The 72,089-nt window shown below is 44.5% G+C and overlaps 5 protein-coding genes across 6 annotated transcripts in view; 3 read left to right on the top strand and 2 right to left on the bottom strand.

Annotated features, from left to right (window-relative positions):
• Positions 1–2,247, top strand: part of LOC144893201 (uncharacterized) — a 9,131-nt gene extending 6,884 nt beyond the window's left edge. The window contains exon 3 of the mRNA XM_078782845.1: positions 2,207–2,247. Coding sequence (XP_078638971.1) covers positions 2,207–2,247 — 41 coding nt within the window. The remainder of the gene's footprint in view (positions 1–2,206) is intronic.
• Positions 1–3,001, top strand: part of LOC137432182 (gametocyte-specific factor 1-like) — a 107,056-nt gene extending 104,055 nt beyond the window's left edge. Inside the window, exon 8 of the mRNA XM_068123886.2 lies at positions 2,351–3,001. Coding sequence (XP_067979987.2) covers positions 2,351–2,420 — 70 coding nt within the window. The 3' untranslated portion in view covers positions 2,421–3,001. The remainder of the gene's footprint in view (positions 1–2,350) is intronic.
• LOC137432990 (chitotriosidase-1) overlaps positions 1–13,131 on the top strand; it is a 337,722-nt gene extending 324,591 nt beyond the window's left edge. Inside the window, exon 12 of the mRNA XM_068125359.2 lies at positions 12,961–13,131. Coding sequence (XP_067981460.2) covers positions 12,961–13,116 — 156 coding nt within the window. The 3' untranslated portion in view covers positions 13,117–13,131. The remainder of the gene's footprint in view (positions 1–12,960) is intronic.
• Positions 11,959–22,522, bottom strand: UBA52 (ubiquitin A-52 residue ribosomal protein fusion product 1). 2 transcript variants are annotated; one of them, XM_068125361.2, is made up of 5 exons: positions 22,481–22,522; positions 21,141–21,275; positions 17,930–18,016; positions 17,463–17,565; positions 11,959–12,200 (listed from the first exon to the last, which is right to left on the bottom strand). In XM_068125361.2, the coding sequence occupies exons 2-5, from the start codon at positions 21,241–21,243 to the stop codon at positions 12,107–12,109; spliced, it is 387 nt and encodes a 128-aa protein (XP_067981462.1). In that variant the 5' UTR covers positions 21,244–21,275; positions 22,481–22,522; the 3' UTR covers positions 11,959–12,106. The 2 variants fall into 2 exon arrangements, with proteins under 2 accessions (XP_067981462.1, XP_078639939.1); XM_078783813.1 differs by having other exon boundaries at positions 22,452–22,497.
• A 12,843-nt stretch (positions 22,523–35,365) lies between these two features.
• On the bottom strand, positions 35,366–63,089 carry QTRT1 (queuine tRNA-ribosyltransferase catalytic subunit 1). The gene is made up of 10 exons (XM_068125356.2): positions 62,824–63,089; positions 61,536–61,604; positions 51,448–51,586; positions 51,101–51,179; positions 42,732–42,847; positions 42,370–42,508; positions 41,319–41,394; positions 36,835–36,944; positions 36,028–36,112; positions 35,366–35,873 (listed from the first exon to the last, which is right to left on the bottom strand). Exons 1-10 carry the CDS (start codon positions 63,064–63,066, stop codon positions 35,718–35,720), a joined length of 1,212 nt encoding a protein of 403 aa, XP_067981457.2. The 5' UTR covers positions 63,067–63,089; the 3' UTR covers positions 35,366–35,717.
• Positions 63,090–72,089: the final 9,000 nt, after the last annotated feature.

Genomic DNA, 72,089 nt, shown 5'->3' with positions numbered 1-72,089 from the left:
AAGTTTACATTGACGTACAATTTAACCACTTGCATAACTCACCGACCCCAATAATCATAGAAATCTCCCATACCGACATACCCGAGAAGGCTCAAAGATGTAATCACTGCCAAAGGTGCTTCTGCGAAGTTTTGACTACATACTTATACAAATTGGATATTTCTGTATTCCATTTTGAATAAGTTTGAAACAATTTCTAAAAACATGTTTTCACTATCATTATGGGTGTATTATGTTTAGATTGGTGACAAAAAAAATCTCAATATAATCCTTTTTAAATTCAGGCTGTAACACAACAAAATGTAAAAAAGTCAAGGGGTGTGAAACTTTCTGAAGGCACTGCAGCTCTGAAAAAATGATGCTAGTAAAGTAGAAATGTTTTTATCTGCTCGCTCTAACGTAACCGCTGCTGTTTAATTCTCCGTTTTACTTTTGAAGAAATTAGTAACTTTTTGTAAACTTTGATGTACAGCAATACCCCGGCCTATGTCATTAATTGGTTCCATAAGCCGTGACGTAACTCGGTTTTTGACGTAAACCGGGCATAATGTCTGAAAAATGCCTTAAAATTAAGACAAACACCGTAAAACTAGAGTAAATAACTGGAGGAGGCTGCGGCTTCGCCCTGAATCTTTGCCGCTCCCCGGTCGGGTCTTCTCCTCGAACCGGGTGACCGGCGCGGACGTGTCGACCGTGAGCGGGCTTGTGTGCCGAGTGGCTCCGCGGCCCGCTTCACCACGGCGTGCTTTACCCAACGTGTCCGAGCAGTTTCACCGGTGGTCGTGTCGTATCGTCTGTTACGAACGAACGAGCTCAGGGTTCCGTGAACCCGGCCGTCCCGGGGATCGACGCTCGCCTCCGAGTCGTAGGCGTGCCCCGTCTTTTCTCGAGCGGCCGAAGTTGCGTGCATCTTTTTTTTGGACGATGCGATATACGCAGAAACGACGACGTACAGGCAGGCATTTGCAAATCCATGCACATGTGCACATGCACACGTCGATCGGTTCGTCGACGCCGGACACCGGCGAGGTGCCCGACGAGGCACCCTGGCTCAAGGCATGACACGGTCGTTCGTTTCACATGGGCCATGGGCCATGGGGCCTGACCTCGTCGCGGACATTGCACACTCTGCACGGTGACGTGACGTGACGTCTGCCACGGACGGTCGTCCGAGCCGGCATCGTCGTCATGTTTCGCCGTTGCCAAGTTACGTTGGTTGTTTTACACAGTAAAGGAACCTTTACACAGTAAAGGAATAATCACAAAAATACCAGCGAAAGGCAAAGCAAGCACGCGACCGCAGCACAGGACAAAATGCATATGGCCTCGCCTTTGTTTTGAATGAGAACCAGTAGCTACGCGTACGTACAGTATACTGTACATACATTTTAAAAATATTTTTAACGTGCTTCTTTTATTGTTAATTTATGTACTATTTTATTTATTTTAAATATGTTTTCAAGGAAAAATAATCTTTTTCATGTCCTCCTATTATGATGTAGGAGTGACGTAAAGTCGCACATAATGACATTCGCTGAACTGAAATTTACTCCAGAAAAGTGGCGTAAAGTCGGATTTGACGTAGGTCGAAATGGCGTAAAACGGGGTATTGCTGTCATTTCTTATATATTTTTTTCTTCTTCTTTTTTTCTGCCCCACTTGGATAATTTTGTTTCCTTGCTTCTGGCTAACTTTGCCTAGGTAGGTCATCAAATAATATCAGGTCGATTGATGATCTGTGTGTCATTTTTGATTTTTTTTTTTTTTACAACCAACAAACAAATAGCGCTAGCTAGATCGATCACTTGTTAACGTGTGGGCATCATTTAAAAAATACAACCTAAGAACGGGAGTGGAGTCGCTCATTTGTGAAGGAAAGGTACCCATCTATAACCAGTTGTTGGTGGAAGGTTTTGCCATCAGAGAAAATTGAAATACAATCGCTGATGAAAACTATCAGATTTTTCATTCCATACACTGAATGATGTAATTGATGGATTCTTCAGTAGGTCATGTAGTATATCACCCCCACTGCCCTCCCCTCCCCCAACTCCCCACCGCCAGCGCGGATGCTCAGGTTGCCCCGTAGACAAGGCCACCCCTGGTTGTACGATGGGGGTGTGGGGCACACTGATTAACCTTGCCCCACATGACTCCAAAAATATTGTGTAAAATTTAACTAACATGTCGCTTCCTTTATTCTTAGGTGGGGATGGGATTGTGCTGACAAGTGTCATATACATGTAGATTTTATATTTTACTCAGTATTGCAGACCTTGATCTGATCCCCCAGGATTATCATCCATCCTATCCTGTCTTTTCACAGAGGTTTTCACACTTTCCTCCCCAGGGTGCCAAATGGTCTTGCTGCCATAACTGCGTGCGTCAACCCTTACAGAATGGGGGGCGAAGACTTTTAGCTTTGTATCCTGCCGGCCATAAAGTGTCCTGGTAAATAGTCATGTGGTTGACGAGTCTTATTCCCTCCATACACTGAAGGGATGGCAAAAATTCACGTTTTCCCAGTGACCAGGTCTTTTACCTCTGTTGCTGAGCATAATCTTTCTCCCTCCCATTTTATCTTAGTGTGTTTTACTTTTGTTTCTCAAAACCTTTTTTGCATTATCCTAGAATTATAGCAGCTTGCGAATGTCAGTGAAACATCAGAGTTGAGGAAAACCATATGCTAATGAAAGGAAATCTAGAACGAGTCGATTCTGAATGAAGCAAGAGTAACGTGAATGAAAAGGTGGGAAAGGTCTGTTTTTAGATGTGACAAATAAGTGGGAGGCTACCAAGACAGCCCAGAGGGACATGCACAGTGGTGTAGCATGGGTCTGAATTCCGACCCAGCTAGAAACTGCCATTTTGATGTTTCACCTGCAGGACGAGGCATAGTGTGTGTTGTCCATTGCAAGAACATTTGTTGGTGTTTGAATTTAAAAGTGGTTCCTGCACTTGCCATGATCTTTTTGTTGCATTAAAGGAGCTTTTAAAAGTGGCTGCTTGTTTCTAAATCGAATTGACATTTTTTATTTCTTATGTATTGGTAAGATACACATTTGCATTCAATTTTTATTGACTGATCTGAAATACAAATGTGCCCACCCCAATTCCAGACGATCTTTGGTTGTTGTTGTTTTGTATGCAGCCCATGGCTGCTGGTTGCATCATTTTTCTGGAAGTGTGTTTGTGCTGCTGATGCACTGCCCCAACTACCAGTGAGCTTATGCTGCTGATGCAGTGCCCCAACTACCAGTGAGCTGGTACTCAATTTGCCTACCTTGGAAGGATGACAGGCTGTCAACCCCCCTGGCGTTAATTAAACGATCGACCAGAATTCAAACTCAGGATCCTAGGATCCCAAGCCAGCACCCTAACCGTTAAGACATCAGGCTACTTTCTTTGGTAAAATATAAAGTCCCCCCTATCAATACCTTTCATATGAGAGGCATCTGAGAAGGTTGTATGAAAAACCCTTTCATTAGCCTTTACTCAAAAAAAAAAAAAACCATGACATAAAAGGTGCAAAAAGCAATCCCCTCAACTACAGACCTATCAGCTTACTTGCAATCATCATCAAGGTCATGGAATCCATCATGGCAATTTTTTTCCCCTGCAAGAGCGGGCGGTTAGCCTTGCGGGCCCCATGACAATCATCATGGTTCCCTTTTTGTCCCCCGTCGCACCGCGGAGCGAAAGGGGGACTATGGTTTTCCCCTCCGTCCGTGTGTGTGTGTGTGTCCGTCCGTCCGTGCGTAAGCGAAGGACCGCATTCGAATTTGGTGTGTGGGTGCAACCCACGTCAAAATCCAAGATGGCCGCCACCGTGTTTGTCTGATGCCGTGTATGTCTGAACCTTGTGAGCGGAATATCTTGTAAAATAAGCGAAGTACCAACTTCGAATCTGGTGTGTGGGTGTATCTATGCATAAGGAAGAACGCTATTGAAAATTGGGTCGCCACGTCAAAATCCAAGATGGCCGCCTCCATGTATGCCTGAACCTTGTGAGCGAAATATCATATCATAGCATGTTTTCTGCGTCTTCCACTTTGTCAACTCACATCACTTCCCGACGGGGGACCTAGGCGTAACGCTTGTTGAGAATGTTTTTATGGCCGGATGCCCTTCCTGACCCGACCCTTTAGTCGCCTCTTACGACATGCAGGGGTACTGTATACCTATGCAAAACCGGGGTACACACCAGCACATTCATCCCAGCAAGCTGGAACTCGATTTTCCGACCTCGGAAGGATGACAGGCTGAGTCAACCCCCCTGGCGTTAATTCAATGATCGACCGGGATTCAAACTCAGGATCTTAGGATCCCAAGCCAGCACCCTAACTGCAAAGCCAACACCAGGCTGGAATCCATCATGGCAGTTGATATGAAATCCTTCCTTTTCTCCAACAACTCAGAGATGGTTTCAGCCCAGATCCTTCTTCGGCCATGGCCTAGTTACTATAGCTGCTGGTGTACCCTACCCCTTCCGCACAAACCTCTGACACTTTTTCTGATGCAATGGAGTATCCTGAACATGACATCGAATGTTAACATCATATAAGTTGGGATGAACTTGTAATTTTGATCAATATTTCGAGGTACCCTCAAAACGCGACCGTGGTCGATTCGTGCCACACTCAATTTTCATGTTTCATACTTTGGTAATTTGTGCGGTCACTATAGCAGTAATACATACAAATGAGGCACCAAATGAAGTTAGCTTCTGCTGGTTCTTTTGAAATTAATATTATCATGTTTCAGAAATATTTCATGTGAGTTATTTGACTACATATGCCCATACCCCATGTACATATCTGGTGCGCCACAAAAAATGATCGAATTTCTCCATTTACTTTTGTTTGAAGTGAATATGTGAGACTATTCATCCAAGTCATATATTGATATAAACCGTGTCCATATACACCCCATGTAAAGTTTTGACTTTTTCAACATATTTCAACATACAGCTATTTGATCTTCATTTCAACAATATCGAGATATAAAGGTGATATAATATAACAAATATCATGAAACATTTACATTTTGTAGTCCATTGTATAATTTAAATAAACATAAATGCAAATTTCGCAAGTGGAAAAAGTAAGTGCACCCCTACATTTATCACTACTTCAAATACCTAAAATTAGAATCAGGTGCACCAGCTCAGGTGCAAATGATTAGAACATTGTTGGAGAGGATCTTGGAGGAACCTGTCTTATTTAAACCTCAGACATTTAGTTTGGTTTGCTCTTTGTTGTTGAAGTGTGCGGTGTCACCATGCTGAGATCAAAAGAGCTCTCTGAGGCCTTCAGAAAGAAGGTTATAGATGCCTACGAGTCTGGGAAGGGATTTAAAAAGATCTCCAAACAATTTGAAATCAATCATTCGACTGTCCAGAAGATCATCTACAAGTGGAGAAGATTCCAAACAACTGCCAACTTGTTCAGGCCAGGCCGCCCCAGCAAGTTCAGCCCGAGAACAGACCGCAAGATGCTGAAAGAAGTCTCGAAGAACCCCAGAATGTCATCACGGGACCTACAGGTAGCTCTTCCCACTGTTGATGTCAAAGTGCACAAGTCCACCATTAGAAAGAGGCTGCACAAATTTGATCTGCATGGGAGGTGTGCCAGGAGGAAACCTTTGCTGTCCAGAAAGAACATCAGGGCAAGACTAAAGTTTGCCAATGAACACCTAGGCAAAGACCAGCACTTCTGGAACAATGTGCTCTGGACGGATGAGTCAAAGTTAGAGCTATTTGGCCACAGTACCAGAACACATGTTTGGCAAAAACCAAAGACAGCATTTGACCACAAGAACCTGATACCAACTGTAAAGCATGGTGGTGGAAATATTATGGTTTGGGGCAGCTTTGCTGCATCAGGGCCTGGGCAGCTCACCATCATATAATCCACTATGAATTCTTCATTGTATCAGAGGGTGCTTGAGGATAATGTGAAGCCATCTGTCGGAAAGTTGAAGCTCAACCGAAGGTGGACCTTGCAACATGACAATGACCCTAAACATACCAGTAAATCCACCAAGGAATGGCTGAAAAGAAAGAAATGGAGGGTTCTGGAATGGCCAAGTCAAAGCCCGGATCTAAATCCCATGGAGACGTGGGGGGATTTGAAACGAGCTGTGCATGCAAGAAACCCCTCAAACATCACACACCTGAAAGAATTCTGCATGGAGGAGTGGGCAAAAATTTCTCCCAGTCGGTCAGAGACTGGTAGAGAGTTATAAGAAACGCCGACTTGAGGTTGTTTCTGCCAAAGGGTGCAATACCACCTATTAGAAGAGCCAAGGGTGTACTGACTTTTTCCACATGTGAAATTTGCATTTATGTTTATTTAAATTATTCAATGGAATACAAAATGTAAATGTTTCATGATATTTGTTATATTATATCACCTTTATCTATCAATATTCTTGAAATGAAGATCAAATAGCTGTATGTTGAAATATGTTGAAAAAGTCAAAACTTTGCATGGGGTGTACTTACTTTTTCACGTGACTGTACCTAACATTTGATACCACAACTATGATTTTTTGACTTGACAAAGTTATGGCAATTTCAAAAATGGCACTCGTTAATAGAAGGCAAAGCCACGTACATTCATGGGATTCAATACATCAATAACTCATGTACCAATTCTATATTTTATGCTTCTGTGATATAACATATGGTCATAAAGATTACAGCTATGATGAAGGGTGAAACTAGCCTGACAGAATGTATGCACATGAACAAATGAAGAAGCTACCACCAAGCAAGGTATATTGGGTAATGTATTCAATACAATGAAAGGGCACAGAGTTCATTCACTGGTGAATATCTTGATCAATGTCAGTGCTGTCTCCACCAAACTGATATCTGGCAATTCTGCATCCGAGTCATCCGAGTCCACATCTTCAGAATCTTGTGGTTCGTCAACGATACCGATGAGCTGTTGTGGCAGAACAATTCCTACATACCATGGTGGCTCGAGCATACCATCACCCAACTCCCATCTATGACCAACCGTTACATTTGGAATATCTGGTTTAGCGATATGGGCCCTCTTCCAGTTTCCAATCTGATAGTTAACCATCATCCACCTCATGTGCTGCTCCAGATTTCTCCATGGTGGTCGTGCTCCCAGTTCCACATTGTTTGAAAGGTTGAATTGGTTCTCTTTGGCACTTAGCTCCTTTACGCAGATGTGTCACAGTTCATTGACCTTACGTACTTAATCGCGACCATAGATATGGCACAAGTGAACACCTGGCTCATCAATGAGGTATTCTGTCACATCCGACGTTTCTTCCAACCGAGACAATACAGCTGAAAACTTTGGGGTTTTCTGGAAGAGTTTTCTTGGGGCTTGATCTTCCTGAGTCCCTTGAAGGTGCTGCTTGTGTCACATTCAGTGCACACGTGGAGACACATGAGTGCTGTGCAATGCTGCTGTGTCCCTCTGAGAGGTCAGTGATGTTGATCAGCCTTTGCTTATTTCCTGTGCCAGTATCGAAGAGAATGACAACATTTTTCAATGTGAGGGCGTAGTGCATCAGGATGAAGAACACATTGCTGTCTGGGCTTATCTGGATGTACTTGTGTCCCTTATTTTTCCCATACATGCAGTAGAAGAACTACTCTGGAGTCTGTTTCCTCTTAGGTTGAATGCAGAGTTCAAATTTCCATCTTCTTTGTCGTGTCAACTGGTATGTTGTCATATAGTGTATATTTGTAGTCCCCCTTCACAGATCAGGATGACTTTTCTTCTCAGGAGCTTGCTGGCATACTATGAAGGAAACTGGATGAAGCGTGGAGGAAACTTTGGCCTGAGGCAGTGATTGAGTTGAGAGGTTTCAGAGGCTGAAGTCAGCAAAGCAAGGCGACAGATTGTGGACATACCCCTGCAAGTGGGATTTTAGGAGGTTGACAAAGATGATGAGGATTTGCTTCTCTCCCACAGGGAGGAACTGAGCAATGAAGATCTTCTGGCTCTGGAGGAGGAGCGCATCAGAGAGGAATCTGAATCAAGTCCTGAAGAGGTTGAGCCTTTTAAACCGCTCATGATGGAGGAAGCCAAAGGTGGTTAGTCGGTTAAGCTTTCACGCAGGCATTCCTGTCAAGTTTGGGAAATGAAGCCATGGCCATCTTTGATGAACATGATCATGACTCCAAAGGGTGGAGGGAGATGGAGAATGTCCTGAAATGGTACAAGGAGGTCCACAAACAGAAAAAGAAGGCAGACACTCAAGTCTCCATTATGAAGTTCTTTTTTTAAATCCCAAGTGAATCCACCTTCACTTCAAATTCTGACCAAACAAACAACAACAGGCATTTTAAGACCATTTTCCCTGCTAGATCGGGGGTTAGCCTTGCGGTCCCCATGGCAATCTTCTCCATTTTGCCCTATTTTCTGCATCTCCCCTTGTTAACCCCCTTGCCCGCATTTCTTCTTCGACCATCTTTCGCCAAGTCTTTCTCGGTCTTCCCCGTCCTCGACTTCCTTCTACAATCATTTACATCACTTCTCAACCAGTCACTTTGATCCTTCCTCAACACATGACCAAACCATCTCAACCTGTTCCTCTTCACAGCATCAATCACAGGCTCTATTCCCATCATCTTTCGCAATTCATCATTTGTCTTCCTCTCTCTCAACGATACTCCACACATCCATCGAACCATTCGCATTTCCACCCTTTCCAGCCTTCGTTGCTGCTCTACGTTCATTACCCATGTCTCGTTCCCATATTTCATAACACTTCTCACACATGCAGCATCCACCTTTCCCTTCAGCTTCAACGACACCCCTCTCCTCGTCAGCGCGCCACTCAGTTCCCGAAACTTCTTCCATGCACATCTCACTCCAGCAACCATTGCCGAGTCTGATCCACCTTCTCCATTCAGCATGTCTCCGAGGTAACAAAATGTTTTCACACCTTCCAGCTTCACGCCGTCTCCAATATCCAACTCAACATTTCCTCCATCTGCAGCGCCCTCTGTGCACACCTTACACTTGAATGTAGCTGCCACACTGGTTAATGACCCTCTCAAACAACTACATTTTTTTGATGAACCCACTCAGCGTACATTGTACATTGAATGGAATTCACTCCGACACCCTTCCTGCACACAGCACACGGCCACTTCCCAGTTCTTTCCACCTCACCACATGCTTTACCACTTGCCTTCACCTTCGTTTTTCTGATATTCACCTTCAGACCTTTTGTCTCCATACATTCCTTCCACTTGTTCATCTTCTCCTTCAGTCCATCCATACTTTCTGTAATCAACAACAGATCATCTGAATACAACTCCCACGGTAAACCCTCCTTTACGTTCTGAGCCAGCACCTCCATCACAGCCACAAATAGTAGTGGACTTAGTACCGACCCCTGATGCACTCCCACCTTCACCTCAAACTCACCACTGTTCCCGCTCTTCGTCCTTTCAGCTGTGCGCCCCCTTTTGTACATTGCCATCACTACTCTGATCAACCATTCCTCCACTCCTAACTTCCTCAATGCCCATGTCACTACTTCACGGGGAACCCCATGGAATGCTTTCTCCAGATCAACAAACCCAAGAAACAACTTCTTCCTCTTCTCCATGTACTTCTCCTGCAACTGGCTCAATAAAAAGCACGTCTGTCGTTCCTCTTCCTGGCAAAAATCCAACCTGCATTTCATCAATCTTCACTTTCTTCCTTATCCTCCTCTCCAACACCCTTTCCAATACCTTCATTCCATGCTCCAATAACTTTATCGCTCGATACGAGCCACGGTCCAGAGGGTCACCTTTCCCCTTGTATAGAGGGACGAGGGTACTCAGTTCCCAATACACTGGAATGCGGCCTTCTTTCACCACCAGATTACAGATCTCTGTCATTCTCTTCACACCCCAACTTCCTGCTGCCTTCAACACATCTCCCACAACTCCCGTCAACACATCTCCCACAAATTCTGACCATTCAACCTTAACTGGACAGCCCGCCACACCTGAATAAGCCTGCCACACCTGAATAAGCCTGCCACAAGCAAAGCAATATGTACTGCATGCAACCCCAATCATGGTAACACTTGTGGAAAAGTAATTCATTTTAATGTTTTTATTTATTACTAGCTGAATGCACCCGGCGTTGCCCGGGTTCTTTTTGAATGAATTTAATCTTCTGTACATGGGTCTGATGCGAGCCCAGTATCAGTTCGTGCTCAACGATTCCTTGTTCTTTCTTTTGTCGGGCCCCACGAGAGAGAATTTTGAAAGCATGTGTTGCAAGCAGTCAGATATTCCCATTAAGTGTATAAGTTGTACTTCAAGAGAATTTTGAAAGAAGAAGAATTATTGCGAAACGGGCCCAGGCCGGCCGAGACAGCCTCGCCACCTAGCCTATAACCTTCCCGGGGCCCGTCCCGACATTTTTTGTTTCAGAGGTTACCTCCTATCTTTCACCGTTCAGGAGATTAGCGTGTGCAGACAAACAAACAAAAACTTTTTTATATATATATAGAAGATAGATTACCCTCGTCTGAGGAGAGGGTATTGCATTCGAGTCTGTTTGTTTGTTTGTCCGCACAGAATAAATATGATTTTCTCTGCAACCGTCGGTCCGATTGACAGGAAATTTTCACCATAGGTGCAACTCCACCCGTATAATTTTTTTATAATTATGATGTCATAGGTCACGTGGTTCGGCAGCCATATTGGAAAAACTGCACTTATGTCTCCGAAAGGGCTGAATATAAGAAATTGAGACGTGGCTCATTGTAAAGAACTCTCCATGGGGAATAAAATATGTTGATGTCATAGGTGTCTCCATTATGACGACATAATTAGACAAGTACAAAACTTCATCCGATCAAGATGAAATTTCTTGAGTGCGATGTCGGCATAAACTGGTGGAAGAAAAAAATAATAATGATGACGTCATTAGTCACGTGGTTCGTCCACCACCTTGGAAGAATCAAAAAACTTTGCACCTCTATCTCCAAAAGTGCTGAATAGAAAAAATTGAGACGGCTCATTGTAAAGAACTCTCCTTGGGGAATAAAATATGTTCATGATGGGCATAGGTGCCTCCATTATGACGTCACAATTCGACAAGTACAAAACTTCATCCGATCAAGATGAAATTTCTCGAGCATAATCGAGGAATAAATTAGTTCAGGAAAAAATGACGTCATCAGTCACGTGGTTCGGCCGCCATATTTGTTTTAAAACAAAAGCCGTAAAAACCACTGAAAATACACGGTGAGGGTTTGCAATCTCCAATGGCTCTTTCTTGTTTTTTGTTAGATGTTTTATTTATGCATTGTTTATGGCTTTTTTTGAGGGTTTTTTTTATATTGGTCTTCAACCTTAAAAGGTTGAAATCTTCCCTGTTGGGAACATAACTCCGATGTTTACATGTTAAATATTGCCCTTACACGTTTTTGGATAACATGACATTTCACAGGAACACATCCCCCACGTTATACCAGGGTTACCTGTACATACTTGCACCATGTTTGATTTTAATCCCTTTTAGCTTCTCTTAAGTATCACGTTTTTACCTGACATGATCTCTGATACAGAAATCTAATCAGTTCATCACATGTACTTCGTCCAAGTTTGGTCAAAACCACATCATTGGTTCTCAAGTTAGCGAAGTAACAGAATCTATAACAGGACTTCTTGCCTTTGACCTCTTGACCCCATCATCTAATGTGGTTATCTTGACATTATACATACTTCTATAAAGTTTGACTTTGCCGTTAAGTTATCGGGGCAAAAAAACCCCAAAAAGAAAACCCTATTATTATGGAGGTTGTTGGTGTGACTGCTGGTGGTGTGACCGGACAGTAATAACCTTTGACCGCTAGATGCCAAAATCTAATCGGTTCATTACATCTTAGATACTTGGACCAACTTTGGTTAAAATCCCATTTTCTTGAAAAAAAACAAAAAAACAACCCAAACAGTAAAGATTTCTAAACATTTTATTTCTGCTTATTTAACAGCAGGAAGTTAGGAGAGGGGGGCAGGGGGGTGAGGATTGAGGTGGGTGAAGAAGCAAATGAAGACCCCACTCATGTTTGTGTGGAGGCTGAAACAATCGACATTGGATCTTCACTTCAACTTCTTTTTGGGACGAAGGTTGTTGGTGTGACCGCACTTCGTCTTGCGACAGTTTACGGCTCGGGGGTGCAACCGAGCATAGCACCTGTACACAAAAGAGGATTTCCACAAAACAACTCAGGTATGATAAAGATATTTTAAATAAATAAACAACTTGTGGCATGCGTGATGCGGAATAATATTAAAGTCAATGAATTTGGAAATAATATGGTAATTTAAGAAAACTTGATATGCACATTTGCTTGCTTTGAGAGTGTGCACGAGAGAAAATGCATGAGAGTGTACATATGCAGAAGATTTTGTTTTGTAATCCGACCAAAGTTGGCTGACTGGTGGCCTTTAACTCTGTATAGCAAAATTGCTAAAATCACGGGACTATGACATTTTATGTCTTTTTCTCCTTGTTCCAGTTGATGTTAAAATATTTTTTCTGAGTCAGATAAAGGAATTATTTTAGGGTCATAAACCACGTAAGCAGTTGTAAAATATAATGCCAGTAGAAAATAAAGGTTTCAGTGGACCTCACATGCAAACAAACTTTTTAACATTACGCAATGCATAAAATAAAACGTCTTTAAAGATAATTTAACGTTCATTACTTGTTAATGAAATTAAACCTCAGCACGGCATCAGCACTATTTTTTGTTCATGAGGTCAAACACCAACTGAAGCGATGTGTTGCCTGTGATATCAGCCCCTTGGAGCCACGTGGTACATTTAAAATGCATGCCTTACATTACTTTGCCCATTGTCATCATTATTTTGGTTTTGGCAAAAAAGTTACATGTCCACGACATTATATGTCTTGATGAGTCTTTTTTAAATGCCCTCTATGTTTCCCACAGATTTGCCAATATCTTTTTTCTGGTTGGACCAGGGTTCGTATTGAAGGTGAGAAAGCCCCATATGCCTACAGCGGCAACCAATGGGTAGGATACGATGACCAAGAGAGTGTCACTGAGAAGGTGAGTGTCAGACTGCAAACAGAAAATCTAATTTAAGCTATTTGGGTCCATCTTCAGTTTTATGTAATGATGATACGAGTAATATACTGTGTGTAAAGGGGGAAGTGGAAGAATGTAAAATTTATTGAAATAAATCTGAGAGAAGGATTGCAAGAAGTGGAAGTGGAGGAGAGCTGAGAAGGAGTGGCACGAAAAATAAATCAGGTTGGGGTGATAGAGGAGATAGTAGAGAGAAGGGAAGAAGAATGCATGGTGTGCATGGGCAAGGTATGGGAGAGGGCCAGAATTTTCAGAATTTTGGAAGGTTGGCAGGATAGCCCAGACGTATGCACACACTCTGTCTAGTTTGGGTTGCAATCTTGACTAAGCTATAAACTGCCACCCTGGTGTTTCGGAGACCACCCTGGTGTTTCACCCGTTTTAGCACTATTATGGCCTGTGAAACACACCAAGTGGGCAGTTTATAGCTGGATGGAGATATCGCAATGTGTGCCTCATCCTTTGGATGGACATTAAGCCAGGTGTCCCATTTTATGTCATTAGTTGGAAAATGTGAAGGATCCCACAAACTTTCCCCAAGATGGCACTTCCCCCCAAGCAAAGTGCCTATCTTTAGTAGTTTGTAGGTTTGTTGGTGATTTGTCTGTTTGTAGGGAAATATCACAGGCACCATAAACAAATGGCAAATTCATACCCTAACCCACAGGGGGCAGTGCATCAGTGGCACTGCTGCACTTACAACAAATTATGCTACCCACAGCTACGTGCTGCTTATGAAAGAAGAAACATTTTCGATATGATTCTCTGAATATCCCAATGGAGATTGACCCAGCGCCGTATATAAGGAGAGTCTGGCCATCTATTGCTGTCTCCATGGACTGCTATGATTGGCCGATCACAGTCACGTGGTTTCAAGGTGCCATGTTTCCCCCCCATTTGAACAGCCCAGTTGTACGTTGGGAGGAGGAGTTGACTGATGATGACTGATTTGTTTTCACTTTGCAATCTGTCATCGAGTCCCAGTCTCAGCCAAGCAGATACCAGTAGTTTGTATCATTTGGAAGTCCACTGCATCTCAAATGTGAAGAAAAGGGGATGCCAGGTGTGCATGCGAGTTGTTGAACATCAGGATCCGATAACTGATGCTCCGACTGTGCTCAAGGAATCCAAGGAAGGCTGTCTCACCCATTTCTCAGACATTGGAATGAAACTCTTCATAGCTGGAGGGCGCTACTTTTGCGAGGTCAAAGGCCAGCTGAAAGGGAAGAACTTGTTAGTGAAACGAGTTGAGCAAGCTGATGACTTCACTCGACATGTTCCCATTCCTTCTTGCCATGATATGAAGGATAAACTGCTCCAAATGATCTACACCGTGAGACTACTTTGCGCTAAAGCAACAAGACGTTCAAAAGCAGAGAATACAGGACTCAAAAGAGGCGAGCTCGGCAGTAAGAGTGCGGCCATGCATGTTGTCGTGAAAATACTCAAATGATCTGTTTCTTCTGCTGAGTTTTTGTTCATGTCGAACGATAGGATTCCGGACCGCAGTCCCATAACCATCGTCAGTTCTAGATACCCATCCATGACATCATTAGCGGTATCTGACTGGTCGTCATCACATGACGCCAATCATCTTATATACAATGCCCCGCAAATGACGATGTCGGTTTAGAAATTTCGGATTTTATTCTCTGCGTTTTGTCACATGTGTCATGTATTTTTTCTTGTTCGGTCATCCTCTTGATTTCTTGATTCTGTCTCATACAAATCCCCAAACGCACTCAGCACAAAGATATTGATCCCTATTTTTATGGCATAGCCCATAGGGCAAAACCGTCTAGAACAGTGTTTGTCCGTCTGTATGTATGTGTCCCCTCAAACGTATACCAATCAGAGCTGAGGATCTGATTGGTATATGTTTGAGGTCACATGACATGTAGGTCACATGACAGGGTGATGTGATTACGCCTGATTTATGCCTCATCTTCGGACCGCTTCGGACAAATTAAGTCCAGGTTTCTCAATACAGTAGTGTATCGTTTCAGTAGTATCGTTTTCATAATAACAATATCGTAAATATAACCATAACACTTTAATCCCAATGTCATGAATACTCAGTTAATGGATTGAAGTGGTGTATGGTTCATGAATCAATGATGAGCTGTGTTCGGCACTAATATTAATAACCGCAGTATTGACGGGGAATAAAAGTAAGGAATTATCTTCAGTTTTTTAAATAGTAATATCATTTTTGAAATAATAACACAACGTTAATAGTATAGTAAATCTAATCGTAACACTAATCTCTTCGTAGTGACTGCAAACTTACTGGAAGTTAAAATATATCATCTTCTGCATATTAAAGTAGCGGCAGTTTTGTGTTTATGATGTCATTACGACGGCTGACTCCACCGACATTTTAATTTACTCGTCGGCCTACACCCGCACACTACCGGAGCTGCAGGAAGGGTCATTCCTCTTTGGGGTACATAAATTACAGTCGATCTATGGGCGGGTCTCAAGAACATTGGGTGTGTGTTCATTTACCAAGTTTCTTGTGGAGAGATCACCAAGTGGTTTAAGCATTCGAGCAAGCACTCCATTCAAAACCCTTAAGGAACGGCTTGCCTGGCAAGCACTAGGTAGCTGCTTGGTAAATGAGCACACCTCCAACCCTTGTGGGGTATATAGATTACAGTTGATATTCCCTCAGTTCTGTAAGTAAAACCTACCTCATGGATGTCGGGATTCCTCCAAATTTCTTTGTTTAATGTTATCAACAGCATTAGCGACTGTTTAAAAAGCTAATCATATGTGTTTGTGTTTTATAATATTTTACAAGCCTGGCTATGCCGCTGTCAGACTTTTGGTCTTGTTTTTTTTTAAAATAATAAATACAAGCCGTATGGGGGTGAAATCTGCATGTAATGGGCAACACGCGCAGAGTAAACAGTTCATTTACATCTGCAGGATGTCTAATAAATAAAGAAAATACAAGCACACCTGACGCTAGGCCCAGGTTTCAGACTTTGGCATTATACTAATCTTACTATAATTAAGGAAGTATATGTTGCTTTGTTTTCATTTGGCTGCAACACATAACATTCTTGAACCGCTGGTTTGAATGAGTTGAAAACTGCTAGTGGCACCTTGGGTGCACACAGGGGGTTTTCGGCATTCATAATAATCATAGTCCCAGGGGTTCTGCATTGGGGGAAGACCCAAATTCTTTGTAAATGTGTATCATGTAGCTCCGCTCCCGGTGTGAGGTTGTATTACAAGTCATACAATAACATTATTCATACAATATTACAAGTCATACCCAAAAAAAAAAGGTCGTAACTGTATCAAACAATAATAGTGTTACGATTATATTTACTATATTATTATTATTATTAAGAAAACGATGCTACTGTATTAATAAAGCGATGCTAATTCCACTATTACACCACTTCATCTTCCACATCTCAATTCATCTTCCACTTCATCTTCCACTTCTGTATTAATACACCACTTCTCTTTGAGTTATGCATGAACAATACACCTCTTCAATCCATTAACTTTGCAGTCACGACAACGGGATTGCAGTGTTACGATTATATTTACCATATTATTATTATTATTATGAAAACATTAAATGTTAGCTCTTTCACGAGCCTCGATTCAGTATTCAAAAAAAACAAAAACAAAAAACACAAAAAAACAATACTACTGTATTAAGAAACCTGGGCTAATTTGTCTGAAGCAGCCTGAAGGTGAGACATGAAGCCTAAGGCCTAAACATACTGTCGTTGGAAGACCCGTAACACCGATGCTTTCGATATTTGATGGTCATTTTAACAATCGGTTTGTTTGTGTTTCACACTGAATGAAAAACGTAAGGGTAGAGCATGGTGATTGTGATATATGACAGGTTCGACGATATGTTCGGTCTGAACGGCATATAAATCAAAAAGGTGGTGTGTGGAGTCAGCCGCCCTGCCGCCGTAATGACATCACAGACTCAATCGCATCCCATCACCCCTGTCATGTGACCAGATCCTCAGCTCTGATTGGTGTACGATTGTGAGGGACATACATACAGACAAACACTGTTCTTGATGGCTATGCCCTCGGAGTTACACCGTAGAAACCATGCTATCACCCATCCTCACTCAAATCGCTTTTAGTCTTGACTTTCGAGTGTTCAAGAACACATGTCATCGGCACCGTGGAACAAGATAGCTTGCATACACTTGGATGGCTTGAATCAACATGGAACAATAAAACTGAAAACAAGTCCGAGCAAAAAAGTAAATAAAACAACGTGTGTGTTTGTGTGTGCACAGGCATTCGTCATGTGGCATTTACAATGCCAAATAATAACAAAGTAGAAGCCATACTTGCGACAGATCATCTTGTCACAGTTGTACTTCATCGCGAGGATGCGCAGGGAAGGTTCAATGATTCCACCACGCAGACGCAGAACCAGATGTAGCGTTGATTCTGAATAAAAACGGGAGGGACAAAGAATATACAAATGATAGTGGATTGTCTGCTCGGAATACGTTTAACTTCATAAAAGGGTAACTTCTGCAAAATGAAAGTTTGCAGTAAAATTACTATTCAGGTGGTGCGGGGGCGGTAAGACAAATGGAGCAAAACATAGCCCTGCTCACCATGAGGTCAAAGGAGGGGAGGGGGGGGGGGTAGGGGGCAGAGAAGTTAAAAATAAAGGTGTAAAAGAAATCGATTATGGAATTTCAAAAATACAAGACAGAATGGGATGAGACAAAAAAAGATGGTAGCCACAAGACAGGTGTGTGCGGGTGGGGGGTGGGGGGTGGGGGGTGGGGGGATGATGCGATACCTTTCTGGATATTATAGTCTGACAATGTACGGCCATCTTCCAATTGCTTCCCGGCAAAGATCAGTCTCTGCTGATCAGGAGGAATTCCTACACAAAGTGCATTAAAAATAAATAAATAAAAAACGTCAAAATGCTTAACTTCTTACCTCATGCCATCTGCACTTCACTCCAAGCTCCGCAACCCAACCCCAATCAAAAAGGGTCAAATTGATTAGAAATAAAATCATGATTTCAAATCAAAGGCGATATTCATGAAACACATGCCCCGAATGATTCCAGGCTCTTCTTCATTTGTATTTAAGGATAAGCCTCGTGTGTTTTTAGTTTCAAGAGACATGGACAGTATCTTTCCCAATCACTCATACACAATTCATTTTCTGTAAACTATACAAAGCTCCTCGGCACACCTGAGCTCCTCACCACATACAAGGCTTTCATCCGCAGCTCAATGGAATACTGTTCTCCCCTATGGGCTGGTGCTCCTGCCTCACACCTGGCTCGGCTTCACGCTGTTGAATCCAAAGCTTTCAGAATCATTGGAATCTCCCGCGATGAAGCTATCTCTGAGGGCCTTTCACTCACTCACCGCAGGCAGGTAGGTGGTCTTTCTGTCTTCTACCGACTCCTCTCCGGCCTTGCTCCCCCAGCTCTCTCTGTGCTCTGTCCCCCAAATATTCCTACAGGTCGCACAAGATCTGCCAGCAACCCTCTGATGGTTAAACTGCCGAAATCTCGGCTCTCTGCTCACCTTCACTCTTTCATTCCTCTTTTCTCCCGCCTGTGGAACAAACTCCCACACTCCCTTCAATCCCTCTCCTCCCTCCAGGTCTTTAAAACAGCTGTTCACCACCATCTCTTATCTTCCCCCATCCATAACCTTGATCTTTTCTACCCCCACTAATTCACCCCAGATCCACCTTGTTTGAAATTCCAACTTCTTTCCTGGAAATCCTGGCAGTGTCCATATGTTTTATACCTCTCCCACCCCCCCCCCCCCCCTTCACATGCCTCCCCCCCAAAGCCCTCTCCCTCCCACAGATCTCTCGATGTCTCCATGTCTCTCGGTCCCTGCTCTCAAATGTTGTGTTTGTGTCCTTCCCCCTCTCTCCCCATCTTGTCTACCGCTCCCGATGTTATTTGTTTTATGTGTCTGTTTGTCTTTCTGTGTGATTAATGTTCGCTCTTTCACGAGCCTCGATCTTGTATACAAAAAAAATAAAAAAAATAAAAAAAATAATTTTGACAATTTCTAAGTCTTTTACTTTGTTTAGCAGAATTCCACAGTTATTCATACAAACTGATGGGTGGTCCAGTGTTCCAGCATTTCCGTTCATTAGTTATATCATGAAATGCCCAATGTGAAGCTGAGAGACTAACTTTACTGAAATGGAGTCACAGGTGCGACATTCGCAGCCTAATTGTACAATACATAGCAGAGGGCATCCCGAAAGAAGCAAGACTGATATTATACCTTCTTCAACCCTATCCAACAATACCAAGAGGATATGGCCTTCGGAGGCATGACCCACAATGGGAGGATCCGACAATGGTCATTATTTGTGATGCGTTGTTTACTTGCATACAGGAAAACTCGGTGTCAGGTTATGACAAAGCTGCAGGAAATGTCCATATAGATAGCCCGACATCTTCCGTGCGATCAAGGGAGTCCATCCATCCATGACGTCCTATTCACCTACAAGGCCTTCATCCACAGCCTAATGGAGTACTGCTCTCCCCTATGGGCTGGCTCCCCTTCCTCACATCTTGCTCAGCTTGACGGCGTGGAAATCAAGACCTTTAAGACTATTGGAATCTCTTGTGATTAAGCCGAGTCTATGGGCCGATCACTTCGCCATTGCCGGCAGGTCGATGGTCTCTGTCATAGTGTCATATTCACCCTCATTTCTGGTCTTGCGCCCATTGCCCTTCTCCGTGCTCTTCACTCCTCCTCCTCCCTCCCCCAAGTATCTGCTGGACACACGAGGACCACCAGCCACCACCTCCTAGTGAAACCGTTTAAATCCAGAAACACAGCCCACCTCCACTCATTTATTCCTCTCTTTTCCTACCTGTGGAACCGCCTTTCATACATACTTCAATCCAATTATTCTTCCCTCCGGGTCTTCAAGATAGCTGTTCACCATCAAATCAGGTAATCAACATCCAAAACCACGATATTCTCTACATCCATGAAACTACCAACTAGCCCTCTCAAAATTTTGCGAATGTATCCATCTTGTCAACCCCTTGCGTTCTCACCTACCCCTAATTGTTACCGGCATTCCTTGTTTGTCTGTCTGACGACATTCTCCCTCCAATCTGCTATTGGTGTTTCCCCTTTCTCCTCCCGTTCCCGTTGTTATGTTGTGTCCCGATCTGTTCCATGAATGAGGTATATTTCCCCCAAACTATCTGGACCCCCTCTGGCAATTCGCCATTTTGACTTATGGCCTTCAAATGCCAGCGACGCCTATCAAAGGGCAGAGGGTATCTGAAATAAATAAATTATGCAATTCTGGAATCATTAGTGTGGATGGTTCCAAATATGTATTAATTATTTATTGCAGATACTCCACTTCCAGCCCCGATTCAGAACCTTCCTCACCACCCCTCAACTTAGACTCGTGGTTAATGCCCCCAGTGGCACACACAAAAGAGCCCATTCTCCGTGCTACGCCTTTACATGTCATGTCTGATGTCTGGATAATTTCACATGTCACAAAAGATAACTGGAGATGAGCACACCAAGCGCAAAGCACAAAGTAAACAAACGGATTTTTAACAAGAGAATACTAAACAGCAACTAGAGGTTCCAGGGAACCTGAACTCAACTGGTCTATATCAATATGGTTAGAATATGTATAATAGAACCACAAACTATATAGTTTATATGTGCTAAAAATGACAAAAATTGATTTTTTAATATGGCCGCCCTGCCATGCCCATTTTTGGGCGTGCAACACCCAAATGCAATCCCAAACTAGTTTATGTCTTAAAGATGCTGCATAACAAGTTTCATCAAATCTGATTAATATATGTGACTTTTAGAGCGTAGACGTCGAATTGTTTACAGACAGACAGACAGACGACGGACACTGGGTGTCGACAAAAACACAGCTGGACATAGTCCAGTTGAGTTAATAAAAGTGCAGGTTCACCATAACCTCAGGACCCGGATCACATGCCACTTAAGGTAAGTTTATGCACACACCTTCCTTATCCTGTATCTTCCCCTTGACATTGTCAATGGTATCGGTTGGCTCAACCTCGAGGGTAATAGTCTTCCCAGTGAGGGTCTTCACGAAGATCTGCATCTTGTGTCCGTCAACTCACCTCACTTTCTCCACTACAAGACATTCAATGGAAATCGAGTAGCAATCCATTAACTACTTGGTATATCTTTGGCACAAGAGATTAAAAACCACGAAAAAAAAACACGAAAAAAAAACCAAGACACCAGCAAGTGGGATGTTACAGCACAGACAAGATTACAGGATGTATTCCTTATTACTCCTACCTCTTTTAAAAATGGCGCCTAGTTTTTCCACCCTGTGTGGTCAGCCAGAGGAAGTTTTCACAAAAGGCCTGATTTTCGACACAGGGCGATTTGTGCAGGAATTTGGAATTTGTTCAGGGTGCAGGGAAAAAAATGTGCCTTCACTTCCTGAAGGACTCCATGGAATATTTTACGTCCACCAGCGTGATAGTATACAGGACACCCGAGGTGTCACCTCCCCAATGGAGAAGACCAGAGTTCTGCTGAACCAAACTGTCAGACTACAAGGTGTATTGTTTGGTGATTATATAATAATAATAAATTATATGATAGTGGGTTATAGTGGGTGGTTTGCCATTGCCTTCCCAGCAGAAGTTGTGGCAGGAATTCGGAATTTGTTCAGGAAGTTGGCGATAGTTCGGATACTTTTCACGGACACCGTGGGATCTTTACGGTCCACCAAATAATGGAGGCAGCCGGGACACCCAGTTTGACGTTCATCCGAGGGACGGCACACACATTGATGAATCAACCTGCCTGTGAAACACCAGGATGGCAGTTTATAGCTCGGTCAGGATTCGAACCCAGGCTAGACAGCTTAGAGACGAATGCACGTACCTCGAGGTCCCAGCGAATTTTAATCGACCAACTGATAGATGCAATGGATGTGGAGTTAATAATGTAGCACAGGCATGATGGGCCAAATGGCCTCCTGCACCCAAACTCCAAAAACGACCAATTCAGCTCCAACAACACGATGTTTAAATTCGACATTATTGCTGCTGTAAATGCCCGATATGTTTAGGAAGCCACTCGTATTTAACTTTAAGCGGTTTCCTAAATGTATTTCCTCAGTTCTCGCCCATCTGGCTATGACTGGCTTCCCGGTTATTACATAGTGACAAAACGCCTTCTAAGTAACCAAAACACGTTGCTTTCCTTTAAATATTCAATCACCGCGTTAAAAACGATAAATGCACATTCAAATAAAGCCGGTTAATGTCACAACATCAGAAAATTTCACACATCGCCGATCACGTGGCCAACTCCATTACCTCTTCCCCGCGAAAGGAATGCTGGGAGCAAGGATCACTTCCTCATTAAGCAAATGACGACATTTCCTGTTCCGGGTATGCCGGTCTTGTGACGATTTCCGATGTAGTTGTTGTTTTATTATTAAAGTCACACTTCACACTCTTATTCACGCTTTTATTATTAACGTCCCACTTCGGAAATAAGCAACATATTTTAGTAGAACGAATAATTTTGTTTATTTGAAATTATTCTGCGCTGTATTCCGTTCCCAATCGCTTGCAAAGCCTGCCGTTCCTTGTTGATCATTTCGTTAGGGTGCTTGTTTGAGTGCTTAAGCCGATTGGTAATGGAACACACCTCAGTTACGACGTTAACCTCCCCCCTTCTCGATAAAAATTTAAAGAATATTTTTGCCATTTATTTTCATTTTCATCTTTCATTTTCATAAATACTTTTGCATCCTCATCCACCTGGAAATATGCAGATAAGGGTTAGTCCACTTTCTGTTGTAAAATTGAGGTGCTTATCGTTCACGGATGCTGTCTATAGTTATACTAACTGGATAAGGTGCCTGATGTTAATTGGTCGGGCGATCCTGAAGCCACCGGAAGCGCTCCATCCGCCATATTGCTCCTCCCACAACACAAAAAATCCCCTTTGTATTAATACAAATACTTGCTTTAAGGTTCATATTTCCTACGAAAATTCCACCTTTCTTACTTGATTTTAGTCCATTCCAAGGTTTAAAAAATAGTCTTGTTATAGTATTTATGAAATGCCATCGTGTGTTCCTTACGGAAGTAAACACCGAGACGCTAATGATCAAAGAAGAAGAAGAAGAATGGTAAGAGAAGAAGAATCCAGTTATTATGGAGATGAGGGGGGTTGAGGGCTCCGGCCGGGTGATCTCGACAAATCGCAAATCCCGCGATATTTCTTTAGTTACTGTAATAGTGTAATTTATCCTTAAGCAAATTGTGATGCCGTCATGATTTGTAGTTATATCTTTAAAAATCGGTGGAGCCTTTCTTTCTATGGAAGATTTTATGATGAGCTTAAAAGTTAATGTCTGAATGGCTCCAGCGTGGAAATTGTCTCGGTTTGAATACATATATATGATTCATGTTGGGGATATTGTATTACTAGGTCCATAGACTCAGTAATCAGAACAAAGTACAAGCCCGCACCGTACAAAGTACCCGCACCCGCACTACGCGTCACCCGCACTCCCCTCCCCCCAAAACACGTCATCAACTTCGGCACAAAGCGGATCACGTGGTGCCAAAGCTAAACAACAGACACAGCAACTGTCCCCCTTTTTAAACATAAAGATATTACATGTACGGGTACATTCGAAGTACACCGCCCTCATGCCAAATAATTAAATATCCTACAACGTGGCATTGCCAAGGCGCCTTTGGCGATGCTGTGCAGTCATGATACTGTATTGGGTGAGAGCACGGAGGTATATAATATGGAGAGCCAATTGGCCACCTCGCAGCATTAGCCGCCGTGAAGCCACCGGAAATAGTCTGGCGGCCATATTGGGAAGCCGATCGTAAGCCTGTCAAAGCAAAGGCGTGGCGCACTGATGATGCAGCTGGAGCGAATTTTAGGACCGCCGACTATTTAATTAATATAGAATACTAATATTTGAACTGATATTCGGGCTCAGAATCCCGTTCTTTAAGGAAATGGTGTTCATTAAGTTTGAAGTTGATTCCAGACGCATTTTTCCTGGGGAATCCAATGGTTTAGAGCTTGTTTGAAAAAAAAGTGCCCAAAATTACCGCTCGGTGTTCTTTATCGTTCTTCTCATGACCCAATCACCCACTAGTAGGAATAAGAATCCTGACATGTTACACCCCTGTTTAACTCCTGTCTTCACCTTGGTCGACGACCGCACATTGAAAGTCTTGGTAAAGGGCTTTTACAAGGTTCACTAATTTTCCAGGTATGCTGTATTTCTTCATTATGACCCAGACTTTCTCTGGGCAAGGAGTCGAAAGCTTTCTAGAAATCTATAAAATTGAGGTACATCGTCGTTTGCCATTCTTTGGCTTGTTCTATAATATTCCTCAATATAAAGATCTGATTTGTTGTCATGTTATATGATGTTACTTAATTCAGTCATTATATTGTAACTAAGATGTGTATGTTTCTATTACCGAGATGTTAGAAACCACGCAGATATAATGATAACCAGAGTTTATTCTACACTGACATGGGTCAGCAACACATCAACAGTGAGTCAGTCACATAAATGACATGAAACGCTGTCATGTAGTTAACCCACACAATTCACAGTTAACCCACAAAACACACCCACACCATGTAGAGATGAGGTCGCTCTTATATTTCAGCTTGCTCTGGTGTTGCCTCACTGGTGAGCAAACAGGACCAGTTTGCAATATTTTTTCCTGATGCGCTCTTCCTTCATGTCATCATCGAGTGTTCTCACAACATGATGGAAACGTATCTTGCTGTATGATTGTGATACAGAATGTATTAAAGCAAACACATGGTTGCTGTCTGCCTCACAGTCAAACATGTGCCGATCCAAGGAAGCAAATGTAGACCGACCGACCTCAGAAAGGACAGAAGTGGAAATTGCCACTCTTATCCCACTTTCACGAGGCATTTTGCCATTGCTTACAGCCAGGAGCCTCTTGACACAGCGTTCAGTCGCCTCACAGACACGAACAACACTGTGCGAGGGAACTATGAGGCCACCCCTGTTCTTGGTAACAATCAGGCTGTACATTGGTGTGGTTTGCCATTCTTCGTTGTTACTGGTCAATGCAGAAAGACATTGGCTACACTTCAGAGTCTTCCTCACCATCCTCACCACATAGCCGGCAATATAGCCAACACATGACTCTGTAAAGATGGAAAGTTGCTCAAAATTTGGAATATCCGCATAGTCGTGGTCCTCTTTTGCCGGCGATCTCAACTCCAGGTCGTATCGTCTGGCCACCAACATGTCGTGACTCTCGTCAGGCACAGCCTGCTTTGCAACGCACTTGAAGGAAGCCGCATTCAGGATTCTGGTTGAGTCCTGTGCAGAACAGTTCCCACTTGCAGACTTGATGTCATGTCGCATCAAGAGGCGCTTATATGCGGCAACAAACTGCCGGGCCGTTGGGTTATTCCCACTTCCACATGCAATGCGGACCGCTCCAAAGAAAAGTTCAATGTGGTCTTGGCTCATTTTGTACGTGAGCAGGTATCGCAGGGGAGATGAGGCAGGTTTGACATATGTGAAATACAAAATTTTGACACTCTCTATGCAGATCATGAAACCAATGAAGGGGGTTTTCAAACGCGTATTGGTCATAACTTGACCATTCATGTTTTTGATGTTGGACAAGTAACTGTAGGCAGTATCCAGGAATGGCAGGAAAAGTCCTTCTCGTGATGTCATGAGTGGTGCCTTGTAGTTTCGTGCCAATGGATTGCGAGAATTTAGAATGTCAAACAGTTTGTCCAATGTTTCAATGTATTGGCAGGTAGCCTCACTGCCCTGAAATTCTGATAGTTGCAAAGTGTCCCTGCAAAACCGAATTGCATCTGCCACACTAGTGCTCAATGTCTGAGCAGCTGTGTCCACCTTCATGACATTGCTCTTCCACTCGATGTGTTTCCGGGAGAGCTTATTTCCCAGACGCAAGCCTTCCCTCTTCTGCAGATCAAAGAGTGCCTGGATGTATTTCCACGCGATGACTTTTTTGTTGCCATCCTCCATCATTTTCATGGATCCAAGACAGTTTCTTGCAAGTTTAAGCATGTGACATGCATCGAGTACAACACAAATTTTCTTTTCGGGATTTGCTGGGTGGGGAAATGTTGGTTTCACATTCTGCGGCGTGATGTCGGCACCTAGCTCACGTAACATTGTCAAATGAGCGGACGGTCCATCGCAAGTTAAGGAAACCACCTCTGCACCGATATCATGCAATTTTAGTAGACATTGTGTCACCAAATTCGCCTGTTCCTTCCCCGACAATCCATTTATCATAAAGTATGCTACAGGCACTTTCCAACTGTCATTCAGTGCAACCAGCATGAAAACCAGTGCGTTGCTGGCCTGGGGAGCACTGTCATCTTGGACTCCGTTTCCGATGTCGACGTACCCCAATACCTTGTCCCATAAAAAGTCAATTGCCTTCATGATGGCCATCTCGTCTAACATCAGGCTACACAGTGTTCTCTTGCCAGTCTCCTTCTCTGCTTTAAACCGGCTCTCTAGTGCTTGGAATACAACTGCACTAAAACCAGGTGAACCATCAATTGCGCTGTACCATTTCCGGATTGTGGATGGACTTGGCAGTGCCAAGTCGAATGTCTCTCGAACATAGTCGTATCACGGACGCAGACACAATCGGCTTCCCAATATGGCCGCCAAGCAACTTCCGCTAGCTTCAGCCGACAGCCGTCATTGGCTCTCCAGTTTATTATATACCTCCGTGGGTGAGAGAGGTGTGCAATAATTGATTGGTTAATTGCATAATTAAAATCAATAAATGTTAAACATAAAATATTTTCTTAATCAATTGGCTAATAGCATACCTAAACCACTTGTGCTTCATCCGAAGCTGTAACTTTTTGAAAATTGATTAAATAAGTCATTAATCCCAAAAAATCAAATAATTAATTGATTAATTCATTAATCAATAAATCAAAAATATCCTTTATAGCCAAATCACTTGGTCACTGTCATGTCCAAATATTAGCTTCCTAGCTCAAAAGGTGCCTGAGATATTGACCAGATGAGAAAGAAAATAAATAAATGATTAATAATGAAATATAAATAAATAATAATCATAAAAAATTAAATATTTAATCAATTGGCTGATATAATATATAAACCACCACCATTTCATCCGACTCTGTAACTTAAAAAAAATTAATTTATTAACTCATTAATCGAATAATTAATCGATTAATTGATTAATCAATAAATAAAAAATAGCCTTTACAGCCAAATGTATTGGTGGTCATTGTCATGTCCAAATATCAGCTTCGTAACTTAAAAGGTGCCTGAGATATTGCCCAGATGAGAAAGGAAATAAATAAATACTTAATTAATCGATAAAACTGGTCGCGTCATTTCTGAGGTCAAGGTTTTTTTAGTTGTTCTTTTATAATTTGTACATGCTGAATTCAAAAATGTAACTCAATTTGCTCAATCCGGTCAGGTTTTTATGCTATCTCAATTTTAAAAAATATAGATAATTCGAAAATAATCGTTATGAAATTAGCAAGTTAATTTTTTTTAAACAGACTTCCATTTTAGCCAAGTGTTAGCCAAGCTCTACATAATAAACAGACACAACTTATTTCTAATTACGATTGTCATTACTATTTTTCAGCACGCATAGAATGTGCAAGAATGACCCAAACAGGTTCTGCTACATCTGTAGTAAAGTCACAATGTCAGACCGGCAGTTAAACGTCACACATTCTGTGAGGAAAAGCTATCACGACTACTTTGGAGTTCAACTTGGTGACCAGGACAAAGCCTTTGCCCCTCACATATGCTGCAAAACGTGCTTTGAAAGTCTGCGGCGCTGGAGCCACAACAAGCAAGTGTCTACCTTTTGGTGTCCCAATGGTGTGGAGGGAAGGAAGATCTCATACTAATGACTGTTATTAGTCCCCTACCGGTGTACACCGGAGGGGACTATAGGTTTGCACGCCGTCCCTCCGTCCGTCCGTCCGTCAGTCCGTCACGCAAAGAACAGTTTTCCGGACTTTTTTTTCTAAACGCTTAACGCTGATGATTTCAAACTTGGCACATGGTTTCCTCATGATAAGTTACAGATCAAGTTCGAATTTCACGACGTTTCGATCATTTCTGACAAAGTTATGGCACTTTGAACTTTGGAAATTCTGATAATTCTGATGATCCTTAACTCAGTGCCATTTTAAGTTTTAATTTCCTTTAAAAACCAATTTCTCTGCAATAATAGGACCGATTGAGATAAATTTTCACCGTAGGGGGGACTCGGTCTGTCGAATATTTTAATGGTAATTATGACGTCACAGGTCACGTGGTTCGGCCGCCATATTGTTTTTTGTGAAAACACGAAAACCCCTTTTTCTTTGCAACGGCTGAACAGATCGAGGCCAAACTTTGCAGGCAGAATCACATACCCATGACGAACAAAAAAGTCTGGATATCTCTGCATATCTATCTCTATATATCTATAAAAAAAAGTCTGGATATCTCTGGATATCTATCTCTATATATCGATTTTAAAAAGTCTGGATATCTATCTCTATATATCTATAAAAAAAGTCTGGATATCTATCTCTATATATCTATAAAAAAAGTCTGGATATCTATCTCTATATATCTATAAAAAAGTCTGGATATCTATCTCTATATATCTATAAAAAAAGTCTGGATATCTATCTCTATATATCTATAAAAAAAGTCTGGATATCTATCTCTATATATCTATAAAAAAGTCTGGATATCTATCTCTATATATCTATAAAAAAAAGTCTGGATATCTATCTCTATATATCTATAAAAAAAGTCTGGATATCTATCTCTATATATCTATAAAAAAAAGTCTTGATATCTATCTCTATATATCTATAAAAAAGTCTGGATATCTATCTCTATATATCTATTAAAAAAGTCTGGATATCTATCTCTATATATCTATAAAAATAAGTCTGGATATCTATCTCTATATATCTATAAAAAAAGTCTGGATATCTATCTCTATATATCTATAAAAAAAGTCTGGATATCTATCTCTATATATCTATTAAAAAAGTCTGGATATCTATCTCTATATATCTATAAAAAAGTCTGGATATCTATCTCTATAAATCTATAAAAAAAAGTATGGATATCTATCTCTATATATCTATAAAAAAAGTCTGGATATCTATCTCTATATATCTATAAAAAAAAGTCTGGATATCTATGTCTATATATCTATAAAAAAAAGTCTGGATATCTATCTCTATATATCTATAAAAAAAAGTCTGGATATCTATCTCTATATATCTATAAAAAAAGTCTGGATATCTATCTCTATATATCGATAAAAAAAGTCTGCATATCTATCTCTATATATCTATAAAAAAAGTCTGGATATCTATCTCTATAAAAAAAGTCTGGATATCTATCTCTATATATCTATAAAAAAAGTCTGGATATCTATCTCTATATATCTTTTAAAAAAGTCTGGATATCTATCTCTATATATCTATAAAAAAAGTCTGGATATCTATCTCTATATATCTATAAAAAAAGTCTGGATATCTATCTCTATATATCTATAAAAAAAAGTCTGGATATCTATCTCTATATATCTATAAAAAAGTCTGGATATCTATCTCTATATATCTATAAAAAAAAGTCTGGATATCTATCTCTATATATCTATAAAAAAAGTCTGGATATCTATCTCTATATATCTATAAAAAAAGTCTGGATATCTATCTCTATATATCTATAAAAAAAAGTCTGGATATCTATCTCTATATATCTATAAAAAAAAGTCTGGATATCTATCTCTATATATCTATAAAAAAAGTCTGGATATCTATCTCTATATATCTATAAAAAAAGTCTGGATATCTATCTCTATATATCTATAAAAAAAAGTCTGGATATCTATCTCTATATATCTATAAAAAAAGTCTGGATATCTATGTCTATATATCTATAAAAAAAAGTCTGGATATCTATCTCTATATATCTATAAAAAAGTCTGGATATCTATGTCTATATATCTATAAAAAAAAGTCTGGATATCTATCTCTATATATCTATAAAAAAAGTCTGGATATCTATCTCTATATATCTATAAAAAAAAGTCTGGATATCTATCTCTATATATCTATAAAAAAAGTCTGGATATCTATCTCTATATATCTATAAAAAAGTCTGGATATCTATCTCTATATATCTATAAAAAAAAGTCTGGATATCTATCTCTATATATCTATAAAAAAAAGTCTGGATATCTATCAAAAATATCCAAACAAAAAATGGATATCTCTTGTTTATTCTAGAGTTCTCCTCAAGACGCACCGTGCGCCCTCAGCCTCGTCTCGCGAACGTCAAAAGCGTGACACAGCGCGCGCTTTCCGGAGGGGCGGAGCCAAGCCGAGCAACATATATATATATACACATCGATCATTGATCGTGAACCGGAAAATATAATAATTGACTGATATTTAGCGACTCGAAAGGTTCTTTATCAACAACTTATTTTCTCGTGCTTCTGCTGACCTGTCTGCAAGGTGTATAAATCGAAGTCCTGTGTGTGAATCACAGGTGAGCCCGTGCTGAGGTAATTAGCGATTGGGAACGATTCAGAACCTGTGGGTGAATAACCCTTGGTAATTTCCCCAACAGTTTTCAGGACGACAGACTGCCGGTAGGGGACACGTATTGCAGCGCAATACTCAGACTGCTTGTTTCTGTATGACAAACCTACAAGGTAAGTTAGTATGAATTTAGTATGGTTTTTATTTTATACTTGCAAAAATATGCCTGACAATATATGAGATATGTCTTTATCTTCTTATCTTTATGTTTCCTTTCAGGCATAAATCGAAAAAATGAGCAACACGTAAAGTATCCAGACGTGCCATCTGCCATAACGCCAGTGCCTCATGGACCAGAAATTCCAATTCCAAGACCGCCCGACAACTTTGATTTGTCGTCCGACTCAGATGAAGAAATGGATGACGGTGACGTATCTGATACATATCAACCGGCTGCCGAGACAAGTCAACACAAACTCTTGAGCCAAGCTGAGTTGAACGATTTGACAAGAGGTTTGTGCTTGTCCAAAGAATCTGCTCAGTTCCTTGGGCCACGTCTTCGCGAAAATAGTTTGTTAGCTCCAGAAACAACATTCTTCTGGTATCGCAACCGCGAAGAAGAGTTTCGAGAATAGTTCACGTTGGACGAAGAAGCTTCACTGGTTTTGTTGTAACAACGTCAACGTCCTCATTGCAGCTATGGGTTTAGCCTTTAGCGTATGACCATACAAAATGGCGGCTCTTCAACGACTCCTCAAGCAGAAGCTTGAAAGCAGTACTACTCCACAATGGTAACAAGAAAGAGCAATCAGAGATTGCAAACCCTCGCCAGGATGTATTTTCAGTGATTTTTAAGGCTTTTGTGTTAAAATAAATATGGCGGCCCAACCACGTGACCGATGGTCATCATTATTATTTTTTCTAAACTCATTTATTCCTGGATTATCTATTATATATATACAACACAGTTTGTGTGTGTGTGTGTGTGTGTGTGTGTGTGTGTGTGTGTGTGTGTGTGTGTGTGTGTGTGTGTAATGTTACCGATAGACTCCTAAACGGAGAGGCTTACGTGCTTGATATTTGGCATAGACATGGCCATTGAGCCTGGGACGAACATGGCCGAACTCAAAATATTTGACGATCCATATTTTTTATTCATATTTACCTCAGCGCATTTCAGCGCACGGAATCAACGGAATCAGAGCAGGAGGGCGCTGATTCGCTCAGAGCGATCACGTGATGACGCTATGAACGCTATGACGCTATGAACGATATGACGCTATGAACGCTATGAACCCTATGACGCTATGAAAAAAAAAATCGCTATGAAACGCTATGAACGCTATGACGCTATGAACGCTATGACGCTATGAAAAAAAAAAAATCGCTCGCTTTGCCAAGGGGCTCGCTCCCCCCCCCCCCCCGTTCCCCTCCCCTCCCCTTCCCCCTCCCCCACCCGGCAATGCTGGGTACTTCTGCTAGTGCTCAATAAATTTCATCTTGATCGGATGAAGTTTTGTACTTGTCGAATTATGACGTCATAATGGAGTCACCTATGACATCATCATTAACATTTTATTCCCCATGGAGAGTTCTTTACAATGAGCCATGTCTCATTTTTTTCTATTTGGCGCTTTCGGAGATATCGAGGTGCAAAGTTTTTCTGTTTTTCCAAGATGGCGGGCGAACCACGTGATCTATGACGTCATAATTATCATAAAAAAACGTATACAGATGGAGTTGCACATATGGTGAAAATTTCCTGTCAATCGGACCAACGGTTGCAGAGAAAATCATATTTATTCTGTGCGGACACACAGACAGACAAACGGACTCAAATGCAATATCCTCTCCTCTGGCGAGGGTAACAAGGTCACGTCTGTTCCGGTGGGTCACTTGGTGCAGATGACTGAAAGTTATAGTAACATGGAGTTTTTGCCAACTGCTTTGAAGGACAAACATCACAATTGGATGATATGCGGAGACCTAAAGGTATGTTGGTGTGAACTTAGGTACTTTTTAAAAGTAAAATCTACGTAAGAAAAAGTGAAGTATTTTATATTTTAAATAATTTCCAATAATTTTAAATATTTGTATTTTTGGTAGCGATGTGATACCATACTCAGTATTGACACCAGTAGTGATTGATAAACTTTTTTTTTATAGGTTACAGCCCTAGTGCTGGGTCTACAAGGCGGCTACACCAAATGCCCCCGTTTTCTCTGTCTGTGGGACAGCCGAGCAGACAAGCAACACTACGTACAATGCGACTTGCCAGCAAGACCTGGCCTGGAACCAGGTTCGCACAACGTCCTGTCACATGCTCTCGTGAATCCACAGAAGAATCTACTTCCGCCGCTGCACATCAAGCTCGGACTGATGAAGAATTTCGTCTGAGCACTCAACAAAGAAGGCCGAGCTTGATGTACAGCGGCCCACAATCGGCCCGAAGACCCAAAAGACCCCAAATACCATTAAAGGCCCAGATGATCCAAAAGACCATGAAGAGCCAAATGGCCCTGAAACCCAAAACACCATGAAGACCCAAAAGACCCTGAAGGTCCAAAAGACCCCGAAGACCCTAAAGACCCAAAATACCTTTAAAGGCCCAGAGGATCGAAAATACCCTGAAGACCCAAATGGCCCTGAAGACCAAAAACACCATGAATACCCAATAGACACCTAAATGGTCAAAGATGACTATCCATCTGAAACGACGTGTGATGAGGTGTGCCGAGTTACGCGAGTGTAGTTACCCCCTTGTGCCGAGTTACCCCCTTGTCGGGGCCCAGTGGACGGGGGTGCGTCGAGGCCTGCTTGGGTCGATGTCGGAGCCGCGCCTAGACGACCTGAACGGACCTGACTACTGATCGAGCTAAGATGCATCACACAGAACACAACGTTTTATTTTATTGATTCCTCCTTTGTCCTGTTGTTAAAGTCTGGTGTGGGGACGTCCCAACTTAGGATTTAGTATTTATCATCGCGTTTCCTTGTCCCAATAGTTCTTGTAAATAAACCTTTTTATTATTTTCCCTTTCCATTCGAAATCCGTGTTCGGTTTGGATTATTTCGCACAGGTTGAAGACTGCGCGCGGGGCGTCAAGTAAATTCCCGCTTCTTCTTCTTCCACTTATTCCTCCCGTGCTTGTATAGAAAATCTGCCATTGACCCGAACGCCTCAAAGTAAGTTCGATTGCTATCCGTGATTTCCCGGTCTTCACCGAGGGGAATCGCACGACAGTATTGATTCGTATTGGGCAAAATTAGTGGTCGAACCCCAGTATACCGAACCCCGCAAAACGAATACATTTTTTTTTCCTCTGGAATTCGTTATGAATCATGCAATGAAAGTTACATGAATGCCACATGATTTGTCCAGGAAAACAAATCACGAAGACCACCGACGGTTCACTCCATTGCAGTACCAATTGAAACGGTGGACAACAACAGAATTAGGACCATGTCAGTCGCTCATCCCAGCACCTCTCGGCCCGCACCAGCACCCGAACACAACTATTCATCAATGTTGGCCAGTCCGAAGTTGTTGAAACGAAAGCTGGGACATGCTAAGGACATGATGCAGAAGCAGAAGAAGAAATTGAAAGTGAGCCAACAACGCACCAGACGTCTCCATAAAAATGTCGACTCGCTGAAAAGTGTGGTGAATGATTTGCGGACAAACGGTATGGTTTCAGAGAAGTGTGCTGAAATGTTCGACTCCACTTTCTACTGTTTGCCCAAAGCTGTGATGAGTAACATCCTGAATGCTATTGTAAAGTCCGAATCCATCACCAGGTGAGAAAAATGAATGAACAGTAAGGTGAGGAGCACATCAAGAAGTACAGCAAGCCGATCTTGTCCTCCCGTCAGTAAAGAATAACAGGTATCATCAATAGTTTATTGTTGGATCACAATAGAGCAGGACTACTCTTGTAAATGTACTCACTTGTAATCATTCATGTTGTTTTTCTGTGTCCTGTTGCATGTGATTGTCTCTTTAACTGCACCTTTACCTGGTCCCTTGATGCTGGATGAATCCCCACCCAGTGTCTCACAATTAGGGAGCAAATAACTCAAGAGAGTCGACAATTTTCCATGAAAACAATCATTGAGAGCAATCAGTTGCTACTCTTCCTGTAGCTCGTTTAAAAAAAAATGATCGGCACGCGAATATGGCCGCCAGAGCACTTCCGTTGGCTTCACTTCCCGAGCCGCATTTCCCCTCCAGATTTACAATAAGAATCGGCTTATTCTCGTCACTGAACCAAAATAGAATCGGCTTATTCTTGTCACCTACGCCACTCATTCCCCAAGTTTTCCAATAATCCATCCAAAACTTTTTGAAATATCCTACTATATATCGTTTTGGTCCTGATCTCTCAATTGCGAAAAATCGCAAAACATTCTCGTATCCGGATCCGGATATTCACCAAAATCGAATCAATTAGTCCCAGTCACACACCCAATCTTTCCACCAAGTTTCGTTTGAATCTGTCCATAACTTTTTCAGATATCGTGCTCACAAACAGACAGGAGTGAAAATATAACCTTCATACAACTTCGGTGGAAGAGGTCATAAATTGAATGACAAAATAATCAGTACGTAGTTTGTTTGGGTTTATTAAAAATGTGAACATAAATCGACATTAAATTAAAGGACGAGTTGAAAGGGAATAGGCTGTGACAATAAAACTATTATAAACAACCAGCTGCACATTTGGTAATTTCCTTATTCAAGATAAACTTGGAATAAAAGTGTTCCGTAAATAAACAATACAAATGATGTAACCTCCTTTGTTTAAAATTAAAACAGGGCTGTAGGCAGTTTTGTGTCATTCTATATGATCGATCCGTTCGAAATAATTTTAGGCGAGACGACGGCAGATGGCACTGCAGGTACTCAAGAAAGAAACCATCACTTCCACTTTTAAAAATAACATGCTGAATAGTATTAATCTAGGCCTCTAGGTTGATGTTAACATAGGAAAGGGCATCAGCAACCCATTTTGGCGAAGCCTGAGGCTGGCCGTACATGCGTCCGAGGAAGGAACGAACGAAGGTGGGGAACCGGCCCCCAAGAATGCTTGCCCGAGCGTCGGCCATGAGTGAAAGCTGTCAAAAGAGAGAAGGAAATATGGAGCAAGGTTTACGCCAATGAGAAGGCTCCTGATCAGATCATGGCAAAAATAAATAAATTAAAAAGAGTTATGAAGACGAAGGTGCTGGGAAAGAGTAAATTGATGGAGGAGGATTGAATTATACATACCTGGTAATGAATATTGTGCAACGTGACGTACTGGCCTGCCGTTGAATCCGATTTGTAGAGTAAATGTAAGAATGAGCGAGAGTACCTGGGTGAAGCAAAGTACCAGGTAACTTCAACAAACTTGACAAAATTACAAAATTAATGCTAAATAAATATTTGCAGAAAATATTTCGTTACGAACTCCATCTTAGGACAACCCTTCAATTCCATGGCCTCCATTTACAGTTGAAGTAAATGTGTATTGTACAACACCACCTAGTGGGAGTGCGGGGTTGTGAAGCATTACCAGCAGGACCTAGGACATGACCGAGGCCCATGTTGGTATTTCTGGGCCATCTGACCGTTTGTCTGTTTTGTACATAATACCTGAAGATGCCAGAGAGAATTTGCTCGTGGAAACCCCCGAGGGCCATATGACCGCACTCATACGTGATCATCTACAAATTGTGTACGCATCTCGACATCATAAAAGTGGAGGAAATTAACCCTGCATGGAATTTTATTTTAAGTTGATCAAAAGACATAAAGGAGAGGAAAGAGAAATAATTATGAATTTGGCATAGGGAAGGTAGATGGGGGCATTTGAGATAATGGTGCAGAAATTTTTCCTTATTTCCCAGGTCGTCACTTTTCAATTTCACTGGTATGGTCAAATATGGACAAATGTTCAACTTTCAATTCCACTACATGCCAACTCTACCTTGGATTTGTTTCTGCCAGAAATCACACTTATAACCAGGCATCAAAATGGTAAGGATGCCACTGTTGAGCTAGCTTACCACCTGCATGTACACAGACTCTTCATACCTGGTGCAGGTTAAACAGGAACAATCGGGGTCGATTGGCAGCGTGTCGTGAGCATATTTTCCATGCTTCAGCTGCAGAGTTCCCCAAGGCACAAGAGCAGTTCCAAATCGCTGCAAAAATAAATAAATAAATAACGAGCATTTGAGTTGTGTGGGTAACACAGATTTCAGGTATACTGTTGAACATATTACAAAGGTATTCAAATGAAGGCCTCTTCAAATGACCAAAATGCTCATTTAGCTCCAACTACTTTACAATAATCTTAGTTGCAGAATAGGGGAAGAAATTAACTTACAAGGTTAGGTATTTAACTTATGTTACGTGTTCCTCCCCGACCTCCTGGTCTCGGTATACCTCCGAACCCCAGGAGGAGCCACGGCAGAAAAATATGTTATTCCGTGTCAAAATCAATATTGAAACCACACCAATGGTTATCAACAAACAAATAATATATTAAAAATCACACAGGAATAACGATACAACAATGATAGCAATCAACAATACAATCAATATATCTTAAGATGGTACCATCTGTTAAAGTAATATAACTCACTGCGCTCCCAGTGAATATGAAAGAACATTCCTCAATGTCTCTATAACTTAAAGGGGATCCCGGCGAAGAGGCGATGAGGCGAGTAATGAGGTGCAGGCAGAGCATGGACCGTCACGTGGTCCTAACCAACATCAAACCGGCGGCGGAAAGAGAAATCCCCAACGGCGCGATCCAGACGTGCACGTTCGCAGTTCAATCAGCGAACCGCATCGTATTCTTCAAACGCCGCTTTCGCGCGCACACATCCTCGGCAGATGACCAGAGGGTGAGAAAGTTGACGCGTAACAAAACCTTTTTCGGTGAACGCAGTGCGCGGTGCAAAATGGCGGACGGCTCTGACTCGAGCCGAAGCCTCTAGGCGAGGATTCTCCGGAACCTCAACGCCTATACCTGACTACGCAGGTTTCTCAATACTCCAGCGATAACACCTATCGCACAAAATTCCTTTCAAGGACTCAAAGTTCACTCGCGACGTTCGCTCGACCATGCTCGCTACGGAGCTTCAAGACACGCGTCTTCCCTGACTTTGCTCGCCACGCCTCTTCCTCTTCTCTCCCCTCGTCTTCCGGTTCGGTTTCCGGTATCATTTAAAGTTAGCCTTTTTAGCTTTAGATAACTGTTCATGAACAATAAACCTTTTGAGAATAATAATAGTACATAATATCAGAAATATGTCAAGTGGGTGAAAACCACAACACCGGAAGTTACGAATCCGTAACACTTATAACATAAATGTGCACAGAAAACCAAAACAAAACTATTAAAGCAAAACAAAACTCAAATTTTATAATGAGAGAATTACGACATGTAAGCATTAAGTTTTTTATTTTAAAATTTACATCCTTCGAAGAAAAGAATGAATTACAAAATGCAGCAAAAGGAACTCGAAAAACCATTAGAACAGCACTCGGTAGAGCTCATAACTCTATCAGGCCGAACAGTTTACGTTTTGTATCCACTGATTGGCCGGATCTGGATTCGGACCTGAACCAAAATCTAATCGGCTTGTTTTTGTCACCTAACCAACTCGTCCACCAAGTTCAGTCATAATCCGTCCATAACCTTTTGAGATATTGTGCTATATATCGTTTTTGTCCCCGTTTCTCAATGGTGAAGATTCACTTGAAAAATTAGATCAATTATTATAAAAATCGAAAATAAAGCAAAAGCGAATCAAATCCAGCCTCGTCACACACCCAACCTGTCCACCAAGTTTTTTTTCCTGAATCCATCCATAATTTTGTCACAACCTGCTCACAGACAGACAGAGAGTGGTGAAAACAACCTCTGTCCACCTTCAGTAGTGAAGGTAAAAATCACTGAGCAGCTTCCATTTGCCGGTCGATGAGAGTCTGTGCTTAGCCGTGAAGCATCACATGCACTAAAGCAAGTCGAGTAAACTACAATCGATGGGGAAAAGCTAAGATACAAACAACAAGACGTCATGCAGAGCACGATACTTGCAAAATCCACCCCTCCCCAAAATAAAAACTTGACATGGATACATCAAATTGTCCTTTTCATTAAGATTATAATTGACAATCTTGATCAAAGCTCGGGTCAATCGGATTCAAATTGAGGATTTTTCAGATGAAAATTGATGATTTTGGAAGTTTTACCTTGGGTTGAAGTTTTACCTTGGCGATTGACAAACAAACAGACAGACAGAACAACAAACTCAACCGACCAATATACGGTACTTGAAAAATCTTTCGATTTTGCAAGTAACAAGCAGAGGGACACAAAAACACCGACATAACCATCTACATCCAAATCACATTTATTATTAAACATCGGTAGATTCTCTTATTAAAATACTAGCAGAAGTACCCGGCATTGCCGGGCGGGGGAGGGGAGGGGGGAGGGGAGGGGAACGGGGGGGAGGGGAGAAGAGGGGGATGGGGAGGGGAGAAGAGGGGGAGGGGGAGGGGAGAAGAGGGGGAGGGGGAGGGGAGAAGAGGGGGAGGGGGAGGGGGAGAGGTGGAGAAGAGGGGGAGGGGGGAGAAGAGGGGGGATGGGGAGGGTGAGGGATGGGGGTGAGAGGGATGGGAGGGGGGAGGTGGGGAGGGTGAGGGATGGGAGGGTGAGAGGTGGGAGGGGGTAGGTGGGAGAGGGTAGGGGGGAGGGGGGGTGGGGTGAGGAGGGAGGGGAGAGGGGAGGGAGGGGGAGGGGGGAGGGAGGGGGAGGGGGGAGTGGGGGAGGGGGAGGGGGGAGGGGGGAGGGAGGGGGGAGGGGGAGGGGGGAGGGAGGGGGGAGGGGGAGGGGGGAGGGAGGGGGGAGGGGGAGGGGGGAGGGAGGGGGAGGGGAAGGGAGGGAGGGGGAAGGGGAGGGCCAGTCAACAATGATGTCCTCTACAACCTACATGACGTCCTACAACGTCCTACAACGTCCTACAACGTCCTACAATGACGTCCTACAACAACAACCTCTACAACAACAACAAAAATCTTTCGATTTTGCAAGTAACAAGCAGAGGGACACAAAAACACCGACATAACCATCTACATCCAAATCACATTTATTATTAAACATCGGTAGATTCTCTTATTAAAATATGGTAGATATAAGAGTAAACTTAGACTAATCATCGATTACACCCTTCACACCACTTTGCAGAGTGATTTTACACGCGGTAATGAAAGGTACAAACCGTTTTTGATAAATTATGTCTGCTGTGTGAGCTGACATCAATAATGAACCTTGATGAAAGACGAAAAGCATTGGGGGTGGGGAGGGTGGAGGTTTGGAGCAGTGGAACATAATGCAGACAGATTGGGAAACGGGGTGGAAGAAGGGTCAAAACTTCATCAGTATGTTCAAATAAATCAGATGATAAGAAACCAAAGCAAGCACGGATCCAATAAATGAAAATTAGAGAGGATAATGGAGGAGCTAAATATATTCCAATCAACATATATATGCAGAAAAAGGGGGGAAAAAATCACCTAAAATCACCTATTTATCTTGAAGAACGTGCATATGCATCACAAGAGACCAATTTTCTGCGGAAGTAAATTTGCCTCAGAAGTAAAGTGAAGAGCTTCATGTTTATGACATTATGTTTCCGGGTTGTCCATCCGTCCGTCATAGTTTTTCTTGTTGCCAGGTGACAACTGTAAAGGCACATGACTTGAGTGTAGACTTAAGGACGTCCTTATAGTGCTTTCTTTGTCCACCACGTGACTGTTTTCCAAATTTAAGTTGTCCATAGAAAAGCACTCTTGGGATTATATTGTCTTCCACACAGGTGTCCCGACTACCGAAGCTGGGCTTGCATAAGGAAATACTCAATTCCTTGGATATGGCAACAGTCTACGATTGAGGTGTTAGGTATTCTGTCTCGCCAGATTATGCCAAGAATCGATGCCAAAAATATTCTGTCTCGCCATTGCATCATAATACATACTCGTACCTACTTTGGTCAAAATTCCATCGCTGGTACACAAGTTATCATGGTAACAAGATTTTATTTAACCAAATATGACCTCTGACCTTTGACCTATTGACACAAAAAATCTAATCAGTTCATCTTTACATTACAGTACATACTTGATCTAAGTTTGATTTTAATCCCTTCAGCTGTTCTCAAGTTATCGTGGTAACGAAAACCTATCACAGACAGACGGACAACCCGAAAACATAACGATTCTGGCAACTTCGTTGGTTGAGGCATAAAAAAAATAATCTGGTTTTACATTTTCTATTCTCTCTGCATAATTAACGTACCCAACACTTGTGAGTGAAGCTTTTTCATACAAGAAAAGGGGAATAATAAATGTGCGAGGATGTCTTTATGTAGTTAGTCAAGTTCCCCCTTTATCTGCCACTTGAAGTTCCTGGAAACCAAACAAAGGTAAAATAAAACGTCCGTTCTCCCTCGGCTCATTTTGGGCATTTTTAAATAAACACAAAGATCGACACAAAAACTTACTGCTGTACGTGTTGGATAAACACAATCGAACATGTCACAGCCAAGAGCAGTACATACAATCAGGTCTGTAGGATATCTGGGGAAAATAAAGAGGAATATTTCACATCTTTGTGCAAAACATGTAACAAGCTGTATTCCAGCTTAATTTGACAAGGTGACAATGCACTGTAGGGTTCAAAAAAATGCAAGTAAAAGCTGGAGGACATTGAATTGAAAGAACACAAGAGAGAATTAGAACGGCACTCAGTAGAGTGCATACCCCCGCCAGGCTGAAGAGGGCATGTTTTGTATCCAATAGGCCGGATCTGGATCCGAACATGAACCAAAATCGAATCGGCTTGTTCTTGTCACCGAACCAACTTAGGCTCCTAGTTTTGTCACAAGTCATCCACTACTTTTTGGCATATCATGCTATATATTGTTTTTGGCCCAATCACTCAATGGTGAAGAATCACTTAAAAATTTTTTATCATATTAAAAAATATACATATATTTTTATTTACTTTAATCCAGATGTTCATGTTGACTTTAAATATTGCTGGAAGTGACAATAAAAAAGCGAATACTGAGCTTTGTCTGCATGCACAGCTTTTCAAACGTAGGGTGGGAAGCGGCCGCTGGAAACGGGAGACAGACGAAGACTAAGACGAACACACACACACACACACACACACACACACACACACACACACACACACACACACACACACACACACACACACACACACACACACACACACACCTCTTTTTGCTTTAACGTGTCATGTATGTATACCAGTCTTGCACAAAATTCCTTTTTGAAAGAAGAATCAACTTGAGAGTACAATCAAAAAAGGTCCCAGTAAAACAGCATCTACGCCTCAAGGTTTTCTTTGGAAAGTCAACAATATTCCTTCCCCAAAGGGGTTGCCTCTTTATCCTGCCATGTTATCCATGCAACATGCTACACTAGCAAACTGAACATTTACAAAACTATAAACTTTACATGACAAAAAGTACCAGAAAAAGACACAAAATGCAACAAAGAAGTGATGAGACAAAATAAAGTTACCCGACTCCCATGAGATAACGGGGTTTATCTCGGGGCAATACAGAAGTACAAAGAACCACCATGCGCCAGAAACTCTCTTTATCCTCCCCCCCACTCAATCCCCCAATGGCATATCCACCGACAGGACGGCAGCACATTTCTATGAAGGAAGGGTCAAAGAGGAGGAAGAGGTTGACACAACGTTAGGTCCAATAACTTGAAAGCATAATGTATTGAACCAGACATCCAAGAAGATCAACCAGCGGTTGCAAATCGTAAACCCAATTGGAGGGGAACATCCAGGATCAGGAATAAAATCTGATAAACAACCCCCAAGGAAAGATCAATTCAAGTAAAAGATGATAATAAAATAAGGTTCAAACCCTGGAGACAGGACAATCGAAGTTTCTCATCGAGACCTCCCTGGATGATGGCAAACAGAGTCTGGTGGCTGGGTTCACAATGCGCAGCCACACAGCGGTCTAACCATCGCACAGACCTGTGAACGTGAGAGGAAGGTGACCTATCGTAGTTAACGACGCACAAAGAGCATTACTTTGCAACAACTCATGAAAGGATCACAAATGGAGGTGATAATTGGGTAATCTGTAGATTTGTACGCACTCAATCACTTGTGTACCTCATCAAGTGTCTGAAAGCCGCATGTTGATCTAATCGTTGTAACAAAACCCGACAAACAGAATAAATGTATTTTTTATTCTCGAAAGAAGTTATGTGAACCAAGTTTTACTCACATTCAAGATGGCTCAGGGTAGTAGTAACGCTTGTGAGTTGTATTTGTTTTTGAGACAGCACAAGACAGATGCTCTGGGCCCACTCTCCTCTGAGATGTTTAGCTTGGGTTCGAATCTCAATTTAGCTATAAACTGTCATCCTGGTATTTTGCAGGCAGGACGATTCACCCCGTTGGTTGTTATCTCCATCCGTGGGTTTCAGGAGGTGGGAGGAAATTTTCCCAGTACTCAAAATCTCCACCTCCTTTTTCAGTGAAGGATCATTATTCACAAACCACATTGTGAAACTTTCTTATAGCTTTGTTTGTTACAACTGGTTCATGAATCTTTCTCCTTTACCATTTATTCCCCACGCTTCATGAGTAGCGTACACTTTGCACTGGAGGATGATTTCCTTCTCCACGATGCTCGTTTAATCTTCTCCGATTCATCTGGAACATAGTAGTTGTTGGGTGTGGAACAGGAGACACCTTTTTAACTTCTAGCTTTGGTGTCGAGCTCTGTCCTATTTTGAGGCAGGGATCCCCTTCCTCACTGAAGGTGCAGTAATTATCCTTTTCAGCACATATTCTGGCTGCACAGACTTAGGCCTCAGTCTACGAGAGGTCTGTGTCCCTTTAGTCATTTTCTATGACTGATTGTCATGATTTGGCATATTTTTGATTCAGCCAGCCATTTTGGTTTCCCCAAGATGCTGCAGGACCTCGGCTGCTTGACAGGGGTCGCCGATGACTCAAAGGAGTCGTGCCAAGAAGATATATGTCAGGGTTTTGCGTCAGCCTGTTCGTTTTCTCCTCACTGGTTTGCTTCATAGCTTGCCATCGCTCACAGGGGAAGTATCTACAACCAAACCCCCCAATCGGTGTGTTCATCATCAGTGTGTGTGCCATCCTTCAGATGGATGTTAAACTGAGAGTCCCATCTGCCGGAATTAGTTGATCGACATTAAAGATCCCACGATGTCCTTAGCGAAGTGTATGTGAGCTATTGCCGGCATCATGACGAAAATTGCAAATTCATGCTCTAACATACACGGGACACACTCCATCAATGGCACAGCTGCACCTCCAGCAAAATACTACGCACAACCCTGCACTGCAATGAAGGAAGAAGAATAATAAGAGGAAGAAGGAGAGGAAGAAGAAGAGGCCCAGAGAGATGAGAAAGAAAGCTAAAGTTTTCCCATCCCCACGCTCCTTTTTTTCACTTGCATTTATTCAGACTTGCAGCCTGCCAATTGTGATCAAAATCAAGGAAAGAAAGGAGCTCCCAACATTCAACCCTTTGGTCTGCACATCTGTCTTATGTTTCAGTGTTCATACATCTCTGCGCAGAACATCTCTGAGCAGAGACTATTTTATATATTGGGGTGAAGAGATTACAATCTGTGCATGGTTTTATTACCATTTGACTCTTCGCGATGATGTACGAGTACAACAAGGAAGTTCAGACAAAATCACAAGCTGGTCAAACAGTTGGAATGGATCTTTCATTCCTGACAAATTTCACACTCTCACTACCTCTCTCCGAAAGGACCACCTGGCAAACCTTCTTAACAATCTTCTTGAGGAAGTTCAGTCATTAAAACTCCTGGGTCTCACTATCAGCCATGACCTTTCTTGGGAAAATTATATTTCCAAGGTCGTCTCCAAAGTCTCCTGGGCATCCTCCATCATACAAAGTCTTACCTTGACACACCAATGTCCTGTCCAACTACGAGGCCTTTATCCACAGCTTGATGGAGTACTGCTCTCCCCAATGGGCTGGCACCCCTGCCGTACCCATCTTTCCTCTCCACATCTCTTATTAGTCCAAGTCTCCCTCGATTTTGTTCTTCTACTCTGCTGTTGGTGTCGGGCCCCCCCCCTCCCCCTCCCTAATTTGCTGACAAGTACATGGACCTCTTAAATGCAGATCTAGTTAAGGGAGAAAATGCTGACACAAAAAGGTGAAAGTGCAATCTAAGTTTCATCTCCAATAAATGATAAACTATACGTCTTTCCTTGAAAAATCAGAACTACTCAGTAGTGCTGGGCGATAATCGCGATTGGACGATAATCGTGCTTTAGATTTACTATCGCGATAACGATAATGGAGATTTATTATCGCGATAACTGCTGCTCATGCTGTAGAATGTAAATCACACCTTGAACCCGGATATTCACGGTGTATTGACTGCATTTAGCTTCTCTCAAAAGATATACCTGTATTAAATGCAGCTCTATAAAATAAAGAAAGGGATACAGTATAAAAATAGAAAAAATAACCACCTTTAGAGGCCATTTTTCCCCGCAAAGCGGGGGTTGGCCTTTTTCGGGAATCGTGGTTGTTGTTGTTTTTCGGTCCCCTTTTTGAAGCAATGTTTTACGGCCAGATGCCCTTCCTGACGCCAACCCTTTTTGCCGCCTTTAACGACAAACAGGGAATTGCCAGTGAACTGGTACTCAATTAGCCGACCTCGGAAGGATGAACAGGCTGAGTCAACCCCCCTGGCGTTACATTCAGCGATCGACCGGGATTCGAACCCAGGATCCTAGGATCCTAAGCCGGCACCCTAACCGCGAAGCCAAACACCAGGGTTTGGATACAGTATCGAAACACCTTGGATACAGTATCGAATGTATATTCTCCAAGACGTAATTTAAATGGTACATCATTGAACAATAAACGTCGAAACAAAAACAACTATTCAAGGCGCGGTGGTGCTTCCGGTGTCAAAATCGGCGATCCGTTTAAGTTTGCTTTGTTTGTGTGTGAAGTTAAGCGCTGAAGGCAAAATCATCTCATATTAGTCAGGTTCACGATGTAATTTCGTTGGGGAGATTTGGAAAACTATATATTTTTGGAAACTATATTGTATAGTCAGTCAGAAAACCAATGTTGCTATTTGCACAGACTCCTGTATGGCGGCCATCTTGGATTTTCAAAATTGCTGCCATAGAACTCATTTTTCTCAATATCTCAGCTTCTAAATAACATAAAGCTTTGATTCTAATGGCTAAACATACATTTTCAAGGGCCCCGAATCCAATGGTAACAAGTTCGATAAGCTAGACATGACCATAGAGCTCCTATGTGGCGGCTATCTTGGATTTTTCAAACTGGCCGCCGTAAAACTGATGTAACTCACCTTCTAAAGAGCACAGAGCTTTGATTCATCATTGAGTAAAGTCATCATCATCCTCATCATCGTTTCGTTCATCACATCTTGAGAGTCCTCATCATTTTGGCACTGGATGTCACACTGACAAAGGTCTGTACAAGCCAAGTTGTTTGTTCTGCAGGAACATCTAGATGAGGAACAGTCTGTTTTGCACTGACATCTAACCATTTGAATGATGGCCTTGGGGGCTGGAGGCTCCTCAGTTGTGGTTGGTTTCACTTGTCCATCCGTGTCTTTGTAAAAGCCGTTTTGCAGGGGATTCAGCTGAGGATCCTGTTGAGCAATGCTTGCCTGACCCCACACTCTGGCTTGGATATGGACTCTAAGGATGTACTGCTTGAGAGCTCCAAGAGTAGGAGGAAGCCTGTCACTTTCTGCCATGTGTTTACAAAAGAGATACCATCCTAGTTTGGGGATGCTGTCGATGTGGATGCCATTTTGAGAGTAAGCAGCGCATACAAAGTTAGCTAGTGTGGACAACATGTCCTCCGTCACTTCAGTTGCATCTGAAAGCATTCGCACGGTGTCTATGACATCTTCACTTGCTTTGAGGTAGACATGCAGCCAGGTTGCTTTGCCTATTCGAGAGAACCTCCCAATGTTGTCTGCCCCTGTGAAAGCATGAAAGACTGGCAACGCCTTTGCTCTTTCGACCCCTAGAGCTGTCCACAGTGGCTCTATTTGAAGTATTCCAGAGGCCATGGAAATGGATGTATTCCTCAGCAGTAGGTCATAGTTTGCTATGACTAGTACCAGGACATCTGTGTCGGGAGAGAAGAACACCAACTGCGCATCATGTGGGTTTCGCTGGGATGCCAGCACGGCCTGGTGGATCAACAGGGTGTCAGCTTCTTCATGGTTGTTGTCCTCGAAGAGCAGGTCACTGTTGCTCCTAGTACGCCCTGAAGCAGACGTGATGATCAACTTGGATGAGTGACTGTTGTATTCTAGAGTTTTCGCTGCCAGATAGTCAGTCAGATCAGCCTTTGTTTTGTCATGAGAAAGGAATCTGCTCATTGGGATGTGTTTGATGTTGGTGTCATCTCTGACTTGATACTGTACTGCATCCTTTCCTTGCCTTCTTTTAGCCCTGGTAGCACTCTTCAGAGAATCGTTTTTGTATGTGTCAAAGACCAGTATGATCTCATCACAATCTTTTGTGAGAGACATGAGTCTGTCATTGAAGCATTCACCCAGATCGTTGACTTTCACTACAGTGGCTGGTTTCTTTGTCAGCTTATGCACAAGTACCATCCCATCCACCAGTGCAATCTTTCGACTTGTAGGTTTACTAGATGTGGATGCCATAGTTCTTGTGTCCATTGGATCTTCTTGTAGAACACTTGCAGCTGGTGTCTGCTGCTGATCTTCGGGGTGAATTTCTGCTCTTGCTAACTTGTTGAGGAGATGAATTAACTTCGACTTGTCAGTGCATGGAAGAATTGTCCCATCTGGAGCGAACAGTGCTCTTGGTGTCACAGTAAATAATAATAACCACCTTTAGAGGCCATTTTTCCCCGTAAGGCGGGGGTTGGCCTTTTTCGGGAACCGTGGTTGTTGTTGTTTTTTGGTCCACTTTTTGAAGCAATGTTTTACGGCCGGATGCCCTTCCTGACGCCAACCCTTTTCGCCGCCTTTAACGACAAACAGGGAATTACCAGTGAACTGGTACTCAATTAGCCGACCTCGGAAGAATGACAGGCTGAGTCAACCCCCCTGGCGTTAATTCAGCGATCGACCGGGATTCGAACCCAGGATCCTAGGATCATAAGCTGGCACCCTAGCCGCTAGCCCAACACCAGGGTCACAGTGAACTCGTAATTTCCGATGGCCTATTTCTGGTTGACATCTCTGTTTGACTTGGCAAGGACCATGAGCCTTCCGTACAGTTCCTTAGTCTCCTTCAGATCCACAGTCCTGTCTCTGAGTTTCACTGTGGTTCTCTTGTTCCCAGACGTGAACATCTTGTTGTTCTCCTCCTTGACTGGTGCCCAGAGGCTAACATCTCCATTGATACGCTCCGACACGTAGTCTTCATACAACTTCTGACCAGTGACATCAATGTTCAAGATCTGTGGTACATACTCGTCTGGGTAGGAGCATTCGTTATCACATTGTGCAGCTTGTCACCTTCAGTGTCAAATGGATTCCTGTGACTCAGTATCGCAGCCTTGATCTTGTTGATTGCTTCATGCTCCCTCTTGACTGCACTTGGACCAAGGTCATGATGTTCTGTGATCTTGTCACCTTCCAGGCCAAACTGACTCTTGAAGTCTTTTGACAGGCGTGATAATTCTGGTGTAACCATGAAGAATCTCTGTCTAGCATTGGCATTGTTAGAGATGAATTTAGAAGCTCTATTTAGAAGATGAGATCCTGAGAAACATCAATTTTACGGCGGCCAGTTAGAAAAATCCAAGATGGCCGCCACATAGGAGCTCTATGGTCATGTCTAGCTTATCGAACTTGTTACCATTGGATTCGGGGCCCTTGAAAATGTATGTTTAGCCGTTAGAATCAAAGCTTTATGTTGTTTAGAAGCTGAGATATTGAGAAACATCAATTTTACGGCGGCCAGTTTGAAAAATCCAAGATGGCCGCCACATAGGAGCTCTATGGTCATGTCTAGCTTATCGAACTTGTTACCATTGGATTCGGGGCCCTTGAAAATGTATGTTTAGCCATTAGAATCAAAGCTCTATGTTATTTAGAAGCTGAGATATTGAGAAAAATTAGTTCTACGGCAGCAAATTTGAAAATCCAAGATGGCCGCCATACAGGAGTCTGTGCAAATAGCAACATTGGTTTTCTGACTGACTATACAATATAGTTTCCAAAAATATATAGTTTTCCAAATCTCCCAAAAAATCCAACGAAACTTTAAATCTGGACATACTGAACCTGACTATATCGAGAAGGTGAGTGAACTCGGGGTGCGGACCTGCACTTTAGTCCGTGAGCTTATGCAATCGCGCATTGTCCATAGGTACGTACGTCAGTCAGTGAATGGGTGAGTGAGTGAGTGAGTCTGTAAACACTTCATTCATTATCGCTTGAACCAAACACACGATTTTGATTATACTTGGCCACTAGCTTCATATATGATGCCTAACGGAGGTGTATTTACCGCTTCAAAATCTGCGCTCATTAAGGGTGTCTATGGGGAGGAAGATGGAGGGTATGACCCTCCAAAAATAGGTATTTTGCTCCATTCTCCGAAACTACACACACTATTTCAATGAAACTTCATCACAACCTTCATCGTCCATGATGTCCCAAAGTTTGTTCACGGCATTAAAAATATTGGGGTCTGTGGGGGGTTTGAGTGACTGTTGCTCCTGATTCAGGTGAGCTTCAGGACCCGCTGTCCTATTTTTGTCACGACATAGGATTGCTTGGCATTTATTATTTGCGACGTTCCACATCAAAGACGATATTTTAAAAGTCTGAAGATGATCATGTGTATGACTTTCTCCACAAATGTCGCAATTGACAAGCAGCTTCCTCCGTGAGTTCCGTTAGCAAGCAGCTTGCCAAGTCAGACGTTCCGTATCAACCACTTTGCAAACTGCTCGTCCAGTCAAACGGAGCAAACAATCTCCTCCAGGCAAAAAGGTTTGATTTTAAACAAATTGCAACAGAATTATCAAATGGAGTATGACCAAACACATATCTCTATGGCTATTCAGGTAGTTTATATGTGTATTATTATTGTATGCTACATGGCTCTCAGGGCGCTAATTAAATTATTTATATGATCGCGATAATCGTGATAATGAGGTCCATTATCGTGATATAGGTTTTTCCATTATCGCCCAGGCCTACTACTCAATCTACGTAGGCCTTTGCCCGTAGTTCAATGGAGCAATGCTCACTCTTGTGACCTGGCAGCCCGACATCACATAAGTCTCTCCTAGATTATGTGGAATCGAAAGCTCTCAACATTATAAGAGTTCTCCCACGATTAGGCCCAAGGTCTGTTGCTCTCACATTGCAGGCAGGTCGGTGGCTTGGGTGTGTTTTACCTCCTTTCCAGCTCCTGCCTCGCACTTAGCTCGGCTACACGCTGTTGAAACCAAAGCTTTCAGAATCGTTGGAATCTCCCGCGATCAAGCTAACTCCGAGGGCCTTTCACTCACTTACCGCAGGCAGGTTGGTGGTCTTTCTGTCTTCTACCGACTCCTCTCCGGCCTTGCTCCCCCAGCTCTCTCTGTGCTCTGTCCCCCAAATATTCCTACAGGTCGCACAAGATCTGCCTGCAACCCTCTTATGGTTAAACTGCCAAAATCAAGACTCTCTGCTCACCTTCACTCTTTCATTCCTCTTTTCTCCCACCTCTGGAACAAACTCCCTCACTCTCTTCAATCCCACTCCTCCCTCCAGGTCTTTAAAACAGCTGTTCACCACCATCTCTTATCTTCCCCCATCCAAAACCTTGATCTTCTCTACCCCCGTTAATTCACCCCAGATCCACTTTTTTGAAATACCGATTTCTTTCCTGGAGGTCCTAACAGTGTTCATGTGTTGTTGTTTTTACCTCAACGCCTCCCCCCTCCTTCCCATGCCTCCTCCCCCCCCCCCCAAGCCCTCTCCCTCTCCACAGATCTCCCGATGTCCCTGCTCTCCATGTTGTTCTCCCGCTCCCTTTATCATGTTTTATGTTTTATGTATCAGTTTGTCTTTTTGTGATCAATGTTAGCTCTTACACGAGCCTCGATCTTGTATACAAATTATTATTTTTTAAACCTCCCTTTGACCAGTCCCCCAACCCTCCCCAGCAACTCCTGGATGTAAAAACAAAGTTTAACATAACGTAATGAGACAATGTCCTGACCTCCACATAGCTTCTTCCACTCTCGGTCCCGTTGTGGTGCTGCTGACAACATCATCTAATTGCATCATGATGTCAGAGCCTGCACAAAAAGAAAAACAAGGGAATATGCAGCATTATTAAAATCTTAATAATATTATTTAAACAAAAGAAAGAAATAAAACAAATCAGTGAATCAAAAGCTCTCTGGGCCTTGAAATAAAATATCTGAAACAAATAAAAGATCAGAACCGTTAAATAAAATCCTCAAGTACTCTCTAGTACTAACCCTAATCTTAAAGAAACCCATCAACACAACGTATACACTCTGCTCTTCCTGCAGCCACACCCCAGCCCTCTCTGCATCGAACCCAGAGCTTGCTGAATTTCAATGGAGCGTTCTGGAGTAAGAAATGAGACCGAGCCATCGTAGGGAGACGAAAAGGTGACACCCTCCTCGGTAACAGACGCCAGCTTGCTCAGTGACACCATCTGAAAACCACCACTGTCCTACAGATGAAAAGGTGGGGATGGTTATAGGAGTGGATAAAAAAAAAAAGACCAAATGTATCAACAGGGTGTTTATAAGGGAATTAGACGAAAGATGTAATACTAACATCATATATATAGAGGGGGGAAAAAATAAAAAAATAATAAAAATAAATATATATATATATATAACATGTTATCTCCATACCCTCACAAAAGGGTGATATGTGTGTGTGTGTGTGTGTGTGTGTGTGTGTGTGTGTGTGTGTGTGTGTGTGTGTGTGTGTGTGTGTGTGTATATATATATATATATATATATATATATATATATATATATATATATATATATACACACAGACTTGCCATTTAATATGGAATATTTTTTTTTGTGGGGGTGAACTTACTTTTCAAGATGTCTTAGAACCAAAAGTTCATTGGAATTATGTTGAAATTATTCTAGATTTTGTTAATGTGACCTTTAAAAGAAACAAAAACCACATTTGACATTTCGAAACAAATAAATTGATCCTTGAAAGTGAGGTAAACTGATATCGAACTCAATTCATGGACAGTACTGTGTTAAACTTCTGTACGTTTTCCAGAAGTATCTCTTTATTTTGCACATTAGCCAAAAATTTTTTTTAACAAAAACAAAAGTTAAATTACGACTGGGATTACGGACAGTAAATTTACAGTTCAGTACTTCGTGTAACCCCCACGAGCATTCAGGAGAGCACATACACGTTGAGGCATGCTGTTCACGAGATTTGCCAAGGTTTGGACAGGAATCGCTTGCCATGCAGTGACAATAGCCTGCTGCAATTCAAGCACAGAGGTCGGCTGCTGGCCCAAGTGGTCGATTTGACGCGTTAATTCTGCCCACAAGTTCTCTATCGGATTCATATCCGGGGACATGGCAGGCCACTCCATATGCTCTACACCACGGTCCGCAAGAAAGTGTTGGATCATGCGAGCACGATGAGGCCATACTGCCGAGCAATATCAGGCTGTTTGATGCCGTAATTTTGTAAAGCCACCACTCCATGACAAACAAGCATTGTCGAGTTGACGGACCATCTCCAGAGGAAGCGGCAATAACTTTTGGAGACGTGCATCATGCGAGCACGATGAGGCCATGCATTGTCATCTTGGAAGACAAAGTTTCCTCGAAAGGCTGCACGAGCAAAAGGAAGCAATGTTTCTTCCAGAATGGCCTTGTACTTGAACTGGTTCAGGTTTCCATTCAGAACAACCAGCTCAGTTTTGCCCCCTGCATGAAAAGCAGCCCAAACGGTCACCCCACCACCTCCAGCTTGGACTCTTGGCACTATACAATCTTTGTTGTAGGCTTCATGCACTGTCTGCACACTCGGACGCGGCCATCTTGACGATGGACCAGAAATCGACTCGTCACTGAAGATCACGTGATTCCAGTGCCCTGGCTGCCATTTACGGTGCTCTCTGGCCCACTGCAATCGGCGCTGGCGGTGTTGTCTGGTCAGGCGTGGCTTTCTCAGGGGACGCCTGGCACGATAGCCTGCTTGAACCAGTCGTTGGTTGACTAGCCTTCTGGATACAGGCACATTTGTCAGTTGCTGCCACTCAGCCCTAAGCCGATTAGCTGACTTGGTACGGCCATTGCGGACTAACCGGTGCAGCTGGCGATCATCCCTCCTTGTGGTTCTGCGGGGACGTCCTGGCCTCGGTATTGGAGTAGGGACACCCCTCTGAGCATTTCGTTTCAGGATCTTTGTCGCCTGACCTTGAGTGATGCCATACTGCCGAGCAATATCAGGCTGTTTGATGCCGTAATTTTGTAAAGCCACCACTCCATGACAAACAAGCATTGTCGAGTTGACGGACCATCTCCAGAGGAAGCGGCAATAACTTTTGGGGACGTGCAGCAGTTGTTTTCCACTAATACAGAACGCAACAACCCTTGTATACCCGACTGTGAAGCCAATCATCAAATGCACCTGTCCGTACATTTTGCCACGCCACCTGTGATATAATCCTGTTGTTGACTTCTTGCTTGTATAAGCACACAAGGCTAACCCCCGCTCTAGCAGGGAAAATGGCCTTTAAAATGCATGTTGTTGTTGTTGACTTCTTGCTGCGACAGACAATCAGTGACATGGTTCTTTTAACAAATAAATCACCAAAGTGTAAAAAACTCACCAGATTGATATACTGAGTTAAGAAAGTAAACCCAAGTCAAGAAAAAAAAAAAATTCCATATTAAATGCCAAGTCTGTGTGTGTGTATATATATATATATATATATATATATATATATATATATATATATATATATATATATATATATATATATAGTATACAGAGTCGAGGCTTGTGAAAGAGCTAACATTCATCAAACAAACAAATCAAACAAACAAGCAAACAAGCAAACAAAGTATATAAAAAGGGGAGCGGTCGACAAGATGGGGAGAGAAGGGGAAGAAGCACACAAGCACAACATTTGAGACCAGGGACCTTGGGAGATGTGTGGGAGGGAGAAGGCCTGGGGGGAGGTAGGATAGGTATAAAACGCAAGGACACCAAGGACTTCCAGGAAAGAAGTCGGCACCTCAAAAAAGTGGATTTGGGGTGAAATTAGCGGGGGTAAAAAAGATCAAGGTTTTGGATTGGGGAAGATAAGAGATGGTGGTGAACAGCCGTTTTAAAGACCTGGAGGGAGGAGTGGGATTGAAGAGAGTGAGGGATATTGTTCCAGAGGCGGGAGAAAAGAGGAATGAAGGAGTGAAGGTGAGCAGAGAGTTTTGATTTTGGCAGTTTAACCATAAGAGGGTTGCAGGCAGATCTTGTGCGACCTGTAGGAATATTTGGGGGACAGAGCCCAGAGAGAGCTGGGGGAGCAAGGCCGGAGAGGAGTCGGTAGAAGACGGAAAGACCACCAACCTGCCTGCGGTGAGTAAGTGAAAGGCTCTCGGAGATAGCGTCATCGCGGGAGATTCCAATGATTCTGAACGCTTTGGTTTCAACAGCATGAAGACGAGCTAGGTGTGAGGCAGGAGCACGAGCCCAGAGGGGAGAGCAGTACTCCATTGAGCTGCGGATGAAAGCCTTGTATGTGGTGAGGAGCTCAGGTGTGCCAAGGAAGGACTTCGCACGACGGAGGATGCCCAGTCGGCGACTGGCTTTGGAGGCCAGCTTGGAAATGTGGTTTTCCCAGGAAAGATAATGGCAGATAGTGAGACCCAAAAGCTCGAGTGACAGAACTTCTTGGAGAGGATTATTCAGAAAGTAGATGGGAGGGTTGTCCATTCGGTCTTTTCGGAGAGACATCGTAAGAGTGTGAGATTTGTCAGGATTGAAAGACATGTTCCACTTGTTTGCCCAGTCTGTGATTTTGTCCAGGTCTGCAGAGAGTGAGGAGGCTGCAGACTGCCGATCTGAGGGATGAGGAATGGAGTGGCAGAGAGTGGAGTCATCAGCAAAGAGATAGAGAGGATTTTCAAGAGAGTCAGAGAGATCATTGATGAAGACCAGAAAAAGCACAGGGCCCAGAACACTGCCTTGGGGAACTCCAGCCTGAACAGGAAGAGGAGATGAGAGAAACCCATTCAGGGCCACACTTTGACTATGACTAGAGAGGAAGTCCGCCAGCCATGCGTGGAGATTTCCATGGATACCAAAGGAGGAGAGTTTGGTGAGCAGAGCGGGGTGTCAGACCGTATCGAAGGCACGTGATATGTCGAGGGAGACAGCTCTAATTTCCTGTTTGGAATTGAGGACCTCCATCCATTGTTGAGACAGCAGAAGCAGCATGTCCAGAGTAGAGTGACGTGGTCTGAAACCAAATTGATGATCAGAGATCAAGCCATTGGAGAAGAGGAAAGATTTCATATCCGAAGCAATGATGGATTCCATGACTTTGCTGATAATTGGGAGAAGGCTGATTGGTCTGTAGTTGCTCGGATCTGTTTTTGCACCTTTTTCGTGCAAAGCGGTGATGTTGGCTGATTTCGAAGCAGATGGCAGTTGACCTTGAGCAAAAGAGAGGGTGAAGAGAACAGAGAGAGGGAGTGAAAGAGCGGAAGAACAGGATTTTAGGACCAGTGGGCTGATGCCATCAGGTCCAGTTGCAGAATCAGAGTCGAGGGTTGACAGAAACTTTTCCACCTTGTCAGGAGGAAAGGACACGGAGTCCAGGAGCAGCTGGGTACGGTGGGTACAGAGAGGGATGGGTTTGGGACACAAGATTTAGAGGCAAACACAGAGTTGAGGCATTCAGCTTTTTCACGTGCGGAGTCAGCTGTGTAGCCGTTTTAGGATAAGGGAGGGGATGGAGGGGGAACAGACACCAGAAACAGATTTGACCAGATGCCACCAGGATTTGGAAGAGGGAGACAGATAAGAGAGTTCTGTCTTGAGAACGGAGAGATATTGTTTCCTGGCTCTCCTGAGGGTGGACACACACTTGTTTCGGGCTTTGTGAAAGGAAATGAGATTTCCTTCCGTTGGATTTGCTTTCCAGGAGACGAAGGCAAGTTGTTTCTGGGCAACAGCCTCACCACAAGATTCCGTGTACCATGGACGGGAGGAAGGGTATGACAACTGAAGACGAGATGGAATAAATCTGCGCTTGAGAGAGAGCAATTTACTTTGGAAGAATTCCCAGGATGAGTTGATGTCAGAGGTGGTAGAGATGGGAGACCAGTCCAGATGATTGATGGCTGCTTGACGACCGTGCCAGTTGGCCTGAGTGAAATGCCAGACTCGTCAAAGCTGAGCAGGCTCCCTGAGAATGGTCAGAGAGATGTCCACTTTAACAAGCACATGCTCAGATGAGCCGATTGGAGCAGAAGAAGAGCAGCAGACATTTTCAGGGAAGTTAGTCATAACCAAGTCCAGAAGAGAAGATGCTCCGTTGACTGAGATCCGGGTCGGGAAATTGACAGATTGTGTCAGTCCCAGTGAGTCGCAGAAGTCCTTTGCTGAGGAGCCATGGCTGGTGAGAGCAGTACCCACACCCAGCCAACTGGCAGGGTGACAATTGAAATCACCACATATGAGGAAGAGAGAGTTGGGATGAGTAGATAGAAGTTGGTCCATATTATCAGACAGCGAAATGTAGATGGAGTCATCACTGTTTGGTGGACGGTACAACACACATATGAACAAGAGGTGGGAGCGAAGGTAGCCAGAGAGTTTTTGATAAAGATAGCAACCCCACCTCCAGGAGGCTCAGGTCTATCATACCGGAGGAGGGAGTAACCCGGGAGAGATACGAAGGAATCAGAGACATCATGAAGGAGGAAAGTTTCTGTTAAGCAGATCACGTCTGGTTTGTCAGAAGCAACCTGTATGGAGAGATCAGTTAAGTTTGAACGAAGGCCCCGGATGTTTGAGGTCCATAACGGAATTTTTTTTTTTTTTTTTTTTTTGGATACTGAATCGAGGCTTGTGAAAGAGCTAACACTTATTTCACAAACAAATCAACCAGACAAACAAAATGTATAAAAAGAGGGAGCGGAAGACAAGATGGGGAGAGAAGGGGAAGCACACAAACACAACATTTGAGAGCAGGGAGATGTGTGGGAGGGAGAGGGCTTGGGGGGAGGAGGCGTGGGAAGGGGGTGGGGGGTGGGAGAAGTATAAAACACAAGGACACCAAGGACTTCCAGGACAGAAGTTGGTATTTCAAAAAAGTGGATTTGGGGTGAAATTAGCGGGGGTAGAAAAGATCAAGGTTTTGGATGGGGGAAGATAAGAGATAGTGGTGAACAGCTGTTTTAAAGACCTGGAGGGTGGAGTGGGATTGAAGAGAGTGAGGGAGTTTGTTCCAGAGGCAGGAGAAAAGAGGAATGAAGGAGTGAAGGTGAGCAGAGAGTCTTGATTTTGGCAGTTTAACCATAAGAGGGTTGCAGGCAGACCTTGTGCGACCTGTAGGAATATTTGGGGGACAGAGCCCAGAGAGAGCTGGGGGGGGCAAGGCCAGAGAGGAGTCGGTAGAAGACGGAAAGACCACCAACCTGCCTGCGGTGAGTGAGTGAAAGGCCCTTGGAGTTAGCTTCATAGCGGGAGATTCCAATGATTCTGAAAGCTTTGGTTTCAACAGCGTGAAGACAAGCTCGGTGTGAGGCAGGAGCACCAGCCCAGAGGGGAGAGCAGTATTCCATTGAGCGGCGGATCGGATGGGGGGAGGAGGGGTAGGAGGAGGGGTAGGGTAAGATGTGGAAGAGGTGGAAGAGGTAGGGAGAGCTGTTGAAGGTGTGTCAGAGATTTCAGAATAGCTCGGAGAAAGGGAAGGATGGGGCGGACAAAAGGTTTGATGGTGATTGGGTGAGGCACAATGAGGTGTTATTTGAGGAGGGGGAAGAGCGAGGCAGAAGGTTGGGGGAGATGGAGGTGAGAGTTGGAAGGGGGAAGAAGCGGGGAGGACGCTTTGAGGAGGGGGGAAATTGAGAAGAAAAGAGGGTGTGGAGATTTGAAGGGGAGGGGCAAGGGGGGAGTTTAGGAGGGAAGGGACAAGGGGAGGGATTTGAAAGGGATGGGATATGGGGGAGATTTGGAGGGGAGGGGTGAGGGGGGAGTCTCGGAGGGGAGGGGCGAGGGGGAGTCTTGGAGGGGAGGGGTGTGGGGGGAGTTTAGGAGGGAAGGGGCAAGGGGGAAGATTTGAAAGGGATGGGTGATTGGGAGGATTTGGAGGGGAGGGGCAAGGGGGAAGATTTGAAAGGGATGGGTGATGGGGATGATTTGGAGGGGAGGGGTTATGGGGAAGATTTGGAGGGGAGGGGTGAGATTGGATTTTAGAAAGTGTACGATTAGTGGGAAACGAACATTTATTGCAAAATGAGTTTCTTGTGACCTTCGAGTCAAAAATACGTTTAAGGACGCTGGAGGGAGGATGGAGTGCAGGAGAGTTTAGGGTAATGTAGAAAAGAGGCACTGTAAGAGATGGAATTTTTTTTTGGGATGAATAGATTTGGTGAGAAAGTCGAAAGCAACCTTTTAAAGAAGAAGAAGAAAAAGGTGTTATAATATACGATGGAATACAGAACTTGAGGGGAAAGTGTAAACATTTTAAAGTTTAACAGTGAAAACTATCTGGGGAAATGGGGGAGAAACACGTGGTCGAAGAACGAACGAACGAATAAACGAATGAGAACAACGAATAAGAACAGAGAAGGAAATGTTTTTTTGTTTTTTTTTTAGTTGAGATTTTAAACAAGGAAGTAGGCTATGGGGTGAAAAGACTGTGAAAAACAGAGAACGAAAGTTATTGGAGCACAAACGACGGACCGCTGAGAGAAAAACAAAGCCTCAAGGTTGGACACTGTACAACAAGGCCTCAAAAGACACGACACGAATTAACACGATTTTCTATACAGGTATGAAAGATTTGCACCGAAAATCTTCCTCGGGACACATACGTACACACACCATAAAATAAATACAGTTATAACGAAAATACAAATGGGAACAATTACTTAACTTCGATTTAGATGGAGAGCGTGGACAGCTGCGAATAAACGAAACCTCGTCAGCAAGACCGGAAGCGGAAGTGATATATATATTGTATATATATATATTGTTGTATATATATATATTGTATATATATATTGTTGTTATATATATAATATATATATTGTTGCGGTTGTGCCTGCGTGCGGGAATAGAGCCTGTGATGGATGCTGTGAAGAGGAACAGGTTGAGATGGTTTGGTCATGTGTTGAGGAAGGATGAAAGTGACTGGTTGAGAAGAGTGATGGAAATGAATGTAGAAGGAAGTAGAGGATGGGGAAGACCGAGAAAGACTTGGCTAAAGATGGTGGAAGAAGAAATGCGGGCAAGGGGGTTAACAAGGGGAGATGCAGAAAATAGGGCAAGATGGAGAAGATCGTCATGGGGACTGCAAGGCTAACCCCCGCTCCAGCAGGGAAAATGGCCTTAAAATGCATGTTGTTGTTGTTGTTGTTGCGGTTGTGGAAAACAGACCCCCGGGAAGTTGCATCCAACACGTAGGAGACCCTGAGTTAGTTAGATATTTCATTATTATGTGTGCATAGACAGGTCCCTTCCCTTCGTACAGGGGACGAGGGAGATGTGTTGTGTGGATTTCGCAAGGCTGTTTTCCTTTGTGTGATTTCCACTTTTCATCCTTCCATCCATCCCCAATCCATCTATCCCCAATCCCTCACCAAATTTCGTCTGAATCCATTCACAACCTTTTGCGATATCCTGTTCATAGGCAAACAAACAAACAGACAAACATAGAGGGGTGTAAACATAACCAAAGAGGATTAGGTTTGGAAACATTATCACGGACAATGAAAAAGGAAGCGTCAGGATAACATGTCATCGGGAAGGAAGGAAAGAAAAGGAGAGGGACAAAAACACAAACGCAAGAAAATAGCATTCAAATTGTTACCTCCTCCATCGAAAGTGGATGGAGGTTATGTTTTTACCCCTGTCTGTCAGTGAACAGGATATCTCAAAAAGTTGTGGACGGATTCGGACGAAATTTGGTGGAGAGGTAGCGTATGTGACAAGAGGGAAATGATTCGATTTTGGTGAAGATCTGGATGTGAATTCATTTACGAGGATTATTTAATCTTTAAGTGATTTTTCACTATTGAGAGATCGGACGAAAAGCGATATATAACATGATATTTGAAAAAGTTGTAGACGAGTTATGACTAAACTTTATGGACGAGTTGGTTTGGTGACGAGAACAAGCGAATTAGATTTTGGTTCAGGTCCGAATCCAGATCCGGCCCATCAGTGGGAAAACAAAACAAACTGTTCAATCTGGCGGAGGTATGCTCTCTACTGAGTGCCATTCTAGTATTGGAGTATGCATCTAGTATAGTTAAAATTAGTAATAACTTAAGACAGACATCGCAGTTAATGGAGGATGTGCAATGACCTAGTGTTTGTAGTTTGCTTGAGAGAAGATTTAAGCCACTCGGACCACACATAGTAAAGTAAAGCAAGGATGAAACAAGAGGGAGAGAAGGTCAAGATAGAGTCGAAGCATTCCTTACTAGAATTCACAGACGGGTGTTTGTTGATTTACAAACACCCATCAGCCTCCTCCTACAGTTCTGGGCTGATTACATCCAGACTTGTTACATAGGATCAGCATGGCCCCATTTAGTGTATAGGGGTGTTTTTATATGGCCTTGGGGAGGAGGAAGGAGTGGAGGGAGTGGAGGGATACAAATTCTCCGTGTAAATGCGTATCGTGTAGCGCCGCCTCTTGCACGTGACTCGGGTTTTTGGTTCACGAGTTATCAAGTGACCACTATATTCGTCATGTGTGTGCGTCTGTCTGTGTGTGTGTCTGTCTGTCCGCAGCATAACTACCCCATGATATCATCCGATCGTGATGAAACTTGGGTGGGAGGTTGATGTCATGATCTCGTTGTGTCCTGCCTGGAGTGTGCGTATTGCGAACATTGTGGGTGGAGCCACGCTCGAAAAAGATGTCTTTTTAGGGGGTAATCGAGTTCAAGCTACATGTTCTCCGAGCGGTTTGGTGGAATCTGACAGGGGTTTCGATATTTGATTACCGTAGGCCAATGTCACGTGTCTAGCCTCACGGACCTCGATTTTTCATTTTTTTTCCCATTTATTTATTTATATGTATATATATATATTTTTTTCATTTCATTTTTCACCGAATTTTCGGTATTGTGTAGCTAACTAACCTCATAACTGATTATGCATTATTTTCTATCTCATTTCAAGGTCGTTATAGATTCCGTTATCATCCATCCTTCGTCATTGAATACCGCTCGCTCGTGAACCATCGTCGTCTCCTGACTTTTTACTTTTATTTTCGGGAGCGATCGAGGGAGCTGTCAATTTCCCATACACCGCCCAAATATAGGTATACGTCAGAAGAACGTGGTGCATGCTTGGAACAGGATCACCCGTAGGGGGCATATGATCTGCTCGTGGTGACAACATGAAGACGAGAAAAGGAGAGGAAAGAATATTACCGTCAGTAGAGCTCCATCCCAGCCCATGAATGAGTGCAGGCCACCTGCCATTTTTATGAGCTCAGGACCCTAAGAATACACAAAGTCAACATTAGATCATCATTTAATATAGCAAGTTCATAAAGTTTGAAATGTCAGTGGTCTCCTCAATTATGAGACAGGTGGTGGAGAAGGAAGGTGAATTGGGCAACGTGATAGAGAAATGATATAATACAGGGTGTTCCAAAAAGACCTGGACAACTTTGGTTCATATATTTAGTACAGCAAGTGATACGACACTGGGGGTGGGAGGGGGAGGAGGGTGGGGGAAGGGGAGGGGGGAAGGGGAGGAGGGTGGGGGAAGGGGAGGAGGGTGGGGGGGGGGGGAGGGTGGACACTTATTCCAACCAAGATATTCTAGTTTTGTATTTTTAATGAATTTTCTGAAGTTTGTATAATTTGCTTTTCACTTGGAAGTTGTGGGTTACGATGTGTAAATGAAGGTGGAAAAAGTCTCATTTAATGCAATTTAATTCCAGGTTATAAAACAACAAAGGGTGAAAAATTTGAAAGGGGGGTGCAGACTTTCTGGAGGTACTGTAGGTAGGGTTAGGGTTAGGGCAGCACCTGTATGTAACCTGTGGGTAAGGTTTAGGGCAGGTTACCTGTAGGAAATGTTAGGGTTAGGGTAAGTTACCTGAAGACAATGTTAGGGTTAGGGCACCACCTGTGGGTAAGTTAAGGTTTGGGCAGGTTACCTGTAGGTAAGGTTTGGGCAGGTTGCATGTAGGTAAGGTTAGGGCAGATTACCTGTAGGTAAGGTTAGGGAAGGTTACCTGAAGGTAAGGTTAGGGAAGGTTACCTGAAGGTAAGGTTTGCGCAGGTTACTTGTATAGGTAAGGTTACCTGTAGGTAAGGTTAGGGAAGCAATTTGTAATTTGTTCACGGTGCCAACGATATCTCTCCTACTCTTCGCGAAGGGCACCGTGGGATCTTTAGTTTAAGGTACACCAACGAATCCACGCAGACGGGACGCCTCGTCGAACGTCCATCCGAGGAACGGACTACCTGACTACCTACTACCTGACAACCTTACAGGCAAACCTAAATTGGCTCCTGCCTACATTTCTTACCTAATCACACCTTGCACACCTGAACGCTGTGGTCTAACACCGGAGATCTCCTGGTAGTTCCTCTGCTGATCAACTGGAGAATTCACCGTCTCTTACACATTCCACAAATTCGTCAATTACAGTTTGAAATATCTATTAGTATTAAACTCAGTCCAGTGTGTGGCGGTGGCTCTTACCGGGCGCAGACCCAGGTGGTACGTGTTTCCCAGGCATATTTGACATCGAAGCGAACGGAGCTGTGCCGCAGTTACGCCCTTGAGTGCGCCGTGGGTTCCCACTGGCATAAAAACGGGGCTTCGGAGCGGCTCAGAGAGTCTGCTGAGGAGGAGGTCACACGCACGGGCTCGACTCGTCGTACACTCCGCCCGAACGACCAACGTACATGCCATTTTCAGCACGAAAGTTTGCAGTTTGCTCATTCGATTATCGATTTTGACTTTTGAGTAACGGGTATTGTCATTTCAATTTTCCTTTTCACTTGTCATAAGATCTTCCGTTCAGTTTAAAACAATCTTTATAGGAACTGTAAACAAATCTTATCAGAAAATGGTAAACAAGTAGGGGGAACCAGCCGAGCTGCACCAAAACTAAGGATTACACCTCAAAGCTACACGAGGCGTGCACGCGATCTGGAGGAGCGGAGAGGATGCAGAAATCCCCAAAATAACCAATAACTAGAACGGGCACTCGGTAGAGCGCATACCTTCGCCGCAGCTACTGTTCTGTACTTGGCATGGGAGTGTAGGGAACAGAACAACAAAAATACGATTTTGACCTTTTCGTGACCTTGACCTTTGACCCGATTGCTCCCAAAATCTAATCAAATGTGTCCCGTATAATAACCAATCATCCCACCAAATTTCATGCAATTCGGTTGAATACTTTTTGAGTTATGCGAATAACATACACACACACACACAGACATACAAATAAATACACAGCGATCAAAACATAACCTTCCGCTTTTGCGAAGGTAAATATGGAAACGGTAAATAGTCAAAAGAAAAATAGCAATTATTGACCGTCCGCATGCAGCAGAATATTTATCAAATCAAGGAATTTCAAATTGTGCTTTAAATTGCATTTTATGATAGGAGGAGGGCGGAGGGCGTTATAGAGTGGAGTGAAGCACGCGGTGCTACGCGCGCGACTTGCTACCAAGGAGGAAGCGGACAACGCGGTAGGTTTAATGTTCTTTATTCAAAGAGGTACTGTAGCACTGGCGCGCTCTGGGCTGCGCGCCGGTGTATATCCTGAGGCCACGCCTACCCCTGGGGCGTGGCCGCCGCCCACTTGGTGCGTGGAATGATGTCACCACGCCAGTGGGCTTTCGTGTCCGCCACACGCGCCCCCCCAGAATTCCCGCGCACCTGGAGGGCCAGTTTGCGGGGCAAACGGATGACCCGGCCGAAGCGCCCTCTGGCTACCGGCGGCGTCCGGGGTGCAGGGATGCCAGGTGGGATGCCCCCGGCTGTACCCAGGATGGGTGCCGGACCGGGGGGCGGCGTGCCTGCGGTGCTGGGCGGTGCCGGGGGTCCGCCCGCAGGGGGGCGGCCCCGACGCGGGGGCCGAGTCACCGGCGGTGGGTGGTCCACGTCGAGGTGGGCCGGCTTGAGGCGGTCTATGGAGACCCGATCAGGAGTGCCGCCGATGTCCAGGGTGAAATGTTTCACCCCGGTCTCCAGCACGCGGAAAGGCCCGTCGTACGGGGCCCGCAGTGGTGTCCGGTGGGCGTCGTGCCGGACGAAGACGTACTCCGCGGTGCGAAGCTCCGGGGCGACGTGTGTAGGAGGGTGCCCGTGGTGCGCCGTCGGCACTGGGGCGAACCTCCGGGCAGTCTCCTGCAGCGCAGAACGCTCCTGCGCCACGGACCAAGGTGCCGTGGGGTCAGGGAGGAACTCGCCCGGCACCCGCAGCGGTTGTCCAAAGACCAACTCCGCCGCGGATGCGCGCAGGTCCTCCTTGGGCGCCGTCCGGAGGCCCAGCAGGACCCAGGGGAGCCTGTCGACCCAGCCGCCGTCGCGGAGGGTGGCCCAGAGCGCGGCCTTCACCGAGCGGTGGAACCGCTCGCACAGGCCGTCGGCCTGGGGGTGGTAGGCCGTGGTTCAGTGAAGCTGGACCCCGAGCCCCCGCGCGACCGTGGCCCAGAGCTCCGAGGTGAACTGAGGGCCGCGGTCGGACGAGATGTCCGAGGGGGCGCCGAACCGGGCGACCCAGGTGGCGATGAATGCCTGCGCGACGTCTGCCGCCGTCGTCGCCGCCAAAGGCACGGCTTCCGGCCACCGGGTGGTGCGGTCCACCATGGTAAGGACATGGGTGAAACCCCGCGAGGGGGGCAGAGGTCCCACCAGGTCCACGTGCAGGTGGTCGAACCTACGTGCCGGCACCGTAAACGGGGCCAATGGGGCCTGGGTATGCTGGTGCACCTTCGCGCGCTGGCACGCGAGGCACATCCTGGTCCAGCCGCGGACGGCCTTCCGGAGGCCATGCCAGACAAACTTGTTGGCGACCAACCTCTGGGAGGCTTTCGTGCCCGGGTGGGACAGGCCGTGGATGGCATCAAAAACCTGGCGCTGCCAGCCTGCGGGCACGATGGGGCGAGGCCGCCCGAGGGAGACGTCGCAAACGAGGGCCGTGCCTGCGCCGTCGAAGGGCACCTCGGTGACGCGGAGGCCCGTGACGGCGGTCCGCAAGGCCTGGACCCCGGGGTCGGCGGCCTGATCCGCCGCCATCCGGGCATAGTCGATGCCAAGGTGGGGCGACGGCCCAGGAAAGGCAGTCGGCCACCGGGTTGTCCTTTCCCGCGACGTGTCGGATGTCCGTCGTGTACTCGGACACGGCCGCGAGGTGACGCTGTTGCCGGGCCGACCACGGCTCGGTGACCTTGCCCATCGCGAAAACCAGCGGCTTGTGGTCGACGAAGGCCGTGAACGCACGGCCCGCGAGCAGATGGCGGAAGTGCCTGACCGCCAGGTGAAGCCCAAGCAACTCGCGGTCGAAGGTACTGTAACGGCGTTCGGGCGGGCGAAGCTGCCGGCTGAAGAACGCCAGCGGTTGCCAAGCACCACGCACCCATTGCTCGTGCACCGCGCCCACCGCGTAGTCCGAGGCGTCTGTGGTGAGGGCGATCAGTGCATCGGGCGCCGGGTGTGCGAGCATGGTGGCGTTGGCCAAGGCGAGCTTCGTGCCCGAGAACGCCGCGTCCATCTGCTCGGTCCAGGTAACGTCACCTTTGCCCGGCTTCCCTCGACGGGCCTCGTGTAAGGGGCGCAGGAGCTGGGCGATGTGGGGCAGGAACCGATGGTAAAAGTTTACCATGCCCAGGAACTCCTGGAGCCCCTTGATCGTGCAGGGGCGCGGAAACCCCTTCACCGCCTCCACCTTGGCCGGTAGGGGGACGGCCCCGTGCCTGGTGACGCGGTGCCCCAAAAAGTCGATTTCAGCGACACCGAACCAGCACTTGGCGGGGTTCACGATCAGGCCGTGCTGGCCCAGACGTTCGAAGAGCGTGCGGAGGTGACGAAGGTGCTCTTCGTGGGACGCGCTGGCGACGAGGATGTCGTCCAGGTAGACGTACAAAAAATCCAAGCCGCGCAAGACGCTGTCCATGAGGCGCTGGAACGCCTGAGCCGCATTTTTCAAACCGAAGGGCATCCAAAGAAATTCGAAAAGCCCGAATGGCGTGATGACAGCCGTCTTCGGGATGTCCTCCGGCCTGACAGGAACCTGATGGTAGCCGCGTACGAGGTCCACCTTTGAAAAGAAGGACATCCCCGCCAACCGGGCGGAGAAGTCCTGGATGTGGGGGACGGGGTAGCGGTCGGGGGTGGTGGCGTCGTTGAGGCGCCGGTAGTCCCCGCACGGTCGCCATCCCCCGCCGGGCTTGGGCACGATGTGGAGCGGGGACGCCCAAGCACTCTCGGAGCGCCGCACGATGCCGAGCCGCTCCAGTGTAGCGAACTCAGCTTTAGCTACGGCGAGCTTCGTCGGCTCGAGGCGGCATGCCCGGGCATAGACCGGTGGCCCGGCGGTGGGGATGTGATGTTCCACCCCGTGCTTGACGGTCCCCGCCGAGAAGGTGGGCCGCGTGAGGGCCGGGAAACCCGTGAGGAGGCGGGCGAATTCGTCCACTGCCGGAAGCGTACAGATGAACCTGGCCGGAACGGAACCGCTCAGCAAGCCGCTCGGCGAGCCGCTCGGTGAGCTGCTCAACGAGGCGGGCAGCGCGCACGCGAGCGAGCTGAACGTCTCAGCCTGGACAAGCCTTCTGCGCTTTACATCGACCAGTAATCCATTAGCACATAAGAAGTCCGCACCGAGCAGTGCCATAGGCATGTCGGCCGTAACGAACGACCAACGGAAAACCTGCCCTCCGAACCGCAGAGAGAGACAGCGTTTTCCGTTCGTGCGTATAGACGTACCATTGGCCGCAAGCAGCGCGAGACCTCGGCCCATGGTGTGCTTGTCGGACGTACCGGCAGGAACGACACTCACCTGCACCCCCGTGTCGAACAGGTAACGGCGCCCGGACAAGGTGTCCGTTACGTACAGAAGGCTGTTTGAATTGGCGACGCTCACCGTTGCCACCGAGCGCCGGCTCGCCCATTTCCCGACCTGCCGAATGAGCACGGCGGGCGACACTGCCGAGCCTCGTGGCCGAACTTGGCATGGAAGAAACACCAGGCGGGCAGCTGTGGCGTCGGAGGCCGCGGTTTTCTTCGTGGCGGTGGTGGTGGGTGGGGCGTGGCGGCGGACACGAGGTGCGGTGCATCGGGGAAAGCCTCGGGAGCCTCGGGAGCCTCGGGAGCGGCAACCGTGCCAAGACTCGCCTGCGTGTCCAAAGCCGCGTAGTATTTGTCGGCCTTGGCAGCGAGCGCACGGGGTTCCGTTAACGCGGAACCAGCCAAAGCAAGGCGGACGCGTGCTGGCAGCTGGCGTCGAAATAACGCCCGGAATAGAGCGTTCGGGGTTTCGTCACCCATGAGCGCCAGCATATGGTCCATACGGACCGACGGTCGCTTGTCCCCGATCTCGGGGAAGTCCAAGAGGCGATCGGCCCGTGCGTCCACCGTAAGGCCGAACGTGGCGAGGAGGAGACGCTTGACCGCCTCGTACTTGCCGTCGGCAGGTGGATCCCTTAGGACCGATATGACGTGGGTGGCCGTGCCGGGCCCGAGGGCGGCGACCACGTGGCAGTACATGGTCTCGTCCACCGTGATGCCTCAAAGTCGGAACTGGGCTTCTGCCTGCAGGAACCAAACTTCGGCTTGTGACTCCCATAATTCGGGGAGCTTGATGGAGACCGCGTTGGTAGCCATTGTTGCGGCGGTTTCGGGTGGTCAGCGACGGCTGACTCGAATGTCGGAGGTCACCAATGAAGCACGCGGTGCTACGCGCACGACTTGCTACCAAGGAGGAAGCGGACAACGCGGTAAGTTTAATGTTCTTTATTCAAAGAGGTCACTGTAGCACTGGCGCGCTCCGGGCTGCGCGCCCGGTGTATATCCTGAGGCCACGCCTACCCCTCGGGCGTGGCCACCACCCACTTGGTGCGCGGAATGATGTCACCACGCCAGTGGGCTTTCGTGTCCGCCACAGGAGTCCCAATGTATGTACAACATCGAACTACAAATAGCGTCAAGGTATGTCTCGGAAATTCCTGTTCACGTGGGTCTTGAGCACCATTACAAAATGGGTTATTACAAAATGGTGCTCAAGACCCACGTGAACAGGAATTTCCGAGACATACCTTGCCGCTATTTGTAGTTCGATGTTCATGGAAAGCTCAGAGCTCATCTTTTTACAAAATTGATATGATGCTGTCATTGCATGCACCAAATGATCACGGAAGGGATTTAAAAAATAAAATTCCAAAAAAATCATATATATATATATATACATATATGACAATGAACAAACTAAAATGGACAAAATGGACAAACAGGTTAACCATTTACTGTTACCCCTAGAACATCTCACTGGAAGCTTCATTTGGCTAAAATGGACAAACAGGTTAACCATTTACTGTTACCCCTAGAACATCTCACTGGAAGCTTCATTTGGCTAAAATAGACAAACTGGTTAACCATTTACTGTTACCCCGAGAACATCTCACTGGAAGCTTCATTTGGCTAAAATGGACGAACAGGTTAACCATTTACTGTTACCCCTAGAACATCTCACTGGAAGCTTCATTTGGCTAAAATGGACAAACAGGTTAACCATTTACTGTTACCCCTAGAACATCTCACTGGAAGCTTCATTTGGCTAAAATGGACAAACTGGTTAACCATTTACTGTTATGTTACCCATGGAACATCTCACTGGAAGCTTCATTTGGCTAAAATGGACAAACAGGTTAACCATTTACTGTTACGTTACCCCTGGAACATCTCACTGGAAGCTTCATTTGGCTAAAATGGACAAACAGGTTAACCATTCACTGTTACCCCTAGAACATCTCACTGGAAGCTTCATTTGGCTAAAATGGACAAACAGGTTAACCATTTACTGTTACCCCGAGAACATCTCACTGGAAGCTTCATTTGGCTAAAATGGACAAACAGGTTAACCATTTGCTGTTACCCCTAGAACATCTCACTGGAAGCTTCATTTGGCTAAAATGGACAAACAGGTTAACCATTCACTGTTACCCCTAGAACATCTCACTGGAAGCTTCATTTGGCTAAAATGGACAAACAGGTTAACCATTTACTGTTACCCCGAGAACATCTCACTGGAAGCTTCATTTGGCTAAAATGGACAAACAGGTTAATCATTTACTGTTACGTTACCCCTAGAACATCTCACTGGAAGCTTCATTTGGCTAAAATGGACAAACAGGTTAACCATTTACTGTTACCCCTAGAACATCTCACTGGAAGCTTCATTTGGCTAAAATGGACAAACAGGTTAATCATTTGCTGTTACCCCTAGAACATCTCACTGGAAGCTTCATTTGGCTAAAATGGACAAACAGGTTAATCATTTGCTGTTACGTTACCCCTGGAACATCTCACTGGAAGCTTCATTTGGCTAAAATGGACAAACAGGTTAACCATTTACTGTTACGTTACCCCTGGAACATCTCACTGGAAGCTTCATTTGGCTAAAATGGACAAACAGGTTAACCATTTACTGTTACCCCTAGAACATCTCACTGGAAGCTTCATTTGGCTAAAATGGACAAACAGGTTAACCATTTACTGTTACCCCTATAACATCTCACTGGAAGCTTCATTTGGCTAAAATGGACAAACAGGTTAACCATTTACTGTTACGTTACCCCTGGAACATCTCACTGGAAGCTTCATTTGGCTAAAATGGACGAACAGGTTAACCATTTACTGTTACCCCTGGAACATCTCACTGGAAGCTTCATTTGGCTAAAATGGACAAACAGATTATTCATTTGCTGTTACCCCTAGAACATCTCACTGAAAGCTTAATTTCGGTAAAATGGACAAACAGGTTAACCATTTGCTGTTATCCCTAGAACATCTCACTGGAAGCTTCATTTGGCTGAAATGGACGAACAGGTTAACCATTTGCTGTTACCCCTAGAACATCTCACTGGAAGCTTCATTTGGCTGAAATGGACGAACAGGTTAACCATTTGCTGTTACCCCTAGAACATCTCACTGGAAGCTTCATTTGGCTGAAATGGACGAACAGGTTAACCATTTGCTGTTACCCCTAGAACATCTCACTGGAAGCTTCATTTAGCTAAAATGGAAGAACTCCTGCCTTATTTTCATGCTCATGACCAGTACACTTATGGAGGATGAGGACCATTGTATGTAGCAGGTATGCTGGAGCTGAAAGGTACAGATCTTGAGACATGGAAACTTTTACACATATCGATGTTTTTTGTCTGCATTGCATAGACGAGACTAGTGAAAGAGCTAGTACAGTGAACAATCAGGACGTAGTAGACAAAAGCCGGATGGAAAACATGAATGTATGGAGTGGACAAGTTGGACATAGATGACCCATGGGAAATTGGAAGGAGGAAGGATTTGGGTGGGATTGCAATTTTTTGATGATAACATTTTGATGGCAATTTTGACATTTCTAAACACCGCATTCCATTTACAGGTATAAATCCAGACCACGCTGGTGAGCAAGAACACGAGAAGATGAAGATCGAAGGAGGTTTCATTGGCATCGTAGGCAATGAGCAAACTCTGGAGAAGTACTTCATTATAGCTCCCACGCTTTGTCGAGTTGCACAGGAATCCAAAAGCTAGGCGGGAATTGAAACCAGAAAGGAAAGCTCCCTCCATCATGAGCTTATTGGCGGGAAGAGTAGGAAGATAATCAAAAATACAGTAAACATTGTCAAAGTCCTCACCAAACAGGTACCGTAAAATGGGGTGAATAGGGACAGCAAGGTGAATAGGGACAGCAAGGTGAATAGGGACAGCAAGGTGAATAGGGGCAGCAAGGTGAATAGGGGCAGCAAGGTGAATAGGGACAGCAAGGTGAATAGGGGCAGCAAGGTGAATAGGGGCAGCAAGGTGAATAGGGACAGCAAGGTGAATAGGGACAGCAAGGTGAATAGGGACAGCAAGGTGAATAGGGGCAGCAAGGTGAATAGGGGCAGCAAGGTGAATAGGGACAGCAAGGTGAATAGGGACAGCAAGGTGAATAGGGACAGCAAGGTGAATAGGGACAGCAAGGTGAATAGGGGCAGCAAGGTGAATAGGGACAGCAAGGTGAATAGGGACAGCAAGGTGAATAGGGGCAGCAAGGTGAATAGGGACAGCAAGGTGAATAGGGACAGCAAGGTGAATAGGGGCAGCAAGGTGAATAGGGACAGCAAGGTGAATAGGGACAGCAAGGTGAATAGGGACAGCAAGGTGAATAGGGGCAGCAAGGTGAATAGGGACAGCAAGGTGAATAGGGACAGCGAGGTGAAAAGGGGCAGCGAGGTGAATAGGGACAGCAAGGTGAATAGGGACAGCAAGGTGAATAGGGACAGCAAGGTGAATAGGGACAGCAAGGTGAATAGGGACAGCAAGGTGAATAGGGACAGCAAGGTGAATAGGGACAGCAAGGTGAATAGGGACAGCAAGGTGAATAGGGACAGCAAGGTGAATAGGGACAGCAAGGTGAATAGGGACAGCAAGGTGAATAGGGACAGCAAGGTGAATAGGGACAGCAAGGTGAATAGGGACAGCAAGGTGAATAGGGACAGCAAGGTGAATAGGGACAGCAAGGTGAATAGGGACAGCAAGGTGAATAGGGACAGCAAGGTGAATAGGGACAGCAAGGTGAATAGGGACAGCAAGGTGAATAGGGACAGCAAGGTGAATAGGGACAGCAAGGTGAATAGGGACAGCAAGGTGAATAGGGACAGCAAGGTGAATAGGGACAGCAAGGTGAATAGGGACAGCAAGGTGAATAGGGACAGCAAGGTGAATAGGGACACAAACTGAAA

The sequence above is a fragment of the Myxine glutinosa genome, chromosome 8 (assembly GCF_964187855.1).
Source record: "Myxine glutinosa chromosome 8, kmMyxGlut1.1, whole genome shotgun sequence".
NCBI lineage: Eukaryota > Metazoa > Chordata > Myxini > Myxiniformes > Myxinidae > Myxine > Myxine glutinosa.
This window is presented reverse-complemented; position numbering and strand designations above follow the sequence as displayed.

Coding starts and splice junctions, on each gene's coding strand:
- QTRT1 (XM_068125356.2), bottom strand. CDS start 63,066: ATGAGCAAACTGCAAACTTTCGTGCTGAAAATGGCATGTACGTTGGTC. Junction 36,945..41,318: donor TTTATCCAACACGTACAGCA/GTAAGTTTTTGT, acceptor TTATTTTTGCAG/CGATTTGGAACTGCTCTTGT. Junction 36,113..36,834: donor TCCTGTTTAACCTGCACCAG/GTATGAAGAGTC, acceptor TGCTTCACCCAG/GTACTCTCGCTCATTCTTAC.
- UBA52 (XM_068125361.2), bottom strand. CDS start 21,243: ATGCAGATCTTCGTGAAGACCCTCACTGGGAAGACTATTACCCTCGAG. Junction 18,017..21,140: donor GAAGATACAGGATAAGGAAG/GTGTGTGCATAA, acceptor CACTTTGTGTAG/GAATTCCTCCTGATCAGCAG. Junction 12,201..17,462: donor GACAAGATGATCTGTCGCAA/GTATGGCTTCTA, acceptor TTTTGTGTACAG/GTGCTATGCTCGGTTGCACC.